Source organism: Barbus barbus (assembly GCF_936440315.1).
Source record: "Barbus barbus genome assembly, chromosome: 40".
Taxonomy (NCBI): domain Eukaryota; kingdom Metazoa; phylum Chordata; class Actinopteri; order Cypriniformes; family Cyprinidae; genus Barbus; species Barbus barbus.
Window position 1 is genome coordinate 18,541,295 of NC_136718.1, and position 70,417 is coordinate 18,611,711.

General features: G+C 36.1%; 3 protein-coding genes across 6 annotated transcripts; 1 reads left to right on the forward strand and 2 right to left on the reverse strand.

The window, feature by feature from the left end:
* Positions 1-8,374: 8,374 nt before the first annotated feature.
* LOC306859184 (2-aminomuconic semialdehyde dehydrogenase-like) lies at positions 8,375-14,081 on the reverse strand. Its single transcript, XM_079400086.1, has 7 exons — positions 13,838-14,081; positions 13,052-13,199; positions 12,428-12,583; positions 12,189-12,338; positions 11,390-11,646; positions 10,431-10,592; positions 8,375-10,256 (listed from the first exon to the last, which is right to left on the reverse strand). The coding sequence occupies exons 1-7, from the start codon at positions 13,970-13,972 to the stop codon at positions 9,804-9,806; spliced, it is 1,461 nt and encodes a 486-aa protein (XP_079256212.1). The 5' UTR covers positions 13,973-14,081; the 3' UTR covers positions 8,375-9,803.
* A 1,174-nt stretch (positions 14,082-15,255) lies between these two features.
* Positions 15,256-42,206, reverse strand: LOC306860009 (HBS1-like protein). Of its 3 annotated transcripts, none has more exons than XM_079401523.1 (19): positions 42,034-42,199; positions 41,461-41,526; positions 40,951-41,091; positions 37,351-37,560; positions 36,184-36,390; positions 27,594-27,702; positions 25,140-25,366; positions 24,770-24,935; positions 24,557-24,674; positions 22,820-22,966; positions 22,607-22,681; positions 21,200-21,317; positions 20,488-20,556; positions 20,183-20,287; positions 19,370-19,460; positions 19,174-19,282; positions 18,730-18,830; positions 17,810-17,954; positions 15,256-17,681 (listed from the first exon to the last, which is right to left on the reverse strand). In XM_079401523.1, exons 1-19 carry the CDS (start codon positions 42,074-42,076, stop codon positions 17,670-17,672), a joined length of 2,259 nt encoding a protein of 752 aa, XP_079257649.1. In that variant the 5' UTR covers positions 42,077-42,199; the 3' UTR covers positions 15,256-17,669. The 3 variants fall into 3 exon arrangements, with proteins under 3 accessions (XP_079257649.1, XP_079257651.1, XP_079257650.1); XM_079401525.1 differs by lacking the exon at positions 36,184-36,390 and adding an exon at positions 39,825-39,933; XM_079401524.1 differs by lacking the exon at positions 36,184-36,390 and having other exon boundaries at positions 42,034-42,206.
* A 4,160-nt stretch (positions 42,207-46,366) lies between these two features.
* Positions 46,367-56,337, forward strand: LOC306860010 (transcriptional activator Myb-like). 2 transcript variants are annotated; one of them, XM_079401527.1, is made up of 15 exons: positions 46,367-46,515; positions 48,406-48,523; positions 49,063-49,134; positions 49,803-49,895; positions 50,313-50,533; positions 50,615-50,840; positions 50,979-51,047; positions 51,370-51,474; positions 51,769-51,960; positions 53,053-53,177; positions 53,357-53,468; positions 53,925-54,047; positions 54,329-54,412; positions 54,507-54,608; positions 54,982-56,337. In XM_079401527.1, exons 1-15 carry the CDS (start codon positions 46,493-46,495, stop codon positions 55,090-55,092), a joined length of 1,776 nt encoding a protein of 591 aa, XP_079257653.1. In that variant the 5' UTR covers positions 46,367-46,492; the 3' UTR covers positions 55,093-56,337. The 2 variants fall into 2 exon arrangements, with proteins under 2 accessions (XP_079257653.1, XP_079257652.1); XM_079401526.1 differs by having other exon boundaries at positions 46,379-46,515; positions 54,979-56,337.
* The last annotated feature ends 14,080 nt before the right edge of the window (positions 56,338-70,417 follow it).

Sequence of the window (70,417 nt, forward strand, 5' to 3'; positions counted from 1 at the left end):
GGTTACCTATATTTATAACCTCTAATAACCTCTTCATGTACTTTTCAGACATACCTACAAAGTGTGTGTAGGGGTAAGCATGTGCATTTGCTCATGTGATGGTGTAACATACTCATCAAAATACAAAGAAAACAAAACAACATCTGGATGGAGACGACGTGCCGGTGTGCTCCTGTGACGCACAGCATTCATGATCCTCCCAAACACTGGAAATCAACACAAACGTAAGAAGATAATTAATGATTAGTAGAAGATCAATGAAGAATTTTAGAGAAGGAGAGAGAAGGTTGGCTTCAAAACAACAGCAAAAATCACTGTGTCATGCTGATGGCCTGCTAGACAACAAGAAAGCATAATACATTACATAGACCACACATATAAAGAATAAAGCCATCACAGCCTTGCAAATCAATCATAAAATGGGTGTCGTTGAGTGGCATTCGAGAGCTTTAGGGAGCTTGTGCCAGTCTAAATTGACGTTTGCCTGTGGGAGGCCCTCTGAGATGCCCACTCATGCTCATGGGTCAGCTGACTAGGGTGGAACCGTGTCTTTTGTTCACTAGAACCACCTCCGTTTACCGAGGAAATGAACAACAAAAGCAAAACCTGTTTTTTTTTTATGTGGCATACACACACATTTTGGCTGACCAGTGTGTTGGTGATGGGTACGCTCTGGAGCGTTCCGGCCGGGGGCAATCTTTAGCTCTGGTCTTTGCTGTAAAATTTAATTGGTTGGCTTTACCTAAAAGCATTCAAAATTACTGCCTTAAAAAAGTCAACATACTTATAAGGAATCTTAATGAAAGTACTCGACTCAATACAGGGTTACCTGTTCATCTCATAGTACTTAGACATTAAAGTTAACTAGTTTCAGGCAGCCATTGCTCGCATAAATGATTAAAATATAATTGTTTTACACAATTCATATGAATTAGCTCAAAATTACTAGTCCTAATCTAGAATTTGTGCTAGACAATAGATTGTAAAAAAAAAAAAAAAATGCTAGACACGTTTTGTCGCTTTGGCGTAATTTTACCTTTCAAGCAAAGTCGGACAAAAGTTTTCAAGTCCTATTTGGTCTCTTTATGTTCCTTCATCTCTCATGTACTGTGTTTCTATTCCTTCACGGACGTTTGAATGTGTAACCCGCTGATGACAGATGAAAAATCGCAAATATTAAATATATAAACTGCATGTAGCACGCGCTCAGCTACAGTCTGACCATATATGGAGTTCCTGCTGTGAACACGAAAAATGACTGGCAGACCTGCGTCAAAAAAATAAAAATAAAAATAAAAAAATAATTAAACTAGAATTTTTTTTTTAACAATTTAAAAAAAAACCCGGTTTATATGTATGTTTTAATAATTTGTCAATGCAATTTAAAAATGGAAGCAAATATATATATTGTACAGTACTGTGCAAAAGCCTTAGGCCACTAGTATTTTCACCAACAAAAAATTCAGGTTGTAATTTAGGTTTAAGAATTTAGAAGAACTGTGTCAACGTCTCCGGATGCTTCAAAAAACCTACCTGCAAAACTATAGTACTGTTAAAAGTTGTTATGGTTTACAGTGTTACATAACCTGATTAAATCTAGATTAATGGTACATTAAGTAAATTAACACTTTTATTTCAAAATTAAAATCAGTTAGCTTAGTATTTATCTAGCTCTTTCTTTCTCTCTCGGGGTAGAGTGAGGTATGGTGTATTCTTCTGTCTTTTTTCAAGATATTATAAGACATCCAACCATTTTTGTTTTAAAAGTTAGTCTAATTGGATATGATGTTTCAACAAAGTGACTATAAAAGTGAATCTTCTCTCTCTACGTGTCTGTGGCGTTTGAGTAAGCTTTTGAAATCTTCCCTGCAGTGTATCTGCGTCATATTCATTTACCTGCTCTCTTGTGTGTGTGTATGTGTTGAAGGGACAATGTGGACCGAGAAGAATCCAAGGAAATGCTGCTTTCTCTACACGCTTTGTTCAACTCAGGAAATCAGCTGCTGCATGCTCATTGAATACAGTAATAACACAGATACAACAGACATATGGACTCACACACTTTGAATACACTCCCTGAATGGCTGACAGAGACGCCTGTCTGAGGCGGAAGGAGTATAATAGACTGAAAGAGACAGTAACACAAAGTATCTAAACACACGCATAGGGAAACACAGTTGTAGTCTTCCGTGTCAAGACGTCTCCCTTGTGTCTTATGAACGGCACACCTAAACACTCCCTTCCAGCAGTGGAGTCAAGACGTCTGTCTCTCTTAGGGTCCTTTATCTGATGCACCTGCAAAACTAAGATGCCTTCAATCAATCACTGAGTCCAAAAAAGAACAGAAAATTTGTGTTTTATGAAGCAAAATCCGTACGTCAAACCGAGGTACAGATATTCTGGAGACTGAACTTTCAACCTTTGTGTTTGCAGCCTAAATCACAACACATCTAGCTGCAGAACTTCTGATATGTCCATGGATTTGTGTGTTATCCCGTCTATACTAATCTTCTCTGTTCAGGTTAAATATTGGTACATGTGCTGCCAAAGTAAGCACAATGCTTTCGAGCCTTTTTTATTTTTTTATATAAATGCTATTTCAGTTCTGTGGCTATTACTCTAAACTCATATTTTAAAAATGAGTGCAATTAGCTGACAAGAAAAACCTATAGTAAAGAAATATTATACATTATACAACATTTTAATACCTCAAATGTTTGTTTAGACAGACAAAACAGTGAGCAAAATTTATTTTAAAAATGAAGTTAATATGTCAAATGGTCTGAGCTATACCATCCACATGAACTTTAAAGTGTTTACTCTACAATTATTTCATTTCTTTTTATTTCTTTATATATTAAAATGAAACATAGACCTGTTATAACTATGAACTTTTGAACTATAAAAAGAGCAACAAATAAATTAGCAATACAAAAAAAATAAAACTGAAAAAATAAACTGACCTAAGAGAACTGTGAGCATGCAAAGGTGTTATTAAAGGTTATTAAATTATTGAAATATTAACTTAAAATTGGTACTGCAAGTAAATACTTGACAACAAATGGGTTCGGCTGAAAAAAGGTTTGAAAATATCTTTACAGTAACAAACTTAAAGGAGACTTTAAGATGGATTTTGTGTAACTGATGGTGTTCTAATGCATTGAAGAATTAGAAAGTCAATGAGAACGCATCCAAACATTTAAAATTGGGAAGGTCGAATGTAACGATTTGAGAATGCACCATTGGAAAACCCATATTGATTGACCATTATTGTTAATATTGGTGGACATGTTCCCCTCCAAGTCTATGGTGGATTTGGACCTGATGAGAATGTAAATAAAAGCAATGACGCACTCAGTATCTAGGACAAGGTCAGCCAGTCACCTTTGTGTTTGCCGTGGGTGGGTGTGTGTCTGTGTGTGTGAGGGGAATGTTAAGGGAGGTGTGCCACTGTCCACCAATTCGGAAAGAGATCTAGCTCTCTGCCTGTATTTCATCACAAACATTTATTTGCAAGACATAAAAAATCCATTCTGTGAATATTATTTGAAGGGTCAAAAACTCCCTAAATCGCCACAATGACTTCCCCTGTCAACAATGGGAATTACGCACAAGCTGTTATCATTTGATCATAATTGCATGTATTGTTTACACATACAGGACAAATATTCATTCATTACAAGTAAGTGGTCCAGTGAGTTTGGAATCAATCAAGTGCATTCAGGATGATGATTGACCGCCTCTTTCTCGCTGCGGCTGATTCCCTATGGCGCAGACTGTGATGGAGATGGATTTAAATGTAATTGCATGTGATAAACCATGTGCAAGTGTCTTTATGTCACATGACTAAATGTTTGTGTGAAACTGGTTAAATTGCGTGGGACACTTCTGGCTGACACACTCGGCGAAGGACGCAATCAAACTATAATCTAAATGACAAAAATTGACCATTTGGGTATCAAGTCATCATGGTTTGGGTCAGATGGAGGTCAGTAACATGTCCATCTAAAAAATAGGGTTAAAAGGAAATCAAATTGAGACTTTTAAGTCTTCTGCTTCTCAGATTTGTCTCCTGTGATCAAAGGTCACAGATTTCAAACTGAATTTAAAACATTTCTCATTAAACTCGTAAATTCATTTTATAGACTTTATTCTGTATACAGTCTACAATTGTCTCATTTATTTTAGGAGAATATTCTGAGACATAGTTCATGCTGAGAAGTCTTCAAACTATAACCTTTGATTAATAAAAATATCCTATATGTTATGAGACCAAACAAAACTCTTCTTTGGTATTTCTGTTAGCTTCCTTTCCTTCCATATCTCACTTCCAGAAAATAATTGTGTCCTCACATTCTGTACATCTCTTATCTTACAAAATCATATCAGATGCAAACAGAAGAACAGTGAGCATGATTTCATCATCATGCACAAACATGTCTGTGTGTCATTGTCATTTGTGTTGCTGTGTGTGTAGTTTATGTGGTAACCATGGAGCGAGACCATCTGGTTAAATGGTGAAACACTAGTCAGCAGAAAGTGATCCAACACTTGGATTCATTTGAGCATCGACACCACAGTGCATGTTGCATGACCCGTGGTCATGTTGAGGAGAAATGGGAACAACGGCTCCCACATGACTTACAAATGAAGGAGGATGTCCGAACTCTTATATAAACACAGAGAGAGTTCAATGTGCCTTGACACAGCATTACGGAAAGCATCATTTTAAAAGGCCATGTTTGCCCAGACTAAATCCACACATTCACAAACGCATTCAAATACACAATCTTTAATGTTTGACTCATTTGACCCAAATCTTAAATTTTTTTGGCATTTAATTTGTGTGTCAGAGTTTAGTCAGCAGATACACAATTATGCAAGTCCCCAGTCATGTGAAGGTCTACATGAAATCAGCACACTTTATTCACAATTTCTGTGTTAATTGTTGTATGAAATGTTGTTCGGATGGATTTAAATGTTAAATTTATCTGGAAGTCACAGCTGGTTATCATCAACATGATCGAACTAGAAAAACAGACTGGTGAGGGACATATTTAGAGTTTTATGAATGGAAAGCTACAGAGCTTTTTGAGGAACGCTGTGGGCACAGATTCCGTACAGGCCTAGTCATGAGTTTCATAACAGTGAGTCCAGCTGCTTCCAGAAAGCTGGGCAGTAAGTGTCTATATCCGTCAATGACTAAACACCCAGTGTTTTGTTTAACAATGATCATCCATGGAAACTCGCATCAGACAAGCTTTCAATGTGCCATAATGTCATGTCTGATGATCTAAAAGAAACTCAAGAGAGCTTTTGAGATAAAAACATTAATATTTAATGACTACACTAATCATGCCCATTTCTGTCTTAGAGTGAAAATGCTTGTAAGAAAATATTTTAAAATCATTTTGAAATAAAGTCATATAGTCGGCACGCTAGCTTCATTCAGCAGTGTGCCGACATTTAGTGCTTTTGCGCTTCAGTGTGCTGAGTTCAAGCCCAGCTCATCGACATTTCCTGATCCTGTCCCCCTCTCTCTACTATGCTATCATAATAAAGGCAGAAACGTCAAAAATAAATCTAAAAAAAAGTTTAAAATAAAGGCACATTGCGAGATATAAAGCCACAATTGTAGGAAGTAGCAAATTCTGAGATATAATCATAATTTTGATATAAAGCTGTAGTTGTGAGAAATGAAGTCACAATTTTGAGAAATAACATCCATTTTGAAATATAAAGACATATTGTGATGTGTAAAGATAATTTTTAAAATAGTCACATGGTGAGATATAAAGTCACAGTTGTGAGAAATAAACGCCAAAATTAGTGAAGTGAATTGTGGGGAAGTATGGTGACCCATACTTGGAATTTGTGCTCTGCATTTAACCCATCCAAGTGCACACACAGCAGTGAATACACACACACACCGTGAACACACACCCGGAGCAGTGGGCAGCCAATGCTGCGGCGCCCGGGGAGCAGTTGGGGGTTCGGTGCCTTGCTCAAGGGTCTCACCTCAGTCATGGCGGAGAAAGCGCTGGTTATTCACTCCCCCCACCTACAATTCCTGCCGGACCTGAGACTCAAACCCACAACCTTCGGGTTACAAGTCCAACTCTCTATCCATTAGGCCACGACTGCTGAAATTAGGGGAAGTACCAAATTTTGAGTCACAATTTTCAGATATAAAATCACAATTTTGACACATAAAGCTGCAGTTGCGACAAAGGCAAACTGAGATATAAAGACATTGCGAGACAGACAATTTTGAGATATAAAGTTACAGTTTTGACGGGAAGTTACAATTGTGAGATATGAAGTCATAATTTTGTTATCTGAAGATGCAGTCATGAGATACAGTCGCAATTGTGAGAGACACAGTGACAAAAAAGCTACAATGAGAAATAAAGTTATTTTTTGTTTGTTTTAATACATTTTGAAATATGACACTGTGATGTGTAAGGTAACTGTAAGATCATTTGTAAAATAGTCATATTGTGAGATATAAAGACACAAATATGGAAAGTCAAAAATATGGGAAAAAGTTTTGAGATATAAGGTCATGTTGTGAGAAATAAAAGTAACAATTTTGAGATTGGAACACAAAATATGAGTTTGATGAGAGTAATTGACTGTTTTTCCTTTCCTCCACCATCTCTAGAACATCTACACCTGTTCCTCGCAGAGGTCATTAGCAATCTCACTCCAGTCCAGTCTCTTTCTCTCCCGCCTCTCTCCACTCCTCTGTTGGCAAGAAGGGTGGACTGGGTGGGTGGTACAGACAAACATATTCCATACTTTTTTCCTTTTGAAGGAAGTTTTCCAAGCTACGTGATCTTCCGTCATTTTCTTCCTGGGTCACGCACACCAGAGACAAGCTAATGAATGGGGAGAGACAGAAAGAGAAAGAGAGGGCTTTCTCCTTGTGTTTCCCGGAGTTTATTTAACCTGATTACACTTGAGATTTTTCTCACAAGTCAGCAATAATCATCAGAGCATTAGATGTCCTCCACTCACCGAGGGCCTCAACGGAAAATTGCCCTGATATGACCTGCTGTTCTGTTCACAGACCATTTTTACACGCACGTTTATCTAGATATTTAATGGAAACATGACATAGATGTGTTTTTTATTTTTAGACTACAACGCACTATTGTTATGAAAACTCACTATGTACCTATTTTTCCAGATTTAGCTTTTGTTTTGCATGTTAAGTTTTTTTTTTTATCTGATTTGACTTTGGGCACAACAATGGTTTCTGAACAGGTAGAATTGTGTTCATCAAAATAAAAAGCAATTATTTACTAAATTAATACATATACATTTTGTCAATAAAATTCGAAGAGAGGCTGTTCTTGGTTTTGAAATGCCAAGAAGCATATACTAAATGTATCAGACCCTAGAACCATGGTTATATTATGGGTGGCATCCTCAAGATATGTATGTGTGTGCATGCGTTGGGTGGTACAGGGCATTGCCTGTGGCCAAGTCAAAATAAAAGCAGGCAGCGAGGGCTCTGCCCTTTGAGCACGGATGGTGTGTGAGCACGTAGAGACGTGACTGAACACATTCACAAGTTTCCTTTAGTTTTCTTACACAAACGTGCACACACCCCTCATTAACTGAGAAAACCTTTCAATATAGATGCACGATATCACTGCTTTCCAGCACCATGCAGACACGTAGGCTGCTCTTGGTTTTTGTATCTTTTTTAGGCCACTTTAAAGAATACATTTTAGAGGCATCTACAGAAAATGATATACTTTGAAATTGGAACTATTTAAATGTACCGTATTGAAAATGAATTTTCCATGCCTTTTTAAGATTTTATTTACTCATGACTTTACATGGCCTAGAAATCACATTTTTGGTTTCCATGCTTCTGTTTGTTAATGTCCATTTTTAAGGTCTGAAAGATACAGAGTGATAAAGAGATTTGCCCTAAAGACCAGACAGGACTGAAGAGAGATGAAAAACATCATGTGTCCATCACTTCAGCTGCTGTTCTGATTCACGCGAAACATTCTGAAGCACAGAAAATTTTTGCTGAAATTAAATGTGTATGTGTGAGTTATGCGTGCTACAGTATGTGTCAGATAGTCACTTCCCACACTCTGATAAAACTCACACTCTTATAATTCTTGGAAACAGCACATTAATCCATGCACCCAGCTGTGGGAAGCTAACACACAAGAGTCTGCCAACCTAACAGCAATATTTGCACACATATGTTGTTCTGATAGGCTATAAAACCCAAATAAGATCTCTTTAATGTCTCAAGACAGCAAGATGAGATTTAACGAAGAGCAAAGGAAGTTTTAAAGTTTCACAGCCATTCATCACTTTTCCACAATGAGTGCCATTTAAAAATAAAACAAATGAATTATCTATTTATTAATTCAAAAAATAAAAGTAAAAATACATTTAAAGTGTTTATTGTTTATTCTACAAAATGTAATGTGGCGATAAAAAGATGCATAACTTTAAATGCTTTTATTATATGTGACCCTGGACCACAAAACCAATCATAAGGGTCCATTTTTTTTTTAATTGGGATTTTCTACATCATCTATAAGCTGAATAATTAAGCTTTCTATTGATGTATGTTTGTTAGGATAGGAATATTTGGCCGAGATACAACTATTTGAAAATCTGGAATCTGAAAAAATCTAAATACTGAGAAAATCGCCTTTAAAGTTGTCCAAATGAAGTTCTTCGCAATCATATTACTAATCAAAAATGAAGTTTTGATATATTTACGCTAGGAAATTTACAAAATATCTTCATGGAACATGATCTTTACTTAATATCCTAATGATTTGTGGCATAAAAAAAAAAAAATATCGATAATTTTGACCCATTCAATGTATTGTTGGCTATTGCTACAAATATACCTGTGCTACTTATGACTGGTTTTGTAGTCCAGGGTCATATAAGCATTTTAAAAGTTTTAAATTGCATTTAAAAAAGCATTGGTCAATTGTTTCTCTTAATCCTTTTGTTTAAGTGAAGTTAAGTAAAGTGAGTGAGTGAAGTAAAGTGAGTGAAGTTTTGCCAAATAGCATGAATAAACAAATGTATTTGTAAACATTGCAGTTTAAATGGTTAATTTAAAATGATTTTTAAACTGTTAAATTTCTTGAAAATTCATTTTAAACATGCATTAACTTTAGTTTTAAATGTCTATTTATGTCTATTCATTGTCATTTTGAAAAGTGATAATTTATCCTTTCATATTTGAATTAATATTTTATTTACAGTATTTTTAAGTGCCACTCCAAGATATCAAAATCTGCAATCAAAACTCACAGATTTGATCAGAATATTTTTCATCAAATTCATCCAAAGCCAAATTATCTAAACTAAGATCTGCCCCTTAATTTAACAACTATATATATTTCTATATTAAAAATGATCTCATTTGTATCTCATTGCTTTTTTAGGAATTTTAGGAAAAACTAATTTAATTAAATAAAAATTAAGATAAAGCAGATTATTAAACAAAGCAGACCTGAGAACTTCATTCTGTTTCTAAGCTATGAAACAGCAACTTCTAAGCAATAAAATTGAAGACTGGCATGTCTTAAAATGAAAAATGCTAAAGAATATGACAGTTTAAGACCACCGAGATGATTCACCCACATTCAATCATCAAAAACAGTATGAAGCACTTCTCTTCACTTTTCTCTTGGACTTTATTCCCAATCATATCAAGTATGATTGCTTCCTCTGTATAATTGTACACAGATTTGAAATGCCACATGAAGCACATAGTGACTCATATACTGCTTCATTCTGTGTCAGTGTTTGATGGTGATGGACTTAACCTCAGTGAAGAAGTGGTACGAGTCTTTTCCCCCCTCTCGACCAATGCCCGAGTTTTTCATGCCGCCGAACGGGAGGTTTAAATCTCTGACCAGCCAGCAGTTGGTCCACACCAACCCAGCCTGCAGTTTCCTAGCAACCCTGTGCACGCGCCCCACATCTCGGGACCACACCGTGGCGGATAAGCCATAGCGGACGCCGTTGGCCCGTGATATCACTTCCTCCTCCTCATCAAAGGGTGTCACACAGGTTACAGGACCGAAAATCTCTTCCTGCATCAATGCGGAGGAGTCTTTCATTCCAGAGATGATAGTGGGCAACATGAAATAGCCGCCTGCATTTTGTTGTGGAATGATAAGTTTGTCCACACCCTCCCCACAATGCACCTGGGCACGTTCTTCCAGCGCCAAAGCAACAAAACCTTTAACCTGTAGGAGTTATGCAGGCAATTTAAAAGTGTCTATTTGTAAACGTACTAATTTTATATGAAGATAAAGACTATTTTTCATATATACACTTTCTAATCCCACATTGTCTGACACTTGACATTAAAAACACTGCTTGTTTCATCAAAATAAACACATCTGTGATTATCATCAGACCTTCTGTAGATGGTCTTTACTGATGAGCGCTCCATTGTCGTTGGAGGGGTCAGAGGGCACTCCAGTTTTCCACCGACGAGCCGCCTCCACGAAACGAGCAAGGAATTCTGGGTAAATGCTGCGCTCAACGAAGATTCTGCTGGTACACAGACAGATCTCTCCCTGAGAGAGAAGAGAAAAAGATGCAAATAAGTTCTTAAGTAAATCTCACAATTATCACTGGGCTGTGTAAACTAGTTATATACAGACACTGTAAATATTAGCACAGAGATGATGCGTTTGTGTGTGTGATGTGAAGGCCCAAGTGAGAGAAAGAGAGAAAGAGTACAAGAGAACACAATGTACAATGCTGTATTAACAATTTATGTGTTCTGAGCACCACGGTGTGGCAGAAAACTGAACTACATGGTGTCATCCCATTAAAAAGAAAGGTTTTTCATAGTTAACCCAATATGTTGTTTAATTCTGCTAATGGAGTCAGGTTATCATATGTGTTGTTACTGTTAACTAAAATGTAATCAATCATTTTCAAAATCATTTAAAAAAAATAAAAAACTGAAAAAAAGGCACAAATGAAAAACTTACACCTAAAAAACTAATTAGACATGTCACCTTAGCAGCTAACTGAAATAAAAGTGAATTACTAAAATTACTGAAACTAAAAAATAAATTAAAGTGAAACAGAATTATTTTTTTTTTTATTAAAAAATTAAATGAAAAATAAATAAAACTAAAATGAAAAATAAAAGTTAATTCAAAATATACTATAATAGTATATAAATAATACTACAATAACATTATCATATATTTTACTTAGACGTTGCATTTTAGTAGTATGCAATTCTGCACAAAGCTAGTCTTGAAGAGAGAAACCTGCAGGATTTTGATTGGTTGAGCTCAGTAATATTAGTACATTTCTGCACTATGTAAAAATACAATCTGATTGGTTAAGCTCTAACCTGATTGGAGAAACTGGATCGTACAGTAGTGCTGATGCACTGCTCCATGTCAGCATCAGCAAATATAATTGCTGGGTTTTTCCCACCAAGCTCCAGTGAAAGCTTCTTACAGTATGGTGCACTGCGCTCTGTTATCAGTCGTGCTGTAGCTGTGCTCCCCGTAAATGAGATCAAAGGCACGTCAGGGTGGGACACCAGTGCATCCCCTGCTAGTGGGCCCGTACCAAAGACAATGTTGATCACTCCAGGTGGAAAGCCTAGAAAAAGCACACACGAATTATACAGAAATATTCACTCAATTAGGATGTCATATAAAGTGCATGCCTGAAAAATGCACAGCTACTAGCCACAGGCTATCCAAAGATGTAGATGAGTCCGTTTCTTGATTTGGAAAAAATTTGCATTTTATTACTTGCTCACCAATGGATCCTCTGCAGTGAATGGGTGCCATCAGTCCAAACAGCTAAAAACATCACAATAATACACAAGTAATCCAGCCCATAAAATAATGTCTTGTGAAATTAAAAGCTGAATGTTTGTAATAAACAAATTCATCTTGTGGAATATTATGTTTTTATCAGATGTCAGACTCTCGTTCTGACGGCACCCATTCACAGCAAAGGATCGACTGGTGAACAAGTGATAGAAAGCTACATTTCTCCAAATCTGTTCTGATAAACAAACAAACTCATCCACATCTTGGATGGCCTGAGAGAGAGTAAATTTTTAGCAAATTTTCATTTTTGGGTGAACTACTCCTTTTTCAAATCTGACATAGATAAACACACAAATCCCTCACCAGCTTCCTCCAATAGCTGACACATCATCCAGGCAGTGACGGAGGTCATTTCACTGGGTTTCGCCACCACAGTATTGCCTGCAGCAACAGCCGGGGCGATCTTCCAGGTCAGGAGGTACAACGGCAGGTTCCATGGGCTTATAAGACCAGCTATAGACAGAGAAATTTAACACAGATAGACCATATAAAAGTGAGTGATGTACTAATGAGAATAATAATATGTATAGACAGACACATACCCACTCCTACAGGACAGCGTACTGTGTAGTTGAGACAGCCCATGTGATCCATCTGACTGCAGTCATTAGTGTGATGCAGGACAGATGAAGCAAAAAAACGGAAGTTGTATGCTGCTCGTGGAATGTCCACATTTCGGGCAAAAGTTATAGTCTTCCCTGGAAAAAAGCAGTGGAACGGAGTCCTTTTAATGCTTTAAGAGACCTCCAAAACAACTTGAATGAAAGTGAATGAAAATGTTCAGTGACAAAGTAATACTGACATATCTATCTATATGTTGATTAAAAAAATAGCTAAAAAAAAAAAAGTTTGTTAAAGCCAGATAGACTAGAGCTAGATGACAAAATAAATAAAAGCCATTTCAAGATATTAATAGACACTATAGTAGTATATCAATTCTATTAAATAACACTCATATGTGGCCATTCAGCTCTCTAGATGTTATATAAGCCACTGAAAATCACCATACCTGTTGAACACTAGAAAAGCACATTGCTGACTCTCTTAAATACGGTCTACCTTTGGTCTATTGTGCGCTAATAAGTCCTTTGAACTTATTTAGTGTAAGCTGTTTAGTGTGTCCTGTACTATAGTACTGTATCACAGTGCAGTTTCTAGTGTTTTACCCTGGTCTTTAGACTCAGCCTGGACAAACTCCTCCAGTCGAGCCTCTATCAGGTCTGCTAGTTTATTCAGTACTTTGGATCTCTCTGCTGGATTCTTTGCTGACCAATCAGGAAAGGCCTCTTTGGCTGCCCTCACTGCAGCATCCACCTATAAGCAGTGGGAAAAGGGTTAACTCGCGTGAACTGGGTATATCTTCCTTTCTACAGGCATTGGTCCATTTTAGAATATGATCGTGTTATGTAATGCCATCGTTTCAGTATTAAAACTCTTAAGTGCATAAAAATGGGCTCTACGGACTATAAAATATATTTAAAAAATTAAGTGAATCTATAATACAATATAGCACAAAACAATAATGGACTGTACATCCTATATCTAAACTATTTTCTGTTCCACTGACCCAGACAAGTTCTTCTGGAGAGAGCTATAATAGTTACTAATTAAACACTGGACCTTGAGCGTCACCCACTTGATTATGACCAGTGTTTACAGTGAGAAGCAAATGAGACCAAAGGTACGTCACCCTGACTCTGTATCATTACTCTTGCCTTCCTTGGAATTTGTGCCTTTAGCCAAATAATCTTGTGACTAGTTACATATTAAAGGTGAAACTACAATGATTTTTTTTTTACACTAGAAACAAGTGAAAATGTTCAACTCATGAAATACGCATTCAGAGAAATGTACAAGACAGTATATCTATAACAACACAGAGCATAATTGATCATGCATAACTGACATCTTCACATTTTAAAAAGAAATTGAGAATAAGAAAAAGATCTTACCTCCTCAGGTCCACTGTCTGGAACTTTGCAATAAACCTCTCCAGTCGATGGGTTGAAAGAGTCTATTAGCTTGGAGCATGGTACAAACTTCCCACCAATATAGTTTTCTAGCACTAGGTATTTGTCTTTTGACATTGTAGAAAATCAGTTTTGCAGACAAAAGAAAAACCTGAAATGTTTGCGCACCAGTCAGCACACTGTTACATATGAGCTTTCACCGGACTCTTTTGCAATCTGTTTACTCAGTAAATGAGAGGTTGTATAGTAAACTAAATGGCTCCTCCAGCAGATATGACACTCATTAATAAGAGCATGAGTTGGACATTAAAATCCCTTAACTTGCTGGAGGTTTTGAGATATTCCCATTTCTTTGAAAAGGGAATTGTCTTGAGTTGAATATTAAACACTGCTATTGATGACTGACCAATAAATTTACAATACATTTGACTAAAATCAATACAAAAATATATAAGCTAAGACTAATCCTCAACACATTTAAAATGATTATTTTAGAGACTAAAGTGTTTATAATATACTGAAATGCTCATTTGTGCAAATTGAGTGGGTGCTTTTATCCTGTAGTGTGCACAGAAATTAAACCCAATGCTGATAAAGTATTTGAGGAACACGTTTTTAGGAAGCACGTTCTGGATAGAAATGAAAAGCAAAATATGTATAGGTGTGGAGGAGGCTGATAGCTGTGTCACAGTATTAAGAGGTTACATTGGGACTGTTTGTGTTGCTGTGTGCAGTACTTCAGGCCTGAAATACCCCTGGATGTGGAGGATGAGGCAGAGATCAGTCACAAGAAGAAAGCTGCAAAGATAGCAACGTTAGCCTACCTTCTTTGCGTGGTGAAATACACACCACAAATGATCATATACCACCACAAGTCCACAAATGTTGAGAAAAGGCTGATAGTAACCAGGACTCCAACAGAAACTGCAGACATGTAATAAACGTTTTAAGAGATCTTAACATCGAGAGACAGGCCACACCTAAACTAAGATGGCTGGTGGATGTCTGCCATCATCTTACTTTGCAGAAGATGGTACTGCTGGCGGAAATCCAATCACACTTAATTTCACACTCGCTTTATCTGACTCAGGTTCTCAATGCAACACTAGGCCTCAATTTCCATTTCATGAGATAACTCCTCTTCACAGAGACCAATGAAAGAGTCTCTTGAGGCATACTTGTTAGTTTGAAGTTTAGAGCGAGATATTACACCAATCCAGAACAGGGAACTTAGAAAACGCTTCCAGAAACATTGACAACAAGAGAGTCAAAGCAAATAATGAAAGTGTGAGAGTCAGAATATGGAAGGGGAAAAAAAAGAAAAAAAAAAACCTGTTGTATATACATCACTGCTTTATACATGTCACTGAGAAGCTTAATTAGAAAGATTTTATAATTTTATATCACTTTAATGTTTCATGAAGCAGCATTAGAACAAAACATGAAAGTTTTATGGAGAAGAGCTGAGAGTGAGAGACTTTGCTCATTCCAAATCAAAAGACCAGCCCCAGAGAAAAAGTGGGTGGATATTGAAATTTCATTCCTCGAGAAAAAGATATAAACCACCATGCCAAGAAAAATAACATCTATAAGGAGAATTGACAAGCACAAAAGGCAATTAATTTGGTCGACTTAAGAGGATCAAAGAGAACAATGAGATCAAATTAGAGAAAGACAGCATTAAAAAGTTGCTATTGTCAAAAATGTTCCTTGTGGGTAATTCAGAAAACTCTTTGCTGCTTTTAAAGCAGAGCTAATGTCAGAATCTCTAGAGAGTGTGATTACAGCATTTGTAATTTGGCCTAACTCTGCAGCACAGAGCACATACACTTAATATCCCAAAGCTCAGTCGAGAAGTCATTTGTTACGCTGACTGAACCACTTCAGCAATCTCAGTGCTATAAAACTAAAAGGTCAAACCCCCCCATTTCTCACGTTTGATGGTAATTATTCTTATTAATTACTATCTTGTGTGGTGGATAAGGTGTTAAGCAGCATATTTATCTTCAGTTACAGTATATTTTCTTTGTGCCTACCAGTGGAAACATACTATTAATTTTTCAGCTACAATCAAGAGGCAGAGACGAACGGATTAAACCAAGCTTCACTGAATCAATGTCATCATCTTCGAGTCTTTATCTATTCTGAACAAGCTGCATTCGTGAAATCTCTTGATTATCAGGCCGTGAAGTGGAAAATTACAGCAGCACATTCTCACACAAGTAAACAACTTATTAGCTACATCTGTTAGCATTTGAGCACATATAATGAGCATCTGTCGGAGTGAGCACTTTCCGGAATAAGTGGAAAATTACATGATTTGCATAACTCACATTAAACTGCAATAGTAAAGTGTTCACAAAACATCAGTGCACTGAGATTCATGTCATTCAACATCAGGCCAAAAGGTGGTAAAAGCAGAATCAAGAATTCATGAAAATTGTAAGGATGAAAACAAACAGCTTGCATGCAGGAAAAACATACATTCCTGTCCAGAGAATTATCAATGCTTTTGTAAATGTTGAGAAGGGTCATGAAGTATGAAGCCAATTTTAACAGAATAAAAAATGAAAAATGGTAATTGCAACTTTCCATCTCACAATTCTGACTTTTCTGAGTTTATCTCTCACAGTTTGAACTAAGAAAAAAGTCAGAATTGCGAGATACATACTCAAAATTGTGAAATATAAACTGTTCTTTTTTAAATTCACTATTGCAATATCACAATTTGGACTTTTTCCTCTGAATTCTGTTTTTTCCCCCACCATGGAACAAAAAATAAAAAAAGTTAACAGCAACTTTATCTCACTTTCGTTTTTTAATTATGTGGTGGAAACAGGCTTCCATGATAAAACCAACAAACACTTTCCAAAATGGTAAAAAAAAGACTGAATAAATAATATATTTACTGGCTCAACAATAAACACTCATGTTTTCCACAGTGATCAATATTTATTTTTTTTCTGATGAAGAAGCTTTTCCCCAATTGAACAACTTCAGCTTCGAAACGCCCAAACTAAATATTCTTTAAATTAAAACACCTTAATAATCAAGTCAAAAACAGACAAGTAAGAGTCATGTCCATTAGGTCCTTTTAGGTAATTACAGTTAGATTACAGACATGCGGATTAGTTTCTCCACAGCATATCCATTTGCCCACTGGTTCTCGATCCTTCTGTTTTCTCATTAATGATCAAAAACACTGAGTAGCAGTGATGGAAGGGCAGGTTTCATTCACACTGCCCCACTCACATGAGAAACTGATGGGGGAGATGAGAGCTGCCAGCTGTGTACCTTAATCTATTTTCCCTTTTATACATGTACACATCCATAACTAATTTGATTAACCTTAAAAACCTTCCATTTGAACCAATACTAAATGTACATTATGTGCTGCCATCTTATAGTCAAAAATGATGCACTTTAATCTAAATAAAATATCAAATAATAAAACAAAGAGTTCAGCTTATGATGCAATCAATGAATGGAAGCAAACCTAATTAAATTACAGTAAATGATCTCTGTGTGTTTTAGGAGGGTTTGAGCTGAAATTTTGGAAGAATTATTACACAAATTAATTGTATACTGCAAGTTGAGGGGCAGGACAAAATGCAGTCTCTCTCGAACACACACACACACACACATTCTAGGGCCTTTAACAAGGTGAAATGTGAACTGTGGCTAGATGTTGCCTTGTGGGCATCTGTGTGTATTCACTTTATGTTTGTGTTACTGTAGCTCTGAGGGGGAATTGCACTTCTGTTCAGAGGTTTCACACAGTTTTTTTTCAGGAGGATCCAATTCCAACTGGTTCTTACTCTTTGATCTAGAACAGTATAAACATTAGCAGTATTAACAAGCATCACATTCTCATGATGCAATATCAAGAAATGCTGATTAATACAAAACAGGAATGTGTTTCGTGAGAAAAGGTGGATATGCACTGCCATTTACCTCTGTGACAACTCCAGCAGCAATGGTCGAGCCCACATATCTCAGCATGAACCGCCCCAGTTCTTTATAGTCCTTATAGAGCTCCAGAGCCACAGGCCTCTGTGTTTGAATCTCCACCACAGCATTCTGTCCTTTACTCAAACACCTGCACAACATTCATACACCATCAACAACAAGCTAACAATGATTCTTCTGTAAAAGCACAATCATTAAAGAAACAATTCACCTAAAGAAGATATCAGAAAGTGTCAATAGCAAGCACAATCTTGGAATATGGGGAAAAGTTTTATCTTAGGTTTATTTTTATTCATACTAAAATTAATAAATAATATTTTAGTGTCTATTAACTTTGATTTTGTTTTTAGTTTAAGGCATTTTTATAGGATTTTTAAAAACATTTCTATTTAGCTTCAATTCATTTTTATTTCTGCTTTGGTTATTAATTTTAGTTCCTCAACTTAAACTTTTTAGTTAGTTTAAGGAAAGTTTTTAAATTCAATTGTTTTCATCTAATATTTACATTTTATTTTACCTCAGCTTTCTTTATGTTGCCAACATTTATTTTTAATAGTTTTATTTATAATTAACAATAACAACACTGATGTGGAAGCACAAATGAGATTTGAGAGCTAGTGCAAAGGAGAAGAGACTGAGCAAAATAATCTCTTAAATTTATGTTCATCATACAACAATACTTAATGTTCATCATCACAAATCTGTCATATGGGGTTGTTTAGAACATGACTTTTTTTATTAATTTATTTATTTTTTAAATATGACAGTCGCTGTTCACTTTTTATAGTTGACTGGGCTACTAAAGAAAAAGTGATCCATAGAAGTTTGGAACAACACGAGGTTGAATAAAATGATAATAAATAATCATGTGCACAAATATGACTCCATATCATTCATACACTTACTTTGGTTTCTTCTTGAGAACTTCTCCACTGCTCTTGTGTAATACACTGACTAACTTCCTAATAGTGGCCGGTTCGCTTATGGTCTGATAATGTAACAGTACCTGACAATGAAACACAAAAAAACAAGCAAATGTTAACAAATGCACCTGCACATCCTTCATAAATAAATGAAGAGTTAATTTGCAAAAACTCTTTTTAACATTTTTAACAATTCTCTGAAATCATGTTTTTTCATCGTGAATTCCAATTAAACTCAATCAAATTGCAGTTGGGTTATTTTGACTAGGTTAAAAAAACAAAAACAAAAAAAAAACAGCTAACACACAAAAACATAATAAAAAATGTTTTTTGAAAATTAAAAAAAAAAAAAAAAACAGTTATCTGTTTTTTCAAATAAACTTCAAATACAGTAGAAGTCTAAACAGAAAGAAGGCGTTTTCTTACGGGGAAGCCTTGTGTTACGGGAACCTCTATATTAAAGAGGAGAATTCTTGCTCGGAATCTTGTACAGGCTCTGATGGGCTCTTTGGGATCACAGAATATACATCCAATACTAGAAAGAGAAGAGAATGTGACGAGAAATCATCATACATGATTACAGAATCAAGTTTTTCACACTAGTGTTTCTTTGCACACTCACTTTATTTTGATGATGTCCATGCCAGTTACAGTTAGACTGACATGATCACCAGCAGCTGCCCAGTCTAAAGCTTCATTGTGGAGAGTGATCCCTAGACAGAGACAGATGCATAAATTTAAAAAAAACTTATGAAATAAATAAAAATGATTGCCATAATTATGCCAATCAGGGCTAGGCAATACACTACCATTCAAAAGTCTGAGGCTGGTAAAGTCTTTTATACTAACCTAGGCTTCATTTGTTTTATTTAAAAAAAAAAAAAACTGTAAAAACAGTCAAATTTTAAAATTAGTTTTAATTTAGAAATTAGTTTATTACTATTTAAAATGTAATTTATTCCTGTGATGGCAAAGCAGTATTAAATAAGTATTACAATTACTAACCCGAAAAATTTTGAACTATATTTTCATAATATTCATGATGTACATGAAATGATTTTGCTGGCAAAACAAAATTATGCAATCTCATAACTACTGCAATTATATAAATAATACACTTGTTGTATCATTACACTAGTTTTGCTAGCTTTTCTTGTCTCAGTAGGACAGATATAAAAAGTCAGTAACAGAAGAGGTAATGGTTTGAATCATTGTGAATCAGTTCAAACTATCCATTTGAATGAATCAACTGACAACTTATGCACTGATTTGTCAAAAATGTTTATATAGTGTTTTAATCTTTATTGCATATTATTCCATAATTCATATTTATATGTTGTACAGTCTTTCATGACAACACCAGAAGAGGGCACTGTTGCATGTACTCTTAAAAGCAATGCCTGTGTCTCAGTTGATAAAGGTGCTGTGCGTTTACCTTTAACTGTGCAGGTCTCATTTGGAGGCATGGCCAGAACTTTATCTCCTGTCTGAATGAAGCCAGCCTCGATCTTCCCAGTCACACAGAACCCAGATCCCTGATCTGAAAACAGTGAGGCTGTTTAGGTGATCATAAAGTAAAATGTCTCTTAACTGGCTATAATGAAAGAATAAAAATAAGGGTTTGTTTCATTTTTAGGTTTCATTGTTTAAATAACAAGGGAATCCATGCACAGAATCCACCTTGATATTTGTGCATTTAGGTTTTGTACATTTTGCTTTTATGGTGGTTCCCAAGCTGACCTTTGAAGACGTCTGAGACACAAAGCCTGAAGGGCTTCTCCACTGACCTCTGGGGTGGTTTAAACGCATCTGCAGATAGACAGAGAGAAAGAGATGAGGAAAGATGCAGTCGTCTGAAGGTTTTCTGTTTGCCTCATCACATTTTGATGAGTCAGAGTAAAACTGCTGAGGATTCTCATAAGTCAGCCACCAATCAATTCACGGCATCAAGACACAAGAACTTCTGTGAAAGTCACCACAGTAGAGAATTCTACTTTTACACACACATCTCTATACATGAAAACAGAAGCACTCATTCAAACATTTAAATGTGCCACATCAGATTTTTGAGCCAGGTGGATGTTTTTAATGCAACTTTATATATTAAAAAAACCCTGATAATTAATTTGCATAAGTATTGGAGGGGAAAAACTCTAAGGCACAAATAACCCTTTCACATGTCTAAATTTGGTCAATTTAGTCACAGTCACACCTTCTGCAGACCATTTGATCATTATCTACTCACCCTTGCACAAAAGAAAGGATTTTTCCCATCCAAAAACAGAAAAATAATTCTCAAAATGTCAAAGCTCCTCTTTTCCAATTTTGCCTGTTTTTTTAAATAAAATAACATTATACTGCTTTTTTTTGTTGCAATATTCTATTCATGTGCATGACATCTTTGCTTGAATGCAGTTCAAAACGCACACAAAACATTTAAATGGACACACACCTATCTGTTCCAGTAGGCAAGGTCCAGTGTACCAGGCTGTAAGATCTGCAACTTTACTCCTAGAAGTCAGATTCTCTCCTGATAGACCGCTGGTAGGGATGTAAAACACATCAGAATCCTGCAAAGACAAGCACGTTTGTAACACATGGCACAGATCATTTCCATAGTGGAATGTGCTGTCGATGGATCAAATCAACAAGCTGAAAGGAACAATGAAATTTTGCTGTACATTTCCAAACCATTCATCACCCACGTTTTTACTGGCCACTGGATGTATCCAATTACTCTTTGTGCTAGTACATCATAGATGACATACAACATCAGTACAGTATCAATACAGTTAACTGCAAAAACATCTAATGAAGATCTATAAAAAGTAACAAAGATATATTTATATAACCTAAAACACTAGAAAATGCCAAAAATAACATATGCACAATAGTCTCAATTGTTGTGACAGCAGAGCTGCATTTACATTTTAAGAATCTATCTTTAAGAATTTCTCATGTTGGCAAGAATTAACATTCATATTTTAGAAACTAGACATTCTAGAAACAAGTTGAGCAAAGGTGAAACTAGTAAAAAGCTGAGGCCTGCAGTAAGTTTCTCTTCCGTAGCCCATATTTCATTATTACAGTGCAAGAATGTTCTTCTATTCTTGTCATATGTACGTTTTGAACAAAATTGAAAATTGTCATTTTTTTACACATCCTTTTTTTTTGTCACCATTCAAACAAAAATATTTTGTACTGCCTTGTAATAAGACTTTGCAAGCATTTTAACATAAAAAGTCTTTTATAATTCATATGATTTATGCAAGAGAGAAAATGTTCCTCTACACCACAGTCTCATCTTGCTCAATTCAAAAAAATATGACATGTCAAAATGCACAGCAAACAGGTTTGAAGTCAAATGTCATCGGTTCTTATATTTTCTATTAAAATATTTGAAGATGTTCAACAAATGATTTTCAATCTAATTTTCACACACAGCTATATCGTATCAAGTTCATAAAAACAGCACAAAGGACATTTTGCAAAACATATTCAAGCAAAAGCAAATAAGTCATAAGGGTTCATAAATGGAAATAGCAGCATTTGCAATAAATGAGTAGGGACACTCAGGCAGAAAAGACTGACAAGTATCATACATTGTGTTAGATTCAATCAGAAACCTGTGAAACATTTTTAAATGCAGTTTCTGGATGTGTCATCAATCAGATAAAGCCTTACTTTATCCAGAAGCACTAACAGACAAATGCTTGCAGACACACTCACACAAACACACACACAAAAGAAAAATCACGCACATAAATGACAGTAGCACAAAATTTGGGGGAAAATTACTCAGGGACAACAATTAGAGGAGGAAAAATATATAAACATCCATGCGCAAAGAGTACATTACCTTAAAACCAGCCTGCTTCAGAAAGTGACCGAGCTTCGAGACAATTTCCTGGAACCTCTCCCGCTGCCAGTTCACCTGCAAACACACACACACACAATGTGATGAGCAGGAGTGGTGGGAGAGGGATTGAAGCAGAGTTCTCAGACATAAATAAAATTATGATTGACACTGCCGTGGTTACTGTACGCTGTTGTGGTCACCATGGTTACCCACCTGGTCCATCTTGTTGACAGCAACGGCAAGCTGTGTGACTCCAAGGGATCGAACTAGCAGGCCGTGCTCACGGGTCTGCCCCCCTGCCTCGAACCCGGCCTCAAACTCCCCACGACTGGCATCTACAACTAACACAGCCACATCTGCCTGCAAAACACATGCAAACACTACCTCAGATGCTCTGACCAGAATCCACCACTAATGACACCTGCCAAGATGCCAAACACTGAAGTCTCTCACAAAACATTTTACTTTAGTATTGTGATGTGTAATATTTGCCCATTTTTTATTTGCATTTAATGTGTGTTTTCCCAATTTTGTTTCATTTATGCAAGTGATTTTTCTTGGGTGTTTGTGTGAGTGTGTCCGCAAACATGCAAACATATATATATATATATATATATATATACACATATACACACACACACATACATATATATATATACATATACATATACATATACATATATATATATATATATACACACATATATACATACACGTATATATACACATATATGTGTGTATATATGTATATAAATGTGTGTGTGTATATATGTGTGTGTGTGTGTGTGTGTGTGTATAATGTTACAGATTCTCAGATTCTTAAATCAGTATTGCTTCGTCATGTCAATTTCAGCTTCCGAAATCATACAGTACTAGTCTAGACCCAATACACACCCACCCTCAATATACAGACACACACCCACTTGCCCCCAAAAACCCTTTCTCAGCAGACTGACAGGAGGAAATGAGTAAATCCGGCATGTACATGTGACTAATTTCATTCAATGCATTTGTAGGTATCAGCCAAATCCAAACACACACTCATATACAGAGTACTAGTAGTGGTGGCACCCAAATCCACAAAGTTTCATTGAGACTTTGCGGTGCACAAGACATTATGCACAGACGTCAGTTGTCCTCTCGTCAACTTGTGCACACAAAAAGGGTGTAGGCAAATAAAGAACAGGACTTCATTAAAAGATTAGTTCAACCAGAAATAAAAAATTAGGTCATTTACTCACTTCACTGTCACTCTGAATCTCTAAGTCTTTCTTATGTGGAGAAATTCTGAATAAAGTGCCCATGCAATTAGAATGAACGGGGACTGAAGTTTTCAAATTTCAAAAACGCACTATGAAAGCAGCATAAAAGTGGCTCACATGACTTGTGAACTAATTTCCAAGTCCTCTTAAACCATACGATAACTTTGTGTGAGAAACAGAGCATAATTACATCACTATTCAAAGGTAATTTTCCCCTGTAGTGAGCTGTTAACCACTGTGGCCAGACCATTGAGCCAGTAAGTTGAACTTTGAATCAGTCCAATGTGTCAATGATTCATTCAGATTATTTTTTTTACCCATATCAACTGCTTCATTAAAGATCCAACTCAACAAAATGATTCATTCATGAATCAAACAACATTACTGCACTTCTTTCAAGAACACGCCAATCAGTTACAGTAGGGCAGAAGTCAAGGTTTTCAGTGTACCACTTTTTTATTTGGAAATGTCTGTCTAATTCACACACAAAGGTATTATACGGCTTTATATGATTGGGAATATAATGCACAAGTTGGATGGGTCACTTTCACGGTGCCACTTAATCCTTTTTGAAAGCTTTACTTGCTTCCTGCTCATTGCAAATGCCTGGAAAAAATTATTCAGTGTTGTGGGAAAGATTTAAAACAACATGACGTGAGAAAATGTTGCAGTGGACTAGGGAAAGTACCTGTGCAGCCCCTGTAATCATATTCGGAATGAAGTCTTTGTGTCCTGGTGCATCCATGAGAGTTATAACCTTCGAGTCGGTCTCAAACTTTGTCATGCCCACATCCATGGTCACTCCTCTATGAAACAGAACAGATGATAAACAAATAAATCTTGGTCTAGGTCACTTTTACCAAACAGAAATGACAGCTGAAAGTGTTTGTATTAAACGTACCTGTCTCTCTCCTCTCCGGTCTCGTCCAGTACCCACGCATAAGCGAATGAGGCCTTGCCAGCTTTCTTGGCCTCCTGCTCATATTTATGCATGGTTCTCTTATTAACGTTCCCCAGCAGATATAACAGATGACCCATGAGAGTGCTCTTACCAGCATCTACATGACCTACACACAAAAACAAAGTTCAAGTTTCACATTTACAGCATATATAATTTTTTTTTATACAGAGACATTAGGCATCCAAATACTTTAGGGAGTGACTTTATGGTAATTGGATTAACCAACAGAATAAAATTAATTCAAATGCAACACCAAAATATTAAGTGGATGATAATGTGGCAGGATGAATAGTGAGAGAGAATATCATGCCTATGACCACCAGGTTGAGTAACGGTTTTCCTCCTTGTCTCTTCTCTAGTTCAGCACGGATGTTGAGCTGCTGTTTGCTCTTTCCAGCTGGTCGAGTCGGGGTCGGGGTGGCAGAGTCTTCATTCACAGCCGAAGGTTTGGATGGGGTCTCTGTGGTTGGTGCAGCGGTGACCTCTGGACTCGGCCCTCTGCGAACTGATGGGGCAACAACACCGTTTTCTTCCGCACTATAAAGACACAAAATCAAATATCACCTCAGAATTTTTAAACATGACTTGTCTTGTATTATTGAGTTCAATAAAAACCTCATTTAGCTAATTTGCCTTGAACAAAAACAAGGTTATGATAAACATACAATCCGTTATGTCGCACCATGTTACTGTCCTAGGTCTAATTTTTAAAAGCCATAGGGTTTTTTTTTTGGGGGGGGGGGGGGGGGGGGGGGGGTGTTTGTTCACCAAGGCTGCATTTATTTAATTAAAATACAGTAAAATGTGTGAAACATTATTACAATTTTAAAAAATGTTTTATATTTCAATATATTTTAAAATGTAGCCATTACTCCAGTCTTCACTTTTACATGATACTTCAGAAATAATCATTATATGCAGATTTGGAGCTTAAGAAACATTTGTATTATTTTATTAATTTATTATTAATATTTTTTGTGGACATCATGATATGTTTTCAGGACTCTTTGATGAATAGAAAGTTAAAAAATAACAACTTACTCTATTTGACAAATATTTTTGGTTAAACTTTATTTTAAGGTGTCCTTGTTACAATGCAATTATACATTACACAATTATACATATAATTTACATTTACATTTATTCATTTAGCTGACGCTTTTATCCAAAGCGACTTACAATTGCTATATATGTCAGAGGTCGCACGCCTCTGGAGCAACTAGGGGTTAAGTGTCTTGCTCAGGAACACATTGGTGTCTCACAGTGGATTCGAACCCGGGTCTCTCACACCAAAGGCATGTGTCTTATCCAATGCGCCATCACCACCACCATAATTGCTGAGTAATATTAATTAACTACATGCACTTATTATATGGTTAGGGTTTAGCTTGGGTTATTTGCATGTAATTGTGCATAATTAATTGTTATTATAATAGTAGTACATGTACCGCGTCACAAGGACACCTTAGAGTGCTACCATATTTTATAACATTATAAATGTCTTTAGTGTTTTGATTAATTTAATGCATAAAAAGTATTAAATTCTTTCAAACCAAAAAATTAATCTTATTAACTCCATACTTTCTGAATGTTAATGTACTGAACAATCTACATTTCAACTTTTAAACTCAAAATGCCAAAATATTTTTAGTTAAAACTTACAAATTTCTTCTGAAATATAAAGATTATGTGGAAACTTTAGCGCGAGTCCTCTAACAGCCATTTAAACAAACTGTTCTGAACAAACTTAACCTATTAAATAAAAGTACACTGGTTGTTCCACCTGCAGATACCCCAACACCCTTTTTACTAAGCTCGACGGGTGTGGTCTGTGGCTGAAGGAGTGGGAGTGACAGGCTGTGGGTTTGTGTTTGTGTGAGATTAATCTACAGGCACCAGCCATCTCTGTGGTTTTCTGCTATCATAGAATGCAATGCAGGTAGAGAAACTTGGCCTGGTTTGAAGAAGTAATTCTGTACCATCTGCTCTTTTGTGGACAGCAGATGACCAAGAAGGTGGTCTTTTTTTGGTACATTTAAAAAAAAAAAAGCATGTTAACAAAGGATGCAAATCTCAATTCCACTACATCAAGACACAAGGTAAACCAACTAATTAGCAATTTCTCTGACAATTTTATCCATCTACACTTTCTAATACTGTGGCATCATGCTGCAAAATGTTAAAAATAAATAAATTAAAAAAACTAGAAACATAAATTAAAACTAAATTAAATCAAAATTAGACATTTTGCCAAAATAAACTTTAAGAACTAAAATGAGTCAAACTGAAGTAAAAAAATGCATCTTAAATACTTACACAAGACAAAATACAAAAGCACATATTACTAAAACTAAAATTAAATCAGACAATATAAAAATAAAAGCTAAATCTAAATATTACAATAGTATATAAATAATACTAAAATAAAATAACACTAATGAAAAATCTAATTCAAAACCCTGTTAATTGTAACTGTATATTGAGCTAAAAAACTACATCACATACTATGAAATATTTTGTAAGGGGCACTAGTGTTCACTCTAGAGACTGACGAATCACTGAAAACGTGACCCATCTTGACTGATTAGGACACGGCGATACTTATTACAGGGACAGTCCCCGTGGAGTGAGTTGTGGTTAAATGCTTTGTTCAAGAGTGAAAGATCACAGTTTATAGAGCACCCCTTATAAGGTTTGAACTCACTATGTTTGGGTTACAAGGGCAGATCTTTAAATCACTTCCACGTTACCTCGATTGGCTTACCTTTGCACATCAAAGCCCATGGTCTGCTTCTTGCCTGACACGGTCATGCGGGCAACCTTTGGGACAACCACTGCTTCAACACGAGTCTCTGAAGCCTCCCGTGCTTTAGCTAGAATGTAAAAAACAGCATCCATACACTAAATTTGGATTTATTTTAATAATGTATATCACTGATTTTTTAACTTTAATATGTCAAGAAAGGTTAAATTATTAATTCCTGTAAAAAATAAAAATAAAAAAAAGTTATCTTGTCTGAATCAGGAGAGAAATATGCACTGGAGAAAGCAATGGATTATATTTTGGTCAGAAGCTACAGTTTAAAGTTAAAATGCCTTGATGATGGATTTGTTTCATAAACGCATAGCTTTTCACTTCTCAAGATGTTCAATGTGGGACCGGAGTCATGTGGATGTTTTTATCAGCTGTTTGGACTCTTGTTCTGACGGCACCCATTCACTCCAGAGGATCCATTGGTGAGCAAATAATGTAATGTGATATAATTTTCTCCAAATCTGTTTCGATGAAGAAATACATCAAGAATCTCATCTACATATCCAAGGGAGAGTAAATTTAAATTTTTGGGTGAACTATTCCTTTAAAGAAAAATACTTTTTTCAGCACAAAGCAAGCCTTTTGCGCTATACTACTTTCATGAAATGTATGACAGTGTACATTTTATGAAGGCAAGTTTCCTGTTTGATACAGTATAAAGGGTTACTCATTTTCAGATGAGCAGATGTGTGTGTGCAATAGACATGTGCTGAGCCTTCTTTTCTCACTATCTTACTGAAATTCATGAGTCAACTCCTCCACGCTACACCAAAACAGGCTCTCAAAGCCAGAGAGGGGGAAGGGATGAACAAAAACGAGGATGAGAGAGTATATTTTTCTGTCCCTGTAAGGTAAATGGCTACAGCGAGTGCTTGGTGTCTCGTCATAGCAGTAGAGCCGTTTCAGTAGCAACGGCCACAGCCAGTCATCTCACACTGAGCAGTGAACGCTCTGGCCAGGAAAGGGTTAACTCCGGCACGTCACTCGTACTCCCACACTGACTGTGCACTTCCAGCACACAGAGGGTTAATGTGCTAAAATAATTCAACCTCTAACCCCCAAGAACAAAATGAGAACAGAAGATGAGAAGATGAGTAGGTTAGGGGGAGCTTATATTTATTTAAAAAAAAAAAAAAAAATCAAGAGAAAAATGCAACGGGCAAAACAAAAATGCACTTTGAACTTCGAGACAACTTATGAGATGTCCGACTCACCTTGGGGAAAAAAACATTGATCTTGATCATTTTTAAGGTATCATAACGTGGGAATTTACATCTATTTGCATTGTTATAGAAACTAATGTTAATTATATAAAAATAAACACCATAAAAGTCCCCAGATGTGTTTGAGTTGGAATAGCCACACTACAAGGACCCTTTACACATACAGAGCTCAAGACAAGAACAAAACACCTGTTACAGGGACAGGAAGTGCTGGGGAATGTAGATATCAGTTCACCTGCTCTCTCGCGCTACACACTCGGCCACACCCACAAAATATCTCGCATCTGAACACACACGCTCAGCAACACTTTACACACAAACAACACCCACACAACATATCTCTACACACACAGCCGCCAGAATGCTCTGTGCTGCCAAATTCAACTAGATTCTGACAAAGAGCTCACTACAAACATAAAAAAAAAAAAAAAAAAAGATACAACCATAAAATACGGGGGGGAAAACACTGCCTTTTGACATTTCTACTCTGATATAAATAAAAAAATAATAATAGTTTTACAGATCAAGAAAATGAGTGAGAGTGTTAACATGTATCAAACAATTATTACTTTAACAGCATTTATTATTAATACTTTCCATATGCCACATTCACTATTTAAATTCACTCCTGAACTCCATTTTTTTTTTTTACTATTTCCTCTATATACGCAATTTATACATTTACCTTACTGAGTATCTATATTGTCTATTTCAGCACTATAAATATGCTTTGGAAATATTGTAAACACTATCGTGTCAATAAGGCATTGTCGTCTCGGTGTCGGGAAGTTGTTCAAAAGAGCATTACTCAGTTGTGATGACAATAAACATGCACTGTAGAAAAGTACTCTACAGGCAGTACAAAAAACAAAAAACAGACACACCCTTCAGGATATGTAAATGTGCTCTTCCTAGAAAAACGGATCCAGGACTATTCAAACACAAGGGAGACATGATCCTACCTGATTATCTGTCATCTCATTTACTCACTGTCAGTCAGTGACTGTGCACACATCTCTCACTCCATCCTTCTAGATCTGTGAACTACCTGCTAGCCCTCGCACCTCCTGTTTGCTAGACATATGAACCAAATTCAATTGAGCAATGGGGGTAGAATCACAGTTACAGAAATCAAGAAAATTAAACTAAATATCAAATAATAAAAAAAGTAAACAAAAGTAAAAATGAATAAAAATACAAGTTGGAGCCCATCAAAACACGCCGTCTAACTAAAGAAGTCTGGAAAGTCCATTGTGTTGGGCATTTGTTTTCCAGTAGGGTGCGCTAGTGTAACAACTCCTGGAAGGAAACAGGACAATAAACCCATGCAAAAACCCAAGGAGGAACGGTCGTCTTTCCAAAACACTTACAGCCTACATTATCGTTTCTCCAGCTTATCTTTCATCCCCTTCTTTTCCATATCAGTTATTTTTATTGGGTCGACTGTAGCATGGCTGTCCCATAACTATGGGGAATCCCCACACACTCACCTCACTACTGCCATTCAGACATCCTCAATTCACAATGACATCTCACACACTATTACTGATTTTCTCACATACAGCCTTGCCCATGTGGTACACACCTGCTGAAAACAATACATGAACATGACAGACACACTCGGATGCATCACAGACTGGTCTTATTTAATCTCTTTCACAAACAGGGAAGGGCAAAGGTTGACAAAGGCCTAAGTCTGCATGAATGGGACATTCTTCGACACCTCCATCTTTAAAACACTACTTAAAACTAGATTGTAAGAAAACTTTTGCAACAATGCAGCAACATTTTTGTAACCAACTTAGAACAACTGCATAAAAAGCAATAAGATTCAGAACACCCTTAGCAGCGACCTAGTCGTGTCCTTTTTCAGTGTCCGAAGAAAATGTGAGTGGCAATTGCCTCATGAAAAAATGCACTGCCATGATGCTAGAGTAAAGCATTTGAGTGAATTGAGTGAAAGGCATTGTGAGTGAATTTTAGCATTGCTATGTGATAGCACTGCAGGAAAAAAATAAAAATAAAAATTCTCTTTTATTTACAGTTAAAAAAAAAAAAAAAAAACTGGCAGCTGTGGTTGCCAGATTTTTACCGTAATAAAATATATAGTAGCAACATTTTAGGTTTTACAGATTTAACTGAAATTTATATTTAAATATCGTAATTTCATTAACTGATAAAATGTTAAAGTCACATGATGAACCAAAGTCCATCACAAGCAGCTTTTAAACATTAACACAAAGGTGCACACAGTGTCATTCACACAAACACTAAACACCATCATGGTAACACACACGAAACTGAAATAATGAAATAAACATTAATTTTACAACATTAGATGTAACAACATACAGAAGAAAGTTATTTCAGTGAAAAAAAACATCAAATGTGAAATGTAATGCAGGGAATTCTGGGAATGTCAATTTACGGTTATTCCCTGTATACATTCTTTTTTACTTCCAAAAATAGTATACTACTATAAAATTACATTATAAAATTAATGTCCAATACAGTTTTTCGCTGTATATAGTAGGGGAATTTACCGTTAATCAATTAATAGGTTTTTACGGTAGCATTTTTACAGTCCTTTACAGTTAAATTCATGGTAATTTTTATAGGGTGTTCTGAACAGTAATTAGGTGGTTTCTAATATTTTTCAGTAATTCAGTGTTGTTATTTTAAACAAACTATTCAAATTTATTTTTCATCTATTAAAAAAATTTAAAAAAATACAAAAACAAACTTGAAAAAATAAACTATTTTTAAAAACTAAAATAAAAAAACGATTTAAAATTTAAGTAAAAAATAAAAATAAAAACAGAAATGTTGACTCGGCATCTAAATTGATAGGCATAAGTTGAAATACTAAAACTAACGATTAGCAAAAATTACCAAAAACAAACAAACAAAAAAAAAAAAAGCAGTAAAAGATAAAACTATGCATCAATGCATAGCAACTATGTTCGCAAGGTCTGTTGTTACCAAGAGAGTTCAACTGATCTGCAAGCCGTAGTTGGTCAATGATGCTTTTGGGAAACACACCCCTGAATGGGTATTCTATGTAACCAAAAAGGCATTGTTAAGTGGTTACGAAGGTTTCATAATCTCAGCTCTGTATCAAATCAGTTTTAGTTTTGCCAATTAGTTTGTTACTTCATAGAAAAACCAACCATTACTCTACGATATTCAGACCCTTCGATGTGAATTCGGTTCCTACTACTTACATCTATGGGAATGTATTAACTCATTTTACCATCGGTCAGATAAATAAATAAGTCTTAGTAGCACAAACAGTTCAGGATGAGTTGATGCCAAACTTTAATTTCTAGCATTTAAGGTTTGTTCAAATCTGCAACTCCAACAATGATGCTTAACTTGGCAAACACCACTAATAAACCTAACCATCAATTCTTATTTTTAGCTAAATTAAATAGGTATACAGATTACTGTATTTGAAGCCTCTGCAGGTCTTCACAGTCTAATTTGGGTAAAATCATCTCTAGTTCTACTGACAGGATTCAGGGGAGAGCAAAGTATGAGAAAACAAGCAACAGTCTGACAGAGAAAGAGAAAACTAACTACAAATGATCTTTATTGATGCTCTCAAATAGGGTCAATAACCTCTTTCGTTCTAGCTCTCTGACCAATCTATGTAGTGCCGCACGTCTCGCAGCACAGGCAAAATGACATATAACCATTTCTGCAAAAGCCACAAAGTGCAAAAAAGGGAGAAAACGTCAAAGAGCAGTAACACGGCCAGCTGTAAACCAGTCACTCTTTCCTGTGTGGGTGGCAAATGAAGGCAGAGAAAACAGAGGGGGGGAAAGGGATAGATAACTTGAGGTGGTCAGATGACAGAGATAGAATTTGCAAAACAGTTAAAGACAGCAAGTGTGAAAGGTGAAATGCACCATGCTTTTCAAACACAGGCCTTCACCCACGTTTGGCTCAGCAGAGAGTTAACAAGAACACGTGAGAAAGAAAGATTAAAAGTCTGTGTAGTCAAAGCATCTTAACAGTAAAACTATTTTTACATTTTCTGACGAAAAGAGTGGATGCTTGCCCATACAAAACTCGAACACCGTTGTCATGCTAGAGATTCCAGATTGCTAAGAACATTCAAAGAGGTAAGTTGCTGCTTACTGTTCCAAGTCAAAAGAGCCCATCAACAAGATATCCTGGTCTCTAGATATGGCACAGGTCCCTCCTTTCATTTAAGTCTAGGGGATTTTCACCAGTTTAATTATCCAAAATCATAACGGTAATTTCTTAAATGTAAAACCACACCTTTCCTTAAACTGCAAGATCTCATTCATGTGTGACCCAAACTATGCAGGAAAGGTTACACATCAAAGTTTATTGGTTCACACAAAAGAAAAAAATTGTTTACTCACCCTCATGTTGTTCCAAACTTGTATGACAAAATTTTGTTCATAAAATGAAAGACAGTGTTTGGACACCATTGACTATCATTGTATGGACAAAAACAGTTCTTCAAAAGGACTTATTTTGTGTTCTACAGAGGAATGGAATTAAATGGCAGAATTTTTAGAATCTTTTCAGATCGAGTTAAAATCTCTAAGTACGAACTAGAATAATAATGATCCTTGCTACATAAAGCACCACTAGTAATTTTGTGTGCATTTAAATGAAGAAACTCAACGAACATTTAAACTCAAGAACTGTCAGTGATTAAATGTTCAAAATGTTTGTGTCTCTTAATGGATTCTTCGTTTATTTAGGCTTAACTAAGACTAATTCACTAACAATTCCAATGAACACCCTTCTTTTCAAGTGATTATCAGGATTAAACTGGTTTTGAAGACCAGGTCAGTGTGCAATGAGGAAATAAAGTCAATCTGAATGTGCACGGGGTGTGTGTGTTGTGTGTGTGTGTGTGTGTGTGTGTGTGTTTTCAGACCATCTTCAGATCTGTGCATGTGTGTATCATCTCCCATGGTGGATAGTCTACCACAATGAAAGCAAAGCCTTTGTAAAAATCTCTTCCAATATGCTCTGGGCGTGTTAACACCTTTATGTGGCCACAAAGACTCTCTGTTTTATATGTACATATGAGCACACACACGCAGTCAAAGCAGACACGTAAGTGATAAACACCACAAGTTAACACACCCTTTAAGGTGAGCAAAAAAACAAGCTCAGCCTAAACACACGTCAAGATCCCCTCCACCCCCACATATTCACACACACCTCAACATCAATCTCAGAAATGAAACTGGAAAATCTTTATTTCAGAATATATACAAAACGTCAGGCCCATGGCCACAGCAGTCACATATGTACATCAGTGCTTTAAAACAAATTAAAAAGGCAGCAAACAATCAAAACTGAATTGAAGAAATATGAAAATGTGTATCGAACTTGTATTATAATAACTAAAATGCACTTTTACAGTACTGAGTGTCAAACACGTAATAGAAAAAAATCCAGGTGTCCCCAAACCCAAATGTCTTCCCTCTTTCTGTGTTTGTGGTAAACCAGCACTGCACCTCATTTCAAAAGGCAGCAAAACAGATGTAGAGAGAATCTGTTGTTTTTTTCCTTTATTTTTGCACTGTATCTGCTCCTGTATTTTCTTTTTTTGCGACTATAGAATTGAAGCATAATTTGTCAAAATGTCATAAAACTACATAAGTACAAAAATATATATTTAGGTTAATGAACTATTTTAAAAATACTGAAAATACAATTGAAAAATTTAAAATATGCAAGACTTTAAAAGTAATACTCAATTAATATATGAGATTATGATGTTTCAGACAAAAAAAAGAGTCCTTTTTAACTTTCCAGTGTAATGGTTAGCTGTAAATAAATATACAAAATTCAAAAATTCAAAAGTATAAAGTATTATTTGGGCAATAAAAAATACCAGTCTTAATGCTTTAAATAATTGCAGGGCTCAAATGTACAAACCATCTGAGTGCTGACTTATGACTGACATGTGAAAGTCCATATTTTCCTAAAATTATGAACGCTAATCTATTCAGTCCATTCTATATACACTACTATTCACCATTCAGTCTGACAACTTCTCGTTATAGCCTTGCTCCTTTAAATTATGGCCAAAAATGTGGCTGTGGCGTGTAAAACATAAAATGAACCTGAGCTGCAAAATACCCAGAGAGTTATAACAGATTTAAGTTTGGGAGATGTTAAAAATGTACAGAAATGGTGTTTCTCAAGTCAGTTTCGAGTAAAAGCTTTTCTCTGATTCGCTTTGACTATGTCATCCGGAGAGGGTGTGTCAAAAGAAAACGGGGTGATGTGATGGAGAGGTGGACACTGCACTCGTTCTTTCACCCTCTCCATCTGTCTGCTGTATAAGAAAGCATTATGAGTCACTTTATTGCACCGGCTCTTCTCATTTCTCACACGCACACACATTGCTAATGCAAAAATCGATGGTTTAGCAAACACACGTTTTTTCTGACTGGCAGAGATGCGAGTAAAACTCAATAGGGTTGGCGAACGACCGTCCGGAGACATTTGAGACATGAGTGCGCTAAGATCGACGCTCTGATTTAAGCTAAGTGGGCGGGGCTTATGTACAGCTGCTGCAGATTTGTTTGATGATTGATGCTTAGACCCATTTTCACTCTTAAGCGATGCAGTGCATGTTGGGAATTGCAGACCAAGTGACGCTTGGTGTTGGGACATGAGATTGGACAGGGAAAAGCCAGGAGGAGCATTTGCAGCAGATGTTCGGATAGGCTTTTGATTGTTTTTTTTGTTATGAAGGCAGGTTGTATACGAATTGTGTGTGTTTTGGAGTCCTGGCAAACTGTCATAGAGTTTGGGACTGTTGTCCTGATGCTCCTGGATCAGCTCAGCCAATGAAAGGCTTCCAGAACTCTTTGCTTGCCCAGGTACTCCCAACGGTCCACTGCTTTGCAGGACAGTGCTCAAACTTCCTAACGAGACAGGAAGAGGGGGAGATGGCTTGGAATCATGTAGCGCTAGACTACTGAGAGGGCTGGTTAAAAGAGATGAGGATGTCGCACCCAGACCAGCTGGTACAGATGTGCACAAAGAGAGACCAGAAGAGAGTATCGCACTAGAACCAACAGACAAACCGGACATAGCTGGGACACTAGGACCCTGAGAGAACACTGCAGAAAGTGGGGCAGCAGGACCAAGAAAAGAACCAAAAGGACTGGTAGTGAGGGAAACAGTGTTATCCAATGAGAGACCAGTGGAGGGATTTAGAGGAGGAACATTTGTACACTTCTGTTCATGCTCAGCTATTAGTTGTGCCAGTGAACTTTGCCCTAAAGTGGACTGCCCACAATCACTACCTAAATTCTGAGACGAAACCACTTTTAAATGGTCTTTTCCCGAACTTCCCAGACCAGGGGGAGGATTTAGAGCAGCAGGTATGGACTTGTTTGGGTCAGCCATGGCTAACAGATCACTGAGGTTGAAAGATTGTTTGCTGCCTCGTTTGCATGAACGTGCACTTGATACAGTCTTAGTACTATTGTGTGAGGGAGGAAATAAGGCTCCTTACCTTACGAGGGCCAATCATAGTCAAAGAGTGCAACCAAGAGGATGAGGAAGGTGATCGAATTTCATTGGTTAGCCGAGACCACAGAGAAAGCAAGAAAAAGGCAATACGTTATACACTGTAAAATTAAGGACATCAGCGATTAAAAAAAAATTAAAAATGTTATCAATTGAAGCATAAAGAAAAATTTGTACCTTTCATTTTTATTACTGCTGTCAAACGATTAATCGCATCCAAAATAAAAGTTTTTGTTTACATAATATATGTACGTGTACTGTGTATATTTATTATGTACATAAACACACACACACACACGCATGTACATATTTAAGAAAAATGTTATATCTGTATATTAAATATATTTATATATAATATAAATTATAAATATATACATGTAAATATTTTCAAAATATATACTGTGTGTGTGTTTACATATATATCTTAAATATACACAGTACACACACTTATACTACATAAACAAAAACTTATTTTGGATGCGATTAATCGTTTGACAGCACTAATTTTTATATTTTATAATTATAAGTTAAAGAAAGGTGTTCTACTTGATCATTATAGTTAATTTATATACACAATTAATTATTAGTCTTATTAGTCATAGTATTTTTTTTAATTAGTACTTTTTAAAATTATTTTAATGCATTATTTATTTATAGCCTCCAACACTGAAAAAAATTAGGTTCTCCCCAGTTTCGGAAAAACCCTGGAATTTAGCATTTTCCCCTGAGACCTCATGCCAACTTTGTGTGTGGGTTTTTTTTTTCTATCTGTGGTCTTGTTGGAGTAGTTTTCATTTTCATTTTAGATTAAAATACATAATAGGGCACATTTATAAGTGGAAGTAACACAGTTGTATTCTAGGTAGCTAATGGCTATAAGGGTGTGTAGGTTTTTTTTTGTTGATTTTATTGGTTTTGGGTGGAAGGGCGTTTGTGTGTACCTTTCTGTGGTGCAGCTGTGGTGATCGGCTCAGGCTGTGGGTTGGTTCTGGCTGTAGGGGCGTGTGTATTGGTGTTCTCCTCACTTAGAATAAATTCAAGGGCTCTGTGAGAGTCACAGTCATATTTCAGAGCTGCCTGAGTCAGTGTGGAGTCTGGAATTGAATCACCCAGCACAGCTCTCATCTGATCCAAACAGGAAAACAACCGACCTGTCCAAACAAACAAACAGGAAAATAAGGACAACAGATACAACTTATTCCCAATGCAATGTTAACATTCCTCAAAACTGAATCTGGATGGACAAGCACAAAATATTATATGAATGATTAAATCAGTACAAAAACAATTGTATACAAAGACTGGTTGGTAAGATAAGATGCTTTTCTTTAAAACTTTATATTCATCGAAAACCCCCCAAAAATGTGTCAAGGTTTCCACAAAACATTAAGTGGCACAACCGTTTTCAACATTGATAATAACAAATGTTTCTTGCGCAGCAAATCAGCATAACAATGATTTTTGAGGATCATGTGACATTGAAGACTGGAGTAATGTCTACTGAAAATTAAGTTTTGCTATCACAGGAATAATTATATTTTAAACATTAAATTGCAATACTATTTTACTGTACTTTTTTAACAAGTAAATGCAGCCTTGGTCAGCAAAAAATACTTTTCAAAAATATTTAAAAACTTTTATTTTAAAAATCTACTAGTTTTTGGGTTGTCTGTACAAACTAGTTGTTTAACCTGTCTTAAGGAAGCTGGTTAGGCTGATTTAGTCCACCAGACCCTGATCAAACGCATTTATTAGAGATACAACAGCGCAACACTTCAATAGGGCAACTGACAGAAACTAACAAAATATATGTTGTTAAGTTAAATAACTATTTAGTCTTTATTTCCACGACAACAACAAAAATCCATAGTTCTCACAAAAAAGAGAGTAACAAACTTCTCTGGGTGTGTGTCCACGGTGTGTGTGCATTCACGTTCACTTGGGTTGGGTTCACTTTATGGGTTAAAGGGTTAGTTCACCCAAAAATTACCTACATTTCACTGCTGGTTATACCAAGGTTATTTTCGTAAACGAAAACTAAAACGAAAACGATTGATGAAAAAATTTCGTAAACTGAAATAAAATAAAAATGACAAAATATTTGAAAAACTAAAAGAAACGAAACTAAAAACAGTTAATGAAAAACTAACTGAAATAAAATAATAAATAACAAAAATAAATCATCGTTTTCGTAATTATTACGTTCTCACCCCTTGGCGGAAAAATATAGCCTATGATGTGACTGTTTAGGGAAAGACCTGTAAATGGTGTATCACGCGCATGGGGTTATCTGACGGAGAGACGCAAAGTGGTTTAAAGCTCTCCATGGGTCATGTTTGGTAAGCGTGCACCAGCAGTACTTTACAGAACAAACGATCCGTTATCCGACAGTAGCACTAATTTATTTCTGTACCAGACCAGAAACGTTTGATACAAAGACAGCGAGCCGAACCGCACCCGCATTAATCTGGCCTACAACATCAGGTGGGCAAAATTATTTATTTTCTCATGTAACACAAGCAATCAAACCAACATTAGGCATTCTAAGTTGGTGCTTTGAAGAAAAACAGATACGCAGCGCAACATGATAGTTAACAGAAAAAAACATGAGAACACGCATCCTTTTCTGTAAACAATACAAAACTATGGCCTAGCATCTTGTGATCACTCTGCCAGGCTTTCGAACAAATATGCATAGGCTAAGTCACATCATGCACACGCTAATAATTCTTCATAAATAAAGAAAAGAACATATTCAAATATGAGCCTTTACTGATCAATATGATTGCCGTTATTATTGAATTTCATTAGACCCAGTTATGATTTTTACGCGGCTGTTCACAGAAAAGTGAGCAAGACACGATAGTTACAATATCATGATTATGGTTAAATAAGAAAAAAGACATCTAATATAACCAAATTAAGCTACATTTATTTTCATGTGAAATAATTCAACACACCATTCGATATGACATTAAGGGCAACTTGGGTAGATTTATTTAGTAAAAAGGCCTGACTGCTTCCTTTGGTGTATATTTGTATACTTTTACCATCTAATCAATCTCAACATGCATTAATTTTGTGTCGCTAAATATTTGCCTTACTAATTATGCCTAAGTCTTTCTTTGGCCTTCGCTCTGGAAGTGATCTGTTGATTCTGCTAAACTTTAATTAAAACTGAAACTAAACTTTATAAAAATGTGTTCACAAAATAAAAACTAAACTACAACTAACAAAAATATGAAACTAATAAAAACTAAACCGAATTTTATAGCAAATTCGAAAACAATATTAAAATAAAACTAATTTAAAAATTCAAAACTATAATAACCTTGGGTTATACTCTGTATAATTGTGTATGTGACAAATAAAAAATCTTGAATCTTGAATTAAAATTCTGTCATTAATTACTCACCTTCATGTCGTTCCAAACCCGGAAGACCTTTGTTCATTTTCGGAACACAAATTAAGATATTTTTGATGAAATCTTAGAGCTTTCTGGCCCTCCATAAAGAGCAACGCAACTGCAATGTTCCCAGGTCCAGAAAAGTAGCAAGGACATCAGTAAAATAGTCCATGTGATCAGTGGTTCAGTCATGAAATACAAAGTATTTTGAAGTATTTTTAAAATACAATAATACTTTTTGTGCACAAAGAATACAATAATGACATAATTTAACAATTCTTGTCCCCAAGTTACTTGTGCAGTCAAACGATTAATCGTGATTAATCGCATCCAAAATAAAAGTTTTTGTTTACATAATATATGAGTGTGTACTGTGTATATTTATTATGTAAATATAAATACACACACATGCATGTAATTAAGAAAAATATGATGTTTATATAATATATTTATATAGAATATAAATATAATAATATAAATATATAAATGCATATACATGTAAATATTTTATGCAAATATATATTATGCAAAGAAAAACTTTTATTTTGAATGCGATTATTCGCGAATAATCGTTTGACAGCACTACAAGTTACCATCTTCTGCCATTTTGGAAAGTACCCCAGAACATAATTGCGCGCATGCTGAACTTAAACAACGCTGAATATGTTCTGGGGTACTAAATTAATATCTTAATTTGTGTTCCAAAGATGAACGAAGGTCTTCCGGGTTTGGAACGACATGAGGGTGAGTAACTAATGACAGAATTTTCATTTTTGGGTGAACTAACCCTTTAAATGCAGAGCACAAATTGATAGTATGGGTTACTACATTTCACGTCACAGTCACATCACATTTTGTTTTAAACTACATATACTAACAGGAACATTATACACAACAGAAAATATGCATGCAATTGTCTTGATGGCCATAAAATGTATATAAACTTAATTCTGAAAGTCTATAGAAGCAACAGGCCTAACTTTTAGACTATCTGCACTCTGAAATCCTCTTTGAGAAGTTGCATGTCTACATTCAACCCCTTTAAAAGCTTACTATTGAAAATATTAAAGCTAAAAGACTTACTAGCCAGCTAGTCGACTAAGTGGACATCTTAACCCATAAAGTCAGTGTGTACCTTGTTGTAGTGGGTCTAGTGTGCCTGCAATGGTGGGAGAGGTTGACATCTCCTCTTCTTCCTCCTCATATTCTGCCTCTTCCAGGGTCTCTACATGTCGAGCCTGCCTTGAGTCTTGACGCGAGTAGATAAACTGTGCGGCTATGAAAACCATGAATCCACAAACATCTCCATAAGAGACAAACCTTAACAACATTATTATACAGTTATTTATTCAAAGTGCAAATGAAAAATAAATAAAAAATTACATTATGGCATTATAAATGGCATTGCAATGGGTCATACCATGCACTAGGAAATGGGTTCAAACCAAATCTTTTTATCAACTTAATCAAGCAAATATGGCCAAAATTATATGCAGATTATACTTAATCTTCAAACTAAAAATATAACTTTTAAATATAAAACGTAAAAATATAAACGTTTTGCAATTGGGCTTTATGACTGATCTAAATGACTGGCACCCTCATAATAGGGAATTTATACATTAATTTATTACTAAACACAAACCAGTGGCAGGAGAGATGCAGTAGTCATCTTCCACTGACTGCCCGTACATGTCATCATCCTCAAAGTCTATGAACAAGGAAGAAATGGAGACAATTCTGTTATAGTCCCAGTTAGTTAAAGCAACCCCGCTGCATCAACAAACAGAAAAGCATTGATGGGGCCTAAAAAAAAGCGTTGCTTAGTCAGCCACTCCACCTGAAGCATTGCAAGAAAAGTTATGAACAAAACGGAGTCAAAAGGCACAAATACAGGGTTGAAATAGAGTCAATTTATGAAACCTTAAAAGAAAAAAGAAACCAGATGTTATTTTGTCTTATATAAACTACAAAGAACTACAAAAAAATACAAAAGCCAGGTGTCATGTAATGTTAGCTGTGTTTACCATTATCTGAGTTTAAAAGCACAGAACTCGTTATCAGGTGAACAGTACAGCTGATACCATCTGAAACAGTGACACGACAGCAGTCGGTCATAATCTGCAGCACGGAACACTGCATGAATAAACCAGCTAACTAGCAACCATACAGGCCTCTTTACACAAAAGCGGTTAAATAACATATTCCTCAAATATACCTTCGTCGTAGTTATAACCTCGGACATTCCTGTGACGGGACATTATTTGTTCGACGGCTTCCTTTCACGTAAACAAAGTACGCGAGGCAAGAAATCAATTGTCAGTGTAAAGTTTAGACATGCGTCTCACTCCACTGCCGCCATGTTGACGCCATCACATACAGAAGAGGCGCGCATGCGCAGTAAGAATATACGCAGACTAAAAGTAGCCTACATTGAAATTTAGATTCTGAAAGCCTCTGCAATTATACGAAGGAGATTTGAGATTAAAAAATTATGTTTTTAGAGAAAGCAGTAATTCCATAACGTGAATTTAGGCCGATATTAGGTAAGTTCTGTATATTTTCATTTTGTGTAGTCTATCAGAAAATATTTAGACCTAGGCTATAGATGTTTGCATTTTAATTGTTAACAAAATTGTAAAAACATGAATTTAAAAATTAAAACACTGACATGTATGACATTGTGTAGCCTGTCAAACTAAATTTATGACGAGATTAATTCTAGTTGTGTGACAGTTGGGGAACCACTGTCAATGGATTTTCCAAATATAGGTAGCCTATCTATAATGTGTATATGTTTCACTTATTGTCATGTTTTTAATTGATCTTTTGACCTCCATACAGCTGCCCAAGTGGAGAAAAAATCCCCTGTAAAGTTTATCTGTCCTTGGAACACAAGACTCAGCAGCTGCAAAACCTACTCCTGGAAACCACCTTCAATCTTCCTCCTCTCTGCTGTATCAGGCTTTTTAGGATCTTGATATTTCAGTTTCAGTACTTTACAATGACCCTAAAACTGGGGAGGAAAATCAGCTTAGTTCCCTGTTCATATCTCCTAAATTACCATTCTGGACTGTAGGAAACATCAGGTGAATTATTTAAAATATAAAGGAGAGGATAGGAGTTGGTTAATGGTAAATTAATTTGATTACCATTTAATGTCTTACAAGTCAGGAATACTCTGGTAATGTATGAACGAGTTGTTCTTTATCAGGTAGGCTAGGTATAAAGACATAATGAGAGAGATTTAACCACAGTCACTAATCTCATACTGTTTGTGCTAAACAGGTTTCATCCACATCTGCATGACATTTAAAACTTTGAGTACATCTAAATTTAGCTTAAAAACACACTCAGCACTGCAGATATACAGATGCTTCATGCTTTCTTATAGTGACCCAGATATATCAAGTCTACATAGGTTGCAAAGATATGGGTGGGAGGGGTTCTTTCCATGTGCAAAAAAAAGCAACCCAATCTCAACTATTTCATGGGGTGGTGATTTTATAATTTGTACAATGTAATTTTTTATTGGAAAAATGTAAGCATGAAGGTCCACCCCTTAACCAAATTGCAGTGGGATATTAGCAGATTGTACAGAAATGTATGAATGAGATTGTACGAATAAGCCATCAATTTGCCAAAACTTAAAACAATTATGAATTGCATGAGAGTGTGTTGAAAAAAGAGCCTCTCAATGCATGACATGGGTGGGAGGGGTTCTTTCCATGTGGAGAAAAATCAACCTGATCTAATGAGGAAACGTAACTTTTATGAGGTTGCAGTTTTTGTATGAATTTGTACAATGCGATTCATACGGATTTTTAGTAAAAACCGTAAGCATGAAGGTCCATTTGGAAAAAGATTCAATGCATGTCCTGCATAACTACTTTGTGTTCTCTTGCTATTGTTGACAAGCTAAACTAAACTAAGGTAGCAACTAGTAGAAGACAACAAGAGATAAACATTTGACTGACCCATGATTCACCTCCGGTGTGGTACGTGTGTGCGGTGGGGGATGTTTCCTTCACTGCATCTTTCTAAAAAGTGTTACCCACAGGTTTTGTCGGTGGCTGGGTATCATGGTGGAGGGTGAGTGGGGTGGGGTGGGGGGCAGAAATAACATTCAACATTTTAATTAGGCCTTAAACACAGGTCATTCTCACACATCATTAAGTCTGTAATCTGTATGCGGTGTCTGTTTCCAGACTGACTCACAAATATTTTGAGGTCACAAACATGCTGCAATGGAAAACTGTGCACTTTAACATCATCGTGCAGATGCACTCACATTAAGTGATTCTCCTGAGCATTTGATGTTTCTAGAAACCTCAGACATGTGTCTGAGTGGGGGCAAACAGGTTGGAGAGTATACCATGAGATGAATCATTCAGTTAGTTACTGCATTTTACTCAGAAACCTATGTCACAGATTAATGCTCTTAATTAATCCTATATTTCATAACTGCAATAGTAGTGATGATATTAATAATGTTTTAATAATATTATATTAGTAATATAATACTCCAGTTGGAATTTATTGCACATTTTTCCAGAGCAGTCAACTCTGATTGGTCAATCTTGGCACTCTGCAATCAAATATTTTTATGTGACTTATAATGTGACATTATAATCACTTATAATGTGAACAATATAGATTAAAACATTGTAAAGGTAGTTTTAGATTCTTCTGGGCTTGATATTTGGTTATCTACGCAGTGCAATTCATACATTTTTATGTGTGGCTATTACACCACAGCAAATAGTGACATGTTTTGATCTGTTGTGTAGTCATAAATCACCTGCAAACTCATAGGGAAGTAGACTACTGAAATAAAATGGCGCTTGTGTAAGTGTTTTTTCTTTTAATGAAGCACCCCCGCAATAACCCCTCCTTGTTCTGCAATGGAATGGATGGATGAGCGCTCTCAGCAAGCGCGCAGACACTATCAGCTCTGCTGAGCACGTGAGCGTCAGTGGTCAGAAACAATGGCTCGCGCTGACCGATATGATAAGTGACGGTCACAATATGCCAACCAAGTGAGCGCAATGAGCAGACAACCTATAAAACAAAACATATAGACCACAAACCTCGAGAGTGTGTGACAGAGTGAGTTTGCTTGTTACCCTCCTCGATGGTTATGCAATTGACTACCACATGGCAACAGGTTGGACATGTCGGAGAACTTAAAACAAGCTGCACTACTTTTCCATCCAGACAAATAACCTGACTGTGACTTTCAGTAACAAAATCTGCCATATGTATTGTGTAACGTGTCGCAAAGTGAAATTATTAGCAACCCAGAGTTGGTACATTTCTGGAAAAGGAAAAGCGAAACTGTTGTAACCCGATGAAAGCGAGAGAAGTGAATTTTTTTTAAATAATTCAAAGGAAATAGCAGAACATCACATTTCGAACGAATAAAATATCAAGCTGTTTTCTGTGCAATTGGTTTTCCACAAATGACCACCTGAATCTTACAATTGGGGACTTTCAAAAGTGCAAATTAACGTGAACTAAAACATGTAATTCGTTCGTCTTTACTAAAATACTTTGTCATTACTAAAATGTATTACTTAAATATTCTCTCAGTGTTTTCTGCACTGATATTAAGTGCAATAGTACTTCTGAACTCACATTTCGAAACATACGAAGACGGTGCGGTCCAATTCTTAAACAAATGACTCGTATGAGTCGGTTCTTTGTATTGAATCAAATCATACGCGCCTCTATGAAGTTCCATTCCTGAACGAATGACTCTTATGAGTCGGTTCTTTTTAGTGAATCAAAAACACTGAATCAGTTACTATAATCAAATCCCACTAAAGCATCAATCAAACCATTAAATCAATCAATTAAATCAAAGTTAATTGCTGATTGTTCATATAACGTGTTGATGCACATTACACTGTAAATTCTACAGTTTTGCTGTAATTAGTGGTTTTTATAGAAATTAATAAAATGTGATCACGTATTTAATACTTTTATTTTACAGATTTACATTTATGGTGCTTCTTAAATGTCTGGTAAAAGTCACAAAAACATGGGATTTGCAGAGAGCATGTTTTGATAGAATAGTGTTTAATTGTTATATCTGTTAAACTATGATGGTATCATTTTGCAAATAAAATAAGAATAATTTTTAATTAGATTTTTTCACAGTATTTCGTCTTCAAGCACAATTTCGTTTCGATTCCATCACTCCCTTCAGTACAGCTTCAGTACCGCAGTAACAGCGCTGGGTCGAGAGAGGATGCCCAGACCCCTCACGCTCTGTTTCCCCGTGTTTGCCAAACTTTCACTCCCACTCAGAGTCCACATTGTCCTCTAAGAAACCCGCTGCCACCCCTCCCTATCTTTTTACCTCAAAAAACGCAATATAATTGTTCCAAAAGAACAACAGTGAACGATTAGCGCGGAGCTCTCCTTCAAAAGGCGCTCTGCTGTATGAATAGTAGAGCGGCTGTGCGCATGCGCAGAACCCGAGGCGCCAAATTTAGCGGGAGGGCGAGACAGCCCTAGCTTTGTCTGATGGATCTGTTTACAATATCGCACACTCCGTTGAGAGCTTAATATCGGCACTTCCTCCTCGAAGAGGAGCTGACAGCACTCCATTTCTGCACACTTGAGCCGAGCGCACTCACCATCACTTCTCTACCCTCCTCTTGAGCAGCGGGATGGCGAGGCGGCACAGACACAGGTGAGTTTTAAGAGTTACGCATTTTGATGAGAACTTTGATGAGCGCATGTATTTCCTTTATATTATGAGACTGCGCTCCACAGCCACACGCGGGTATTTAGACTCAAGACTAGCTAGACAGTTAGTGCTGACAGCATTACATTTACTAAATGCATGCTCAGAAGTGAAGCGCTTGTATTTAGTTGCATTTTTACAAACGCACTCATCTCTCCGCGGAACAGTTGTTTCTTCTGGTTGCGCCGCGCCGCGCTGAACAGGTGGATGGCATGTGCGCTCGCGCCAGCGCGGAGGTCTCGCGCTCGTGTTCATTTACATTTTCATTCATTCACCTGCGCGTGCAAATCCGCTGGACAGGTTACGGTGAGATCCGGTACTTCCCCAAAAATTACACTCTCGTTATGATTCAGAAACAATGGACGAGAGGCACAATGTCAGCGGCGACGTAGTGTGACTGAAAAATAGCGGGCGATTGCAGAAACATCTCGGCATGTTCGCGTGTCATTTTTTTTTTACTGTTCACAAGTTTCTTGTTTTGCTTTTTTTCATGGAGGTAGTCCAGCATTATAGCGTTTGGATTAATTTTGAGATTATATGTAAACCGGATGGATTATATTCACTGAGTTTTCTAAATCCGCCTAACTGTTGTCGGATTTGGAATAACTAGTATAATGATCTTAAAGGGATAGTTCACCCAAAAATGAAATACTGTCATCATTTACTCACCCTTATGTTGTCCCAAAATGCCATGACTTTCGTTTTAGCGTCGGACAAAAAAAAAGATTAGGGAGAGCGTGAGGATCTGACAGCTCGGTAACCGTTTACTTTTACTGCATCTTTTTGCCATACAATGAAAGTGAATGGCGACAGCGTAATATTACGTAATATTTCTGTTTGAAGAAATATTAGACAGGATAAAAAAAGAAAATAGCTTGACATGAGGGTGATTTTTGCATGCACTCTCCTTTAAGTTTGTTTCAAATTTTCTATCATGCATGTGCTTTTGTCATAAATACAGACATTTTTAACAAGCTCAGACAAGAGGTTAAAAATAAGGCATTTGTTGTATTGGTCACATGAGATGATAATGGTAAACTCAGACTGATGTTTTTAAAATAAATCCTCTGAATAAGGTTTCAGCCACAGCTAGACTAATTTGACAAATATTTAAATTCACATGTACAGTTAGTCAACAACCCTCAATGCATACTAAAATGAAACTGTATCTATTTGACTAGTTTTTTTTATTTCAGTGAGCTAGGTGCGTTTTGAGTTTTACATTTCCAGTTAAATACTTGTAGTCAAGGAAGTGAGCAATCATCTTAATCTTTTGTTTTAAGCACTGGCATTAAGTATAAACGTGAGGTTTAAAACTACATAAACACGCATACACCTGTGGCACAAAGGCCAGGAGAATATTGTTCTTCACGTCTGCTTGTGCTCCATCCTGATTGGCCTAGAGCCGGCCAGGTGAGATGGTTTTGACAGTACCTGTGCAGGTCTGAACACGCTCTCTCCATCATGAAACAGTGCCAGTCCACGCACACGCTCGCTGTTTCTGTGGAAACCATAAACATCAGAACAGGTTTCTCTGAGCATGTCCCCCCTGCACCCTAACCTGCCGGCTGTACTGGTTCATCAACTCCAGTTTTGTGTTGACTGTGTTATCGCTTAATTTTTCTATAATGCGTGATAGATGTATGGGGGTGAAAGGGTGTTTTTTTACATATGTCATCAAACACATCAATCATGCTCATGAGGATCTGCTCCTGTCTTATTTCCTGTCCCCATTCCCTTATTTCTTAGCTTTTGCTGTTTCACTATTTACCCACACCCCACACTTTGATACCCCGTTCTCTATCTCACAATCAATCTCTCTCCCCACCCCCCCAGTGTTTACAGTAGCGATGAAGATGATGATGATGTGGAGATTTATGATCATGACTACGATGGTCCTCATGTCAAGACAGGAAAGCGCCACCTTGGCAAGACACGCTGGACCCGTGAGGAGGTATGCTAAACTGTTATCTGGCTTCGTTTGAGGGTTATTTTTGTTTTGTTTAACCCTCTGATCCATACTTAAAAAACAAATACGTTTAAGTTCCAATTATTCATTATCTTTATTATTACAAATTAATAATTACAATTAATTTGGATCATGTATATTATTATTATTGTTGTGTGTTATTAATTTTGATAAAAAACAAAAAATTAAGAATAAAAAAAAAAACATTATGTATGAATTTATATTAAATTATCTTATATATAGTTCAAAGTGGGTCTTGCACCCACTAAGCTTTAGATTTTTTGCACCTTCTTGACATTTATATGTATTGGAGTGTTTTTGTTTGAGATTGAATCCTGTGTATTCAGTAACAAATTGAACACCATACTTACATTTAGTTTGACTGATAACCCTTTATTATTCAAGTAGCTTTATGTATTTATTGTTTTATGTAAACATTATTTAATCATTGCTTATTTAACAGTGCATTATTTGTTTGAATATGTATTCAATGCTACAGTGTTGTGACGTTTTTTTTTTTATAGGATGAGAAGTTGAAGAGGCTGGTAGAGCATCATGGTTCTGAAGATTGGAAAGTCATTGCCAGCTTTCTGCCTGTGAGTGTGTGTGTTTGTGTCTATGATTGTTTAAGTGTGCGTCCATGTATGCAGCTTGTGTATTTAGGCTTTAGGGGGTTAGGTTAGGTTATGTTAGGTGTGGTGTTTTATATATGTGCATTTGCATGTGAATAGCCAAAGGATCAGGTACTGTAGAAATGTATGCACGTTTTGGAGGATTTTGCATAATTGGGTATTCCTCATTGGTTGGCCTAGTTTGGAACAGAGTCAAATGGGGGGGGATATGGCAGGGTTTCAGAATACACTGTGCACCTGCATGCACACACGGATGTACAAACACACACACATAAATGTGCATTCAGGTAGAAACATATGTTCACATACAAATGTATAGATTTCTCAGGCACAGTAACACAGTACACATACACACATAACTACGAGCTATATGCAGTCAAAAATCATCTACTTCTTGATATAGATTTATTTTCGTCAATCTCAAAACATGAACAAGAATCAGAAACTAAAGCTGTTTCATTTCTGATTCACTCTGTGTGGGGTTTCCGAAACACCTGGGATCTCATGTGCACAACATTGAACTCATATTAAGCACAACAATTTACTTTAATTCAAAGTACACACCACATTGACAACCTAAAATTAGTTTCCATTCTCTATTACCTAACTGTAAGTGTGTGTGTGTGTCACAGAATCGCACAGATGTTCAGTGTCAGCATCGCTGGCAGAAAGTTCTCAACCCTGAACTTATAAAAGGACCGTGGACTAAAGAAGAAGACCAACGGGTAAAACATCTACAATTTGACACAAAATAACCACACCACAACCAATATGTTACCTCAGATGACCAAAATGCAGCCACAGGATTGCAGTTACAAAACCAACTAATCCGCATGCAACCAGGAGAAAGTTAAGGGAGAAAATAAAATCCATTAAGTGGGTGTTGTGTTGTAATGATTAACTGGCGGGACCAGGTGTTTCTCTTTTTATCGTCATTTTTATGACCCAACAGAAGTCATTAGCAGGTGTATTTTTGCAGATATTCAGCGTAATACCACTATCTGTATCTGTGTGCAATCCTAAAACACTTATGCAATGTTAGTTCCCTTCCTCTATGGGTTTGTGCTGGGCTGTAATACACCCCCTCTTTCAATTCTACCCTCCTTTTCCTGCACTTCTAACTTTTTCTCTCTCTGTCTCAGGTGATCGAGTTGGTTCAGAAGTATGGCCCCAAACGTTGGTCTGTGATTGCGAAGCACTTAAAGGGGCGGATTGGGAAGCAATGTAGAGAGCGCTGGCACAACCACTTGAACCCAGAGGTGAAGAAGACTTCCTGGACTGAGGAAGAAGATCAGATCATCTACCAGGCACATGAGAAACTTGGAAACCGATGGGCTGAGATTGCCAAGCTACTTCCGGGCAGGTAAAGAAACGGTACTTACAAACTATATTCTATGCATTTGGATGTGATAATGACTTTCTAATAATATGTTCTTGTCATCAGAACCGATAATGCCATAAAGAACCACTGGAACTCCACGATGCGGCGGAAAGTCGAGCAGGAAGGCTACCTGCAGCACGCCGCTAAAGTCAGCCCCAGTCAGCTAAATAACAGCTACGCTAAATCTCACCTCCTGAACTACAATCAGACACCGACCAATACATCCATGCCTGCCTCTTCCATGACCAATCAGTATCCATACTTCTCACTACTGTCTGACTCACAACGGGTACAAGTAACCTTATCTCACAAATGTTTACCTATTAAAATAACACTATTATTAGCCATAAAGTTAAAACAGTGTTTTGTATGAATGCTCTTTCTCAGTTGGTAATTTATACCTTTTTTTTCCCCCCCTTGTGTTCAGGTGCCATTTCCACTCGCTGTTCAGTTGAACATCATGAACATTCCTCAACATGGCACTGCTGCTATCCAGGTAACCCAAGAGCAAATAACACTAAAATTGCTTTTAATTCAGCATGGATGCATTAAATTAATATAACGTGTATCTCATTAGTAGACTAATTCAAACCAGATTATTTTGACAATCATAAAAATAATCATCTAATTTATTTGTGAATCGAACTACACTTGTGCAGTATATGTTTTGGAATTGAATCCAGCTAACAATACAACATTTTATTTATTGTTTTTACATTTTTTATCTAATTGCATTCAGTTCGGTATCACAATAGAGGAAATTAGAGCAATAGATCGAGTTTTGTTCACTTTGCACTGTTTCGATTCCTGTGATATAGAGACACTACAGCGAAGAGGACCCTGAGAAAGAAAAGAGGGTGAAGGAGATTGAGATGCTCTTGATGTCAACAGAAAACGAGCTGAAGGGACAGCAGGCACTACCAGTAAGTGTGTGTGTGTGTGTGTGTGTGATTAATTGGAGGAAGCATCTGGGGGTCTATTTCACATTCTAACTGCTTGGCTAAATGATGCAATTGTGCCTTATCACACCACAAGCTCTGTTTAACTCCTTGTGCAACTCCGAACCCCCTCCCAACACTTCACATCATTCAAACTCGACAAGTTCCCTTTCTTTCTGACCGTTCTTCCTGCATGCATCCCGCTCTTTATTTTGCTTAATTTCTGTCCTACACCCACAGAGCTTCTCTCAAAATCTTTTTCTCGCCCTCTTTCCACAGATCTCCATGAGTGGCTACAGTGGGTGGAACAGAGGCTCTTTGACAGACAGCTCAGTTGGTGTGGTGGTTTCAGTCCCGGCTCCATCCCTAGAGCAGGGATGCCTTCCAGAAGAAAGTGCCCATGGCAACACGAACAGCCCAAACAATGACGCCAGCTCCACTTTACCGGAGTTTATTGACGCTATTGATTCGGTAAGAGACCATGAAAGTATCCTACGTTAGATCTAAAAGGAATGGTCAGCTGATAGCCAGCATAACCCTCGCTGTCCTCACGTGATCTCGTCTTCTCAGGCCCCGTCTATCTGGGCCAACATACACTCTGATAGGAGGTTTCCTAAAATGGGGACTGAATCCAATCAGGGTTTGCCCGCCCACAGTGATGACAGCAGTGCCCTCAAATTTCTTTGCTCTACGCCCAAACATTCAGCCACCAGACACCTGCCTTTTTCTCCCTCTCAGGTAGCCTGAAAACGCTCTAATATAATCAACTAGTCACCCAATAACTCAATCATTGATTATCTGATCACCCTGAATCAATATCTTCACACTAATACATATCACTCTACATTAGTCAACATGCATAGAACTCGTCTAAAAGTCACATCACCAAACATAACCCATTTATAGAGCCCATGAGTGTTTTTAGGGTCATAATGTATGTGCTAAGAAAATATTAGAGTGTATTACATCAACTCTTATTGCTACATTTTTATGATGTCTTAACTCACTTTATCTCTTCAGAATGAGTGTTTAATCAGTGGCACTGTTGATTTTGCTTGTCTTATTATTGGTTGTTTTAGTAAATTAGCTTCCTAGCGATGTCAAACAACACATAATCGAGACAGCATTTGACTTTAATATCAGAAATTGTTCGGGTTCAGCTCAGTATTGTGCATGAAGGAATGTTGTTGTTTTCTTGATTACCAGGGGGACATTGAAAGAAATCTCCAATGAACACTGGGTTATTGATGTACGGTTTTAAGCATGCAATCACTTTTTTAATTTCCTCTGACATTTATGTTGCACTTCACAATTTTATGCTTGGCAAATATATGCAATGGTCTTCATTAAATGTTAGTGATGCTCTGATCATACAGTACCATAACAACCATTATGCTTTTAGCCAGAGACAGTATTGTTGCTCATTTTGTATGGGAAACTCTTTTTTGCAATCAAATTTATGCTGATTTTGACCCCATTTAGAGGTCCTCCCACACCTCTGAATATTGAATATGTGGTTTTCATCTGAATATCTGATTGTTGTCCTCTTTTTCTCTGTTGCAGTTCTTTAATGCGTCAGTGAGCCCAGACTCAGACAGTCAAAACTTACCTGTCACGCCCTCGTCTGTCTGCTCCCAGAAAGCACTGCAGCAAGACCTTGCTCTTCGGCCTCAAAAGGAAAATGAGCTGTAAGGGTCCATTCCAGTATTCTCTGTATTTATAGTTGCATTCTTTATGATCTGGTTTATAAAGAAGTTTCCCCTACACGTATGAAGCAAAATCACAAGTTAAATTAAATGATTGAGACTTAATGAGATTAATGTGATTGTAATGAGACACTCACATACATGTGTGCGTTCGGTTTCAGGTTCAGGACCCCAAACCTGAGGCGTTCCATCATGGAGTGCTCTCCTCGCACACCCACTCCATTCAAATCCACACTGACAATGCAAGACACCAAATACGGACCATTGAAGAGGGTGAGACTAAATTACATAAGTTTACGTAAAAATTACATAAAAAATGTAAATGACAAATTATATATTAAATAAAAAATATAATATGTAAATATTTGTATTTTTATATTATTCATATATTTATGTATTTATTTATTTTATTATTATGCATACTTATTATATTATTATAATATTTCATGCTATGGCTGATTAAAAATTCTATACTACTTCATGTAAAATAAAACAAACAATATTACTGTACAGTATATTTTTATTATTTATATATATTATATTATTTAATATGGTGTTTGGTAAAAAATTAACTTAGTAATTAGAAGAAAATGAGCATGCACAATTAAATATCCAATATTATCCAATCAGTTAAAAAGCCCTTAATTGTGGCCAGTAACCGACATGATACTGATATATGGTGCATCGCTAGTTTGGAATATTTTATTCAAGACTCTGTTCTGGTTCCAGGCCCACAGTCCTTCATTGGACTCTGGAGTGGTTGGTGCTATTAAACAGGAGCCTCAGGAGTGTGAGATCAGCGTTGGGGGGGTGCACCTGGATCAGCCCCCCCTAAAGAAGATCAAACAGGAGGTCAGTTTGGGATAATGTAGGCCCCTTCATTTGAATACGTCTCAATGTGATATTCAAATAGCTGAATTGTAAGAGCTTCTTGTCTGTACGTTGCTATTTGAATTTGTTAGTAATATCAGTATGCAGTCAAACTTGTCTGATCATTCTGTGTAAGAGCGGGTGTGTGAATTAGAAATTAGATATTATATGCAGTATTATGGAAGTAATATACAGTAATTTATGCATGGTGTATTTGGATGGAGTCAATTATGTAAATGGTTTTTATGGATTGGGATCTATAGGTGGAGTCAGCTTGTCTGCAGTGGGAGGGGCAAGACCTCCACACCCAGCTGTTCCCTTCCAGTGGCTCCGCCCACGACATGCCTGTGGGTATTTTGATATCGCTTGTACATCAGAGTAAATGTTATTTCTCGCCATTAAGATGACATTTGATTGCTCTTTTCTCTGTGGAACCTATAGGATCTGTTGACTAGCTCTGTGCTGATGCTTCCAAACGCAGAGAAAACTGAGGACGGACACAAAGCCCAGCTGCCCCGCAGACCCATGGGAAGCCCTATGCAGGTACCATATCTACTATCATGTACTCATCTAAAACGTATTCAAACATGAATTTTAGTAGATGTCTCAGAGTAACCGATATATAACCAATATGTAAAAGTCAAAATTTTGAAAACTAATGTTATTTAAAACTTTTTTTAATGAAATGTTTTGCTTAAATATGTATTGTTGGTTGGTAAAACTTTAGAGCTCATTTTGTAGTAGCACACATTGACTTTATGACTCCAGGTGCTGAATTGCACCATAAAATTGTGAAGTTATGATTTATTAGGCTATGCAAAACCTGACCAATCACCTTCATCTTTGACTTTTTCTACTTCTCTCCATCTTTACTTTCTCTCTCTCTCTCTCTCTCTCTCTCTCTCTCTCTCAGCAGTTGAGCACATGGGAACAGGTGCTTTGTGGGAAGACGGAAGAGCAGACAATGCCCTCCGAAGCCACGCACAAATACCTCAGCAATTATTCTTCACGAGCACTGGTCATGTAAAGAGATGGATAGAATGAAACGGAGACAAATATAGAAAGGCAAGAAGAGTGAAAGAAGTCAATCATTCTGAAAAGAAGTAAAAGAGGAACACTCCTACTCTTGTGGTACATTATTTGGGAGAGGCTAAAAGCCATTTTGTAGACTGCACAGTCGATGTTAGTCACCAATGTTTAAGCTGTGCCGTCATTTGATTCAAGCAACCAAAGACATTTTTCATGTTGTTTTTCTACCTTTTTTTATTTCAATTTAATAATATTGTATTATATATTTTGTATTATATATGGGAAATGAATTCTCTATGTGGGTTCTAATTTTATGGATTTTAATATAAGGAACAATTTGCAGTAATTTATTATTATTTTGTATTAAGAATAATAATTAACTATGGTGGGCGCCTTTGCCAGTGTTTGACCCCAGTATTGCTCACTTCTTAATCGCTAAATGTGTGTTAAATTGTAAGGAGTGTGTGTTCTCCTAGCATTATCAAAATCATACACCCAAAACTAGACATGATTTGTACTCCGTATCTGTGGGTGTCCGACAGAACTGCCCTTGCAGAGATCGTATGTATTTCAACAAACAGCACTGCATGTATTCCTGGCCAAAACAAACCGTGCCCAATGCCTAAATATGACTTTGTCAAGTTTGAAAATTCAAGTTTGCCTAATGTAGATTTTAGGAGATATATCTAGTGTACAAAGGTACTCTGCCAGTTTAGTAGTGTTGCCATTTCAAAAGCATTCAAGATCGAAACCACAACGTCGAGCTTTCATTGTATTAGCACTATTTCAGGGTTTAGATCAACTATGCAGAGATTTCAACAGAACAAAAAGTGTTTTTGTATTCGCTAAATAGGAAAAACAAGGTTTACCAAGCATTTTCAAATCAAGGGTTTAAATGGCCACAAATTTGCCTTTGAGATGATAAAACATTTCTTGATCATGTTTTCATAAACACTTTTGTATGACAATTTGTAATCAGATTTACATTGGTATTTCTAGTTTTTGAAACACTGAAATGATTGTTGCTTTTATACCTAGTCGACTTGTTTTTGATATTACAATCAGCCTTTGATACTAAGATTGCAGTGTCCAATCAAAAGCATTTAGCAATAACGTTTTTGTTATTCGCTGCCTTTTTGTGTTAGCTTCAAGTACAAACACTTTTTTTACACTGATTATGAACTTTTCATACGTTTTTTTTATACAAACTTTTATAACTGCCTTGTAAATAAAGTGTGTTTTGAAAAAAATATCTCTGGCTTACTGGTTTCTTTTCCACTTTGAAAAATTTCTTGCTAAAGCCATTGTGTTTAAAAAGTGTGTTGCACAGATGTCAATACGACCAAACTAAAACTACTGTCAGCATTTGAAGCCAATTTTATTATTTAAACTATTTATTTATTTTAATAATGCTAAGTGCTATACAGTGGCCCCAAAAAGTATTTGAAGACTTGAGACTAGTCTTTTTACAGTAATTTTAGTTGGAGAAAATCAGTATGCAAATACATATATATATAAATGTTTGTCTCATTTATTAATAATATATCTCAATATGTAGGAATAGAACCATGTCATTAAATGCTTAAAATCTTTTTATTTTTTCAATAATGCAACTAATATTTCTTGCAATAAAATGCAACACAAAAAGTGTTTCAGCTGTCTTTTAAAATCATATTTAATGAAATTGATTCTATAAATAATAAAATCAAAAGACATTCGTGTGTTTTAAGTGTGGCCTACTTGAGCCATAGTGTATCTAATTACATTTTGAGGCCACTGTAAGTATGATGGATAATTTTGACTTTAATTCTCTTGAAGAAACAACACCACACAGCACATAAGTGAAGGCAGACATTTTCCATAGACAACTGAACCATCTCACCAAGTGCCATACTCCGTATTTACTCAAACACTTGTGGCAGTGAGATAACTACAATTGTATAGTATTCAAATGGTTCTGTATAGCTCGTAACATAGGAAAGAAATGATAAAGGCTGAATGGAGAGAATCTGGCATGACCTATTAACTCTTTATCAGGGTTTGTAGTAGGAGATATGCAAATGCCACCAACTGTATTCTCTCAGGCTATCTTAGGAATGCTTTCCCTGAATGCCAGCTCACACCATCACACACACATTAGACCACATTAGATACACATTCTATTTGTTCACATGGGTGTGTTGACTGTTTTTGAGGGTGAATTTGAGATCTTTAAGCGAGGTGTTTTGTAGAGAGCTGTCAGTCCCCCAGGACTTCACACTGATGGAAACACTTTCCAACTCGAGCCCTAACAGATGCTACCCCACTGTGTGTGTGTGTCGGTGCGGGTGAGAAAATTAAGTAAAAAATGAACATTATGGGTTGCATTTGAACATGTATATGTGCATGTTTGTGGTGTAGAAACTATGCTTGAGTCTCTTGAGGATATTGCTTTCCTGTGTGGCTATTGAAGGCAGAGGCCCGGATCAGACCAGGGCCTAAATTTGCAGCTGCCCAGCTCTCACATCATCCTGACCACCTGCTCGCTGGCCTCTCTACACCCACATTTAACCCGAAAACAAACCAGAGGTGCCAAATATACACGGATATGGCGCTAGAGAAGAGCTGGGGAGTTATTCATGGTTCAGTACACTAGAATAATATCACAACTTTCACCCACACATAACGTTGATGTATTGTAAGAAAGATATGTGTTCAAAATAGGCTGGTTTTCTGACAGAAAGAGATGATGATAATCAAATATGAATTCCACTGGGCCTTGTTATTTTCAACCACCTAAAAGTTTTTTAGTTAAAATGCTACACGTTTGGAGAGGATGCTGGAAAGGGGAAAGGGAGGTAAAACGAGGGGCAGAAAAGAGGAGAAACAGAATTATCGCCTGAAAAGAGTTTTGCTACTGCTTCAGCTGATGTTCTTTTGTGCAAGCATCTGTTCACTAAATGTGTGTGTGTTTGTGTGTGTGTGTGTGTGTGTGTGTGTGTGAGAGAGTGAGTGCTGTGGGTTACAGGAACGGAAAGGCCTGTCAATGAAGAGACATGAGCAGACTTTCAGAACAGGAGCACAGCCCCCAAAACCCCACACACCTGCTCTCTGTCTGAGAAAGAAAGAAAGAAAGAAAGAAAGAAAGAAAGAAAGAAAGAAAGAAAGAAAGAAAGAAAGAAAGATGATGTGGTGGTGGTGCTGGTGGGGGGTGTATCACCACCCCAAAGTGACACCAAAAAAACAAAAACACAGGTGCAAAGAGTTCCTTCCACTCTGAGTGTGACCTTTGTGTTGGAAACAGTGTGTGGAACATTTCCGAGCTCAATTATGACATCACATATGTCTCTGTAGCTGTCCAATCAGAACTAAGGGTGCGAATTATACAGGGAGGATCTGACCCCCATAACTAACATTTTTTATGAAAATGTTTGTGGTGTTAATGTAAAAAATATGTATTAATGTAAAGAGTATTGTTCATATCACACATGAAACTTTTCAACAGCACTTTCCAAATTTAGTATAACTACAACAGTTTATATGATTATATTATATTATCAGTTATTTTAAATATTGAAATATTTTATATATGCTGTTTTCCAAAAGATTTTTTGAAAGTAATTAATACTTTAATTCAGCAAGGAATGCAATACATTTATCCAATATGACTTTAAAGACATTTATTACAAAAGTCACATAAATTTCAGTTTTAAAAAAAATAAACTTCCTATTCATCACGTAATCCTTGAAAAAGTTTAATAGTTTTCAAACAAATATTAAGCACCAGAACTGTTTTGAACATTAATAATAACAAGAAATGTTTCACCATATCAGCATATTAGGATGATTTCTGAAGGATCATGTGACACTGAAGAATGGCGTAATGTCATCACAGAAATAAAATAAATAATATTTCAAAATATATATTAAAATTTCACAATATTAGTATTTTTGAACCAATAAATGCAGCCTTGGTAACATAAAATACTTTTTTCAAAAACATGTAAAAAATCTGACCAATCCTAAAACTTTTGAAAATGTAGAATTAATTACAATTTTAAACAGATAATATATAATTCAAGTGTATTTTCCACTGGCACCAAATAAACGCTTGCAAGCAAATGTCATGTTAGCCTGAGTACATAACCGCTGCATTGATATTTACTTTACATACCTGATTATTTATTTGCTTTAATATATTTACAAAGTACGACAAAAAAAAAAAAAAGTTGTTTAAAAACAAAAGTTTACTTTTTGCTAACTGTTCTATAATAGACCTGCAAATATAATTTGGGTTGTGTGAGTGAACCTCAACATGTCTTACGTTACAATAGTTGACCGGGAGTCAACTTTACATAAATCAGAATTGATATCACACCACAATGATGTCTTAAAGAAAACCCATTACAGTTCCATCACAAATATGACTAAATTAACACGGCTAATGGCCCCAGTGTTGATTTTAACCAGGGTTAAAGGTGCAGTGTCATCAAGGCAGTTTGTGAGATTATGTTTCAGGATGGTCACTGCGGTTAAAGTCAGCTCTGACCAATTTACCTGTCAATGGTTAGTTTACATGATGACACAATCAAAGCAGACACAAACATGTGCAGGCACCTCAATGCAAACTCCTCCTTCAGTGCGACTGACATACAAAACCACAGACTTTGCGCAAAGCAATTAGAAAATTGCATTCATTTACATCTCCAATTTGAATTTATTTGTATGCGAGTCTATAGGAGACACGAGGTAGCAAGAATAACTCTTTCATATCTCTCGGTTGAGTCAGAGCTCCTTTTCCTCTCTGTGTTAAACAAGGCATCTCTGTGTCGCAAGCAGATTGGCACATAAATTCAGTTTGTTCGACCTGTCACAATAAATTATTAGCCGGATGTTGCAGCAGTACCATTTTCCTTATTTTTTCACTCTCGCACTCTCTCTCATTCTCTGACTTACCCACCCATACACACACACACACATGCACATGTACCCACTGGGAAGATTACAATAGGCTGATTTCCTCTGTGGTCAGGCCTAGTAGCCACTCCCCGTTCCACTAGCAGGTACAATGTCTCTGAGCCACCATGATAAGTCTCTGTGTGTGTGTGTGTGTGTGTGAAAGAGCTAGAAGACTGACACAACACAAACATTAATTAAAACCATGGAAAAATTCCCCATTCCTGTCTTTTTATGACGCTGCAGTAATGACAAATAATAAAAATTATCAAGCACAAAAATAAAAAAATAAAACACCGTAGGAGGCATAGATAAACATGCTTGTCTGTTATTTAAACTTTCCAGTAACATCATCCAAACCACAATACTCGCATGCAAACATTGCATTTGACGCACAAACAACAGTTTTATGTGGGGAAAAAGGAAAAAACATTCCTATGGTAGATCATGCAGATAATCTCAACGATTACCGACTGTTAAATAGGAGTGCATTTGAAAATGCTTGAGGTTGTGACTGTGTGTGTGTGTGTGTGTGTGTGTGTGTGTGCGCGCGCGCGTGTATTCGTATATGAAGAGTTCATTTGCAAAAACATAACTCTGTTTTTAACAATTTTCAAAAATCATGTTATTTCATTGTGGATTCCAATTAATCTCAATCAAACTGCAGTTGGGTTATTTTGATTAGGTAAAAAAAAAAAAAAAAAAGTGTATATTATATATATATATATATATATATATAGCTAACTAATACAATAAAACAAAAACATGATTTTTGAAACATGTTTAATAAAAAATTTAATTTAATTAAAATAAAAAAGTTATCTGTATATATATATAATTCTTCCAACTAGTGTAAAACTTGAAATCCAATTACTGCATATCCAAAATGGATTACACTTGCGATATTATTATTTAATGTGCTAAGTCACGATCATGCAGGACCTTCCTCAGTGTTCACATTTTTAAAAAACAATACTTTTATATGCATTTTCTTACGTCAACACCACACGTTTTCAATCAATCTTTTATCGACCAGTTATCATCGCATAGATTTAATTCATTTCATAACCATTTCATAACTTGACCTACTACAGTATATACGTATATCCAAAAATACCGTCAAGACTGTTTCACGACAAGTTTCCAACTGTATTAATAAACAACACGTTTATATTCACATGTATATGCAAAATTAAAGTTATAGTAAACAGTATTTTAAAAAGCATTAAAGGGTAGTTCACTCAAAAGTGTGCAATTCTTCATGCAAAATCTTGACATCCACCCTACATTAAGTTCATAAGAGAAGCAACAAATCGTGAAAAAATCATTCTTTTGTACCGTCTGAATGATTTGTTCATTATTGGACTGATCTGGTTCTCAATTTCAAACTCAGTGAATCAAAGATCTGCTGGCAGCACTTCTCAAACTGTAAACTTGCTTGAGGGGAGGACGAATGAAACTTACGTTCTGGTCTGTTTATAACACATATCTAACATATAGCTTCAGAGGACATTAATGTAGTCATATGGACAACTTTTAAGATATTTTATGCTAGTTTTGAAGCTTAAACGCTCCGGTTCACCTTCATTTGTATGGAAAAGAGGGACCAACACAGTATGCAAAATTTTTTTGTTGCAAAGAAGAAACAAGGTCATACAGGTTTGGAACAACATGGGAATGAGTAAATGACGACAGATTTTCATTTTTGGGTGGACTATCTTTTTAGTAATAATCATAACCGATGTTTTTCAAAGTACAGTCATTTGACTGAATAATATGATACAAATTATTATCCAAAGTATGTTTAGCATTCAAATCAGCCTTACCAATTCAATTGTTTTATACAAGACAGCAAACTTCAAATCAGCCTAAAGATGTGCTTTTATGATGCACAAATCTAGTGCACATTATAATCCATTCACTTGATAAACATTTAAAGTAATAATTTTCTATTTGAAAATGTCTTCATTCCTGTGAGGCAAAACTGAATTTTCAGCAATCATCCTTTAGAAATCATTCTAATATGTTGATTTGCAACATTATTTTCAATGTTGAAATCAATTGTGCTGCTTAATATTTTTGTGGAAGCTCCGATACATTACTAAAGAATGCCATTTATGTGATATAATAGACAATTGAAATCTTTTGTAACATTATAAATGTCTTCACTGTCCCTTTTGGTCAATTTAATGCATCTTTCTTCTACAAGAGCACATCAGTGCAGCTCAAAACAGTGTCAAAGTAAACAGACTCAAACATTTCAATACACTTTAATGAAATGATAAAGACACATTTCATCTCTTTGACAGAATTACAAGAACAGCGGAAATATGAGAAAGATGGAAGATGAAGGAATTGCTGTGAATATCTGTCTGTTAAGGTAAAGGTTGAAATGATGAGGCAACACCGTGAGATAAAGAGAAAGCCTGTGCTGATGAGAGTTAACAAAAGCAAACCAAAACCAAGGCGCAAACAGACACACAAACACACGGAGGGACTGAGGTGACAGATGGTTTATTAGCGATAGAGGAGAGAACACAGGACCAGACCCCTGCCCAAAATGATCCGCGTGCAACCAGACACGTGAATTCAGACACACACTCTCTCAAACTCAGAGAAACATACACAGATTGATCAGATAAAGAGAAAGCGAGAGAAAAGAAAGAAGAGTAAGGGAGGAGGGCCAAGCGAGGGAGCGCTGCACTGATGGTGATTAGCTGAAGAAACTGTCTCTGTCCTCAGATTTGGCCCCATGTTGGCATGCGTTCGTTTGACCGTTCGTTTGTGAGAGTGCAGAAACCTATATAGAGCAGCGTGCCAGTGGCTGATAATCACAGAAAAACAATATTAACTGTACACACACACAAAACAACAATACAACAGTTCACAGATGAGAAGTAGGTCAAAGAGAAAAGCTACAACACAGGGCAAAAGTGATGCAAGAACAACAAGTAAACAGATAATAAAAGAACACTTTAAAAAAAAATCACTGAAATCAGCTAAAACACGAAGCTTCTTGTAGTCAAATAGTCATTGCTTTTCACTGGCGTGCACTTCTAGCGAATTAGCAATCTGATTAACAATTCTAGACTTAAAAGCGTAGTTTAATATTGTCACAGTTTGGAAAACAATGTGTTCAGAAGTACTGTAATTTGAGACACCAACAGTTTAAATACATGAACTCATAAATTATTCAGGTCATTTGACAAAACAGGTGGCATTGTGTCCCCCAGATGTGTTTAAAATGAAATAAAATAAAGAAGCCAAAATTTACATGTATTGAAATTTCCCTTAAAAATGCAACGCTTAAGCACATTGGACTCCCGATGACAATTAGTGCATCAAATAACATTTTTGTAGTTTTTGATGTGATGTCACATATAAAATGATATGCTTTTTTAAAAGTCAGTTTTCAGCTTCTCAAATTATGAGTTTGAAAAATACATGCATGGTTTTACTAAGTATACTTGGAAACTAATAACTGCAATACAATGGTTGATTTCTTATTAAAGAGACAGTGTGCTAAAGAAAATTGTTATCACTCACTCTCATACATAAAGGAAGACATTCTGAGAAATGTCAGTGTTTATTTATTTATTTTTTTCTGTACTATGGAAGTCAATGGGGACCAATGTAGTTCTTTAAAATATCTATTTATATATATATTTTTTTCACATAGAAACTCAAACTCAGATTTACACATCACCCACATGCACGCACGCTTTTAGGGGGCAAAACTAGAACTACCACTTCTGTGTAAGCTGAAAGCCCAGAGGGGCCTATTCGGTGACTTCTGGTCCTGTTGAAAATGATGACATATCCTGGCAGTGAACATTTCCTTATGGGAAATAATCTGCATATGTCCATATTTCTCATACAGGCCGAGCTATTCAAACACATAATAAGGCAAAACAGTTATGAAAAGGGCAGAAAAGTGAATATGAATGAAGAATGTGCGCACGTATATGCATGGGGGTTGGGATCGTTTTGTTGCTAAAAAGTAAAAAGCAGCCTCTTGCTTCCCGCGCTAAGTCAGTTTATGTATGTGTGTGTTGTGCTCCATTCACCTGGTGAAATAGAGCAGAATGAAAAGACTAAATGGAGCTCATTATTCATCCCGATACACACTCCCGCCACACACACCCACACGCATGCATGCATACCCCCTGCCCTGAACCCCCAACACCAGGCTGCTGGCCACGCTTTTGTTACCCTCTAAATGATCCTGACAGCAAATGAGGCAGCACACACACACACAATTTCCAGTATCTTCATCTTTACAGTGATGCAACTGGTTCAGAATTCTGTGAAATGAAAGCGAAAGTTGGTCTGTAAATGACAGTACGGGTTGGTCACAAGTCTTTCCGGTTTCTCCTCTTCAGTGGTGTTTAGAAGTGAATGCTGATTTTTCCACACACCTGTCCTTTTGTAATACGTGTCATTTCAAATGCATTCCCACTTATATTTTAGAATCGAAACATTGCAACATGTGATTTGACTCTGGCTGTCATGAATGTGATGTAAACTCAATGACAGTCATTCATGAAATTCAAAGAATGAATTTCTCTGAATCATTTCTCAAAACACTTTCATAAATGTCACATGAATATACATCAATTTGATGAATAATTGCAAATTGGAAAAAAATAATAAATAAGCAACAGGTGATTTTCCCCCTCACTTTATTTGTAGATTTTTCAAATATTTTTTTTTTTCTTCAAAATTTCAAAATACAATCCCTCATTTTAACATTTTATATATCTATATCTACAAACCCGATTCCAAAAAAGTTGGGACACTGTACAAATTACGAATAAAAAAGGAATGCAATAATTTACAAATCTCATAAACTTATATTTTATTCACAATAGAATATAGATAACATATCAAATGTTGAAAGTGAGACATTTTGAAATGTCATGCCAAATATTGGCTCATTTTGGATTTCATGAGAGCTACACATTCCAAAAAAGTTGGGACAGGTAGCAATAAGAGGCCGGAAAAGTTAAATGTACATATAAGGAACAGCTGGAGGACCAATTTGCAACTTATTAGGTCAATTGGCAACATGATTGGGTATAAAAAGAGCCTCTCAGAGTGGCAGTGTCTCTCAGAAGTCAAGATGGCAAGAGGATCACCAATTCCCGAAAAATAGTGGAGCAATATCAGAAAGGAGTTTCTCAGAGAAAAATTGGAAAGAGTTTGAAGTTATCATCATCTACAGTGCATAATATCATCCAAAGATTCAGAGAATCTGGAACAATCTCTGTGCGTAAGGGTCAAGGCCGGAAAACCATACTGGATGCCCGTGATCTTCGGGCCCTTAGACGGCACTGCATCACATACAGGAATGCTACTGTAATGGAAATCACAACATGGGCTCAGGAATACTTCCAGAAAACATTGTCGGTGAACACAATCCACCGTGCCATTCGCCGTTGCCGGCTAAAACTCTATAGGTCAAAAAAGAAGCCATATCTAAACATGATCCAGAAGCGCAGGCGTTTTCTCTGGGCCAAGGCTCATTTAAAATGGACTGTGGCAAAGTGGAAAACTGTTCTGTGGTCAGACGAATCAAAATCTGAAGTTCTTTTTGGAAAATTGGGACGCCATGTCATCCGGACTAAAGAGGACAAGGACAACCCAAGTTGTTATCAGCGCTCAGTTCAGAAGCCTGCATCTCTGATGGTATGGGGTTGCATGAGTGCGTGTGGCATGGGCAGCTTACACATCTGGAAAGGCACCATCAATGCTGAAAGGTATATCCAAGTTCTAGAACAGCATATGCTCCCATCCAGATGTTGTCTCTTTCAGGGAAGACCTTGCATTTTCCAACATGACAATGCCAGACCACATACTGCATCAATTACAACATCATGGCTGCGTAGGAGGAGGATCCGGATACTGAAATGTCCAGCCTGCAGTCCAGATCTTTCACCCATAGAAAACATTTGGCGCATCATAAAGAGGAAGATGCGACAAAGAAGACCTAAGACCGTTGAGCAACTAGAAGCCTGTATTAGACAAGAATGGGACAACATTCCTATTCCTAAACTTGAGCAACTTGTCTCCTCAGTCTCCAGACGTTTGCAGACTGTTATAAAAAGAAGAGGGGATGCCACACAGTGGTAAACATGGCCTTGTCCCAACTTTTTTGAGATGTGTTGATGCCATGAAATTTAAAATAAACTTATTTTTCCCTTAAAATGATACATTTTCTCAGTTTAAACATTTGATATGTCATCTATGTTGTATTCTGAATAAAATATTGAAATTTGAAACTTCCACATCATTGCATTCTGTTTCTATTCACAATTTGTACAGTGTCCCAACTTTTTTGGAATCGGGTATCTATCTATCTATCTATCGATCTATCTATCTATATGCGTGTGTGTGTGTGTGTATACACACACACAAAGAAGAAAAACTAGAAAATAAGAAATAAATAATATAATATATGATAATAATAAAATAAATAAAATCATAATAAAAAAATACAATTAATTTTCCCCAAGTGATGCAATACAATCAGTTATCTCCAAAAAGGATACAATAACAGGTGATTTAAATTAAAAGTAAATCATATTAATTTCAAATACACTTTACTTTCAAATATAAACTTTTTCAAACAAATTAACACTTTTATTCACCAAGGATGCATTAAATTGGTCTTAAGTTAAAGTAAAATTTCTATTTCAACTATTATTTTTCTTTACCATTTTTTATTTATCAAATTTATTTATATTATATTATACATTATTTTAAATATAGAAAAATGTATATATGCCATTCAAAAGATTTTTTATGATGTTACAAGTTTCAAGTAAATGCTTTTTTTATTTTCTATTCATCAAAGAATTCTGAAAACAACGTATCATGGTTTCTAAAAACAGCACAACTGTTTTGAACATTGATAATAACAATAAATGTTATTTGAGCAGCAAATCAGCATAGTAGAATGATTTCTGAAAGATCATGTGACACTGAAGACTGGAGTAATGATGCTAAAAAATCCAGTTTTGCATTGCAGGAATAAATGTATATATGTATTTATACAAATGTATATTACAAATAAATTAATGCAAACAAATAAATGTAGTTTTGGTGATACATTAAAGATTTCTTTCAAAAACATTACAAAAAAAAAAAAAAAAAAACGTATCCAAACTTTTTTTAATGTCAAAAAGATTGCACAATTTTTTATTAATTATTTTTATTAATTATTTCACTCTGTGTTGCATAGATGAGGCCCAATAAGTGAAAATACTATTGAAATGTTGTTGTTGTATGCATTTGTCAATTTTATTTTCTTAAATGGGTGTGTATAGAGTATTTACAGAGTGTTAACTTTTCGTTTTAGTTACTTTTTCTTATTTGTAAGTCGCTTTGGATAAAAGCGTCTGCTAAATGACTAAAAGTAAAAGTAAAGTAAAATTTTATCTTAAAAGTCTATTTATCAAAGTTGTGTGAGTGTGTGCTGCATGGGTGTGGCGTGAGTGCGTGTGTGTGTGTGCTATTGTGTAGTGCAATGTAGTCAGGGGATTCCACAACACCTGCTCAAGCGTTATCACTCATTTTATAGTGGTACATTAAATGGTAGTACTGCTTCAATAAATACACACAAGTACAAAAAACAAACAGACAACTCACATTGATATACATCAATTCATGTTATTAGACACAGTAGCCCATCATGAGGGGGTTTCCAATTTGTGGAGGTGTAGTTTTAAGTATATCTATGTCTTTGCAGCCAAAAGTTAAAATGAAGGACATTAGAAACATGAGTGTATTTTTAGTACATTTTGTACTATGAATTTGTTAAATGCTCTCAAATAATGTTGCATGCACGTACACAAATATGAGTACATCATACACAAAAGAAAAGAAAAAAGGAGAAGTAGTATATGTGTGCGATTTTTTTAGTGGTTAGCGTAAGAGAGCTGGAGTACGAAATGAAAACAACTCGACAAGTCACTTCCCCTATAGCTACACACACACAGACACACACACCTTCCACAATAGCTTGTTAATATCATAGAAATGTCCTCTTATGACCGCGGGAGGAGGGATTTGGAGATGTTTTCAATTTGTGTTAGTGTGATTGAGTCAATACAGTGGAGGAGAGGTTGTCAGTGATGGACAGTGCATGACGGTGCGAGGATGTGTGAAAAAGAGTGACAGAAGATGATACAATGGAAAGTGTTAAAAAAAATAATGCTGATGATGTTTAGAAGAAATGCAAAAGAGAAGCATGAGAAGCTAACTGTAAAAATTTGAGGTTAATACTTAACACATTTGCACTGTGCCAAAACTACGATAAATAAATGTGGTAGATGTTTAAAAAAAATAATAAACAGAGTATAAATTTGTTTATTTTAACAAACTTGTATCACATAAATTCAAGAGATATCTTAAAATGGTAATTACATTAAATATATGTGCATGTGTATTCATATATATATATATATATATATGTGTGTGTGTGTGTGTGTGTGTGTGTGTGTGTGTATATATATATATATATATATAAAAAATGTGTTAAATAGATTAATAACATTAATATCATATTAGTTTAACTTATAACAGCAAATATATTTTAGTATATCAAACAGAACAGCTGAACGTGCACACCATCAATGAACACATTTCTGCACATATGCACAACTTTGCGAGACAAAAGATGGAAAATACGTTTTAGGTTCTCTCACATCCACCCTAAACCACATCGCTATTAAATTGGGAAGCCACCACTCTGGGTTCCCCTTCACACACAAATGCATGCATGCACGCACACACACACACACACACATGCAGAGAGAGAGAATTTGGCATTATCAGAGCAGAGCACTTGGGTAATGTGTCATCAGAAGCACTTGGGTTTCAAGTAAAGATAACAGAGAAAAAAACCACAGACACACACAGAGAAAGAGAGAGAAAGTGGATAGGATTGAAAAAAAGTAGAAGCACAGAAGGTCAGAGAGATAAGAGATGTTTTGTTTGTTGTTTAATAGAAAGTAAGAATGACAACATATCAGTCAGGACTTCTCAAAAAATCTTCATATCATAAATAAGGCAAGAAAAAAATACTTTGCCTATATAAAACCAAACTATTAAATACGCAATTAAAAATGATAACCCACAATTTTTCCTATAAAACAAACAAAAAAGTAATATTAAAGAAAAAAATATTTGTACTGAAGCTTTCAAGCTTTAATATGTATGCAAAAGTATCAGAAAATGTGGTCCATATGTGTTTTGCAATATTCCATGTAAATAGTTTAGTTTGACCAATACTCTGACCGATCATTGAGTCAATGAGCTGAACTTCAGAAATTAAACAATTCACTGAAAAAATTCAACAATATGCTCATGAAATGGACATATTTTTTCTCTCATTCATTTTAAAGTAGACCTATTGCATGGATGAGTTTCACGATACTGTTTTTGCTTTTGTGTACTTTTTGATGCCTAAAACCACCAGTCCTTGTGCAACTAGACCGACCAGAACATTCTTCAAAATTCTCCCTCGGTGTTCCACAGACGACAGAAAATTATACACTTTTGGAACAACATTACGAGGAATAAAGATTTTGTCTAAATGAGCAGAAATCAAAGCTATTTTTTTGTTAAGTGATTCTTTCAACAGATCATATACTTAATGTTTGTGAACTGTAGAGGAAATTTTGTTGTAAATATACTATGCAGACTTTCTAACTTCAGAATTGTTTGAAGAATGTCGTCATAATCCTTTTAATGCATCTGTAGTACTGACTAACTAAAAATCACCTTTTAAGGTTTAAGTTCGTAAGGTTAAGTTATGCTTAATGTTTTTTTTCACTGAGACCTTTGACAGCGAAACAAAAAAAAGTCATCAAAGTAAAAAACATTAACCTTAAAGAAATCAAATGTCACAATGGCTTTCAACTTTCTTTTCACACTTTCACAAATAATTCCAAGACTGTTGCCATAGTAACCGACAAGATCAAAAAAGTTAAACGGTTACGTTGAGAATATTTGAAGAATTGTCTCATTTTTCTAAACTCTGAGTCATTACTAAAATACCTTACAAGCCAAAAAGAAAATAACACAGAATGGAGAATGAAATAAAAGTTACCCATGTAGCCAAGCCTCCATCACTGTGGCAATTTAACCTACCTTCACGTTTTATCCTTTAACATACAAAGTCTCTAATCCATCTGAAAAACCACAGAAACACACACAGACTAAATCACATACAAGTGCTCAAACGATAATTGCTTCATACTCACTTTGTCATGAAATCTCAACATATTGACTACATACAAACCACACGTAAAGCCAAGTAAGAACGAATAGATTAAGCCAACTCACAGTGTGATGTTTGATCGGAATGGGGAAGAGGGACCATA

Excerpts from the sequence above, each read along its gene's own strand:
- LOC306860010 (XM_079401526.1), top strand. The coding sequence starts at position 46,493 with ATGGCGAGGCGGCACAGACACAG. Across the intron at positions 50,534-50,614 it reads GCCAAGCTACTTCCGGGCAG|AACCGATAATGCCATAAAGA; the intron begins GTAAAGAAACGG and ends TCTTGTCATCAG. Across the intron at positions 54,609-54,978 it reads CCATGGGAAGCCCTATGCAG|CAGTTGAGCACATGGGAACA; the intron begins GTACCATATCTA and ends TCTCTCTCTCAG.
- LOC306860009 (XM_079401523.1), bottom strand. The coding sequence starts at position 42,076 with ATGTCCCGTCACAGGAATGTCCGAGGTTATAACTACGACGAAG. Across the intron at positions 22,682-22,819 it reads CTGTCAACAAGATGGACCAG|GTGAACTGGCAGCGGGAGAG; the intron begins GTGGGTAACCAT and ends GTGTGTTTGCAG. Across the intron at positions 19,283-19,369 it reads ATGGACATCATCAAAATAAA|TATTGGATGTATATTCTGTG; the intron begins GTGAGTGTGCAA and ends TTCTCTTTCTAG.
- LOC306859184 (XM_079400086.1), bottom strand. The coding sequence starts at position 13,972 with ATGTCAAAAGACAAATACCTAGTGCTAGAAAACTATATTGGTGGGAAG. Across the intron at positions 11,647-12,188 it reads TCAGCTATTGGAGGAAGCTG|GCTTTCCACCTGGAGTGATC; the intron begins GTGAGGGATTTG and ends TGCTTTTTCTAG. Across the intron at positions 10,593-11,389 it reads GATCCAGTTTCTCCAATCAG|GGAGAGATCTGTCTGTGTAC; the intron begins GTTAGAGCTTAA and ends CTTCTCTCTCAG.